Source organism: Gossypium hirsutum, chromosome A12 (genome assembly GCF_007990345.1).
Source record: "Gossypium hirsutum isolate 1008001.06 chromosome A12, Gossypium_hirsutum_v2.1, whole genome shotgun sequence".
Classification (NCBI taxonomy): Eukaryota; Viridiplantae; Streptophyta; class Magnoliopsida; order Malvales; family Malvaceae; genus Gossypium; species Gossypium hirsutum.
In genome coordinates, this window is record NC_053435.1 from 1155877 (window position 1) to 1227965 (window position 72089).

At 32.8% G+C, this 72089-nt stretch overlaps 4 protein-coding genes and 1 long non-coding RNA gene across 7 annotated transcripts in view; 1 reads left to right on the top strand and 4 right to left on the bottom strand.

The window, feature by feature from the left end:
- Positions 1-224: 224 nt before the first annotated feature.
- LOC107930006 (cysteine-tryptophan domain-containing zinc finger protein 7) lies at positions 225-9891 on the top strand. Its single transcript, XM_016861562.2, has 14 exons — positions 225-856; positions 1522-1594; positions 1704-1831; positions 1967-2368; positions 2493-3727; positions 3942-4378; positions 4466-6345; positions 6443-6603; positions 6809-6969; positions 7656-7807; positions 8211-8719; positions 8879-9028; positions 9135-9230; positions 9633-9891. Exons 1-11 carry the CDS (start codon positions 683-685, stop codon positions 8403-8405), a joined length of 4998 nt encoding a protein of 1665 aa, XP_016717051.2. The 5' UTR covers positions 225-682; the 3' UTR covers positions 8406-8719; positions 8879-9028; positions 9135-9230; positions 9633-9891.
- A 7254-nt stretch (positions 9892-17145) lies between these two features.
- Positions 17146-22969, bottom strand: LOC107929991 (cullin-1). Of its 2 annotated transcripts, none has more exons than XM_016861550.2 (20): positions 22726-22969; positions 22189-22379; positions 21983-22082; positions 21359-21544; positions 21180-21227; positions 20891-21094; positions 20707-20784; positions 20254-20343; positions 20071-20151; positions 19913-19972; positions 19421-19450; positions 19257-19343; positions 19017-19166; positions 18888-18943; positions 18635-18755; positions 18385-18546; positions 18139-18282; positions 17801-18019; positions 17551-17718; positions 17146-17431 (listed from the first exon to the last, which is right to left on the bottom strand). In XM_016861550.2, the coding sequence occupies exons 2-20, from the start codon at positions 22317-22319 to the stop codon at positions 17330-17332; spliced, it is 2217 nt and encodes a 738-aa protein (XP_016717039.2). In that variant the 5' UTR covers positions 22320-22379; positions 22726-22969; the 3' UTR covers positions 17146-17329. The 2 variants fall into 2 exon arrangements, with proteins under 2 accessions (XP_016717039.2, XP_016717045.2); XM_016861556.2 differs by having other exon boundaries at positions 22189-22368; positions 22726-22954.
- Positions 22970-25915: 2946 nt separating this feature from the next.
- LOC121210803 (uncharacterized) lies at positions 25916-28193 on the bottom strand. Of its 2 annotated transcripts, none has more exons than XR_005905986.1 (2): positions 28104-28193; positions 25916-26064 (listed from the first exon to the last, which is right to left on the bottom strand). It is a non-coding gene; the product is annotated as an uncharacterized lncRNA (long non-coding RNA). The 2 variants fall into 2 exon arrangements; XR_005905985.1 differs by lacking the exon at positions 28104-28193 and adding an exon at positions 27341-27400.
- Positions 28194-49043: 20850 nt separating this feature from the next.
- Positions 49044-51302, bottom strand: LOC107929982 (zinc finger protein GAI-ASSOCIATED FACTOR 1). Its single transcript, XM_016861542.2, has 3 exons — positions 50885-51302; positions 50244-50640; positions 49044-50159 (listed from the first exon to the last, which is right to left on the bottom strand). The coding sequence occupies exons 1-3, from the start codon at positions 51063-51065 to the stop codon at positions 49241-49243; spliced, it is 1497 nt and encodes a 498-aa protein (XP_016717031.1). The 5' UTR covers positions 51066-51302; the 3' UTR covers positions 49044-49240.
- Positions 51303-67854: 16552 nt separating this feature from the next.
- LOC107929972 (potassium transporter 5) overlaps positions 67855-72089 on the bottom strand; it is a 4523-nt gene continuing 288 nt past the window's right edge. The window contains exons 2-6 of the mRNA XM_016861533.2: positions 71813-72038; positions 69956-70204; positions 69812-69862; positions 69058-69741; positions 67855-68974 (exon numbers count right to left, since the gene is read on the bottom strand). Coding sequence (XP_016717022.2) covers positions 68049-68974; positions 69058-69741; positions 69812-69862; positions 69956-70204; positions 71813-72038 — 2136 coding nt within the window. The 3' untranslated portion in view covers positions 67855-68048. The remainder of the gene's footprint in view (positions 68975-69057; positions 69742-69811; positions 69863-69955; positions 70205-71812; positions 72039-72089) is intronic.

The following is a 72089-nucleotide window of genomic DNA, read 5'->3' on the forward strand; positions in this document are numbered from 1 at the left end:
TATTCTGATAATTGTTTTTTTCCCGCATTTTTTAGGTAAATTAGTCTTGGAATTGAATCAACTCATAATTAGGATTTATATAAAATTAAAATATACAAATACTATGTTACTATATTATTATTATTATTATTATTATCATTTTTGTTTTTATCCTTTTATGTATGTCTATTAACTGTTGACCCATAAACATTCGCATATATATATAATAAGTAAAAATAAATCACAATGGAAGAAATAAATAAATAAAAAATAAAAAGCGGCTGCTGTGTACGACAAAGACCAGAGAGAGTCCCTCTCTTTCTCTCCCTTTCTCTCTCTGCTATCAATTCCAGCTGAAGAGATCGCACCCAAAAAAAAAATAAATTCAAATCCCTAAATAAAACCCTTAACAGCAATAAATTTTCGATAGATCCTTACTTTCAAATCTCTATTTTCTTTTCTTTTTTTGGAAATTAAACTTTTTTTTTGAAATTTCGGTTAGGTGTTGGGATTCGTGATCGAATTTTGGTTTTTGATTGAAATTAGGGCAAAAGCTTTGTTTCCCTTTGGTGGGTTTTAGAGAGTTGTAGAAGAATGGTTGGGAAAAACTTGTGGGCTTGGAATAAAAGAAAATTACGTTTGAGGTCTTGGTGATTGGGGTGAGATTTACCTTTTATTTTTTTTTTTATTTTTAAATTGTTGAATGATTTCGTTAGGGAGTAACGATGCGAGGAAGGGGGTAGGGTTAGGGTTTGGTGGAAGAAAAATGGAAGAGGCTGAGCTTGAGGAAGGAGAGGCTTGCTCCTATAATAACAATAACGACGATTATGATGCCACCACTGACCCCGAAGCTGATCTATCTTCTCTCGCTTACATAGTAAGGAGCTTTGACTCTTCCTTTTTTTTCTTTTAACTAATGTTTAATTATATTGTGTTGACCCTTCTTTTTTTGGGTTTTAGTTTCGAAGTTAAGATTTTTATGCTGATTAACTGCAATGTTGGATATTGTTACTTCAGTTTAAACGCGTTTACTGCTTAACTGTGTTGCTTTTAGAAATATAAGATATGGACTGGTATTTTACTTTTTTATTCTAACATTGCGAGGTCTATGATGGGGATATTTAGAGGTTTACTCGATAGGTGTCTAGTGCAGCCATAAATTAAGCTTTTCTCGTGTAGTGGTGTATTAATGTTTTTCAGAATTTCTTGAGTTGTTGGTATGAATTGGACTCCTAGCTATTGGAGGAGCCATTATTCATAAATTTCCATATAAGGTTGGTTATGATTCATTATGGGACTCTTGACTGTTATGCTGCGGATTTTGTAATTGGGAGTAAGGAGAGCAAGATTCAAGCACATTCATTAGCTTATGGAGTTGCTGTGTGCTATTAGTGCATTTAGACGATTAGCCACTATCTCTACAATGTATGCAGAATTTAGACCTTTCTAAATGTCTTATTACTTGTTTGATGCTTGTTCTTAGTTCCTACCTATTCTTTTATTATCTTTTAGTGATATTTGTCTCCTGAAATGTTTTTTAAGGATGAGAAAATTCAACATGTTCTTGGACATCTTCAAAAAGATTTTGAAGGTGGAGTTTCTGCTGAGAATCTCGGTAAGTCAAAACAATAAGAGAATCGTGGTTCTTGTGAGGTCAAGAGTCACCAAAAATCGGAGTTCGTAAATTGAAATTGATGATTTTGGGATGTTTGACATTGCCACAGGGGCAAAGTTTGGTGGTTATGGATCATTCTTGCCGACTTATACACGTTCTCCTAGTTGGCCTCATCCGAAGAGTCCACCAATTAAGAGCTGCAATACATCCAAGTCTCCAATCGATATGCCATTGGAGGTAGAGTTTTTTTAGTTTGTCCCCCCCCCCCAATGGATATATAGTTCATTTCATATGAGGGAGGAATCTTTCTATCTTGATTTATGTGAGAAGTCCAAGTTAATATGAGCACTTAGTTCGTTTTTTTTTATATAGGATGACCATCGTAACTCGGCATGTTGGCCAAGTGGTTCACAGTCACAGAGGGCTGGACCACCTCCAATAAATGTTGGAACCCTCCCTGCTTTGAAGGCATTGTCTGCGAATGATTCAATCAAACAAGAGGTTAGCGTAACACCTGGTGATGCTGATGAGCTTGCCTTTAGGTGCGAATCTGCAAACAAGAAAGCTGCCAATATACCAGACCAGAAAACATTAAAGGTGCGAATCAAAGTGGGGTCAGACAACTTGTCAACACAAAAGAATGCTGCAATCTACAGTGGTCTTGGCCTTGATGTATCACCATCTTCCTCCTTAGATGGGAGCCGTTCAGAAAGTGATGGGATGTATCGACAGACTCAAGAACCATTGTTTGATTCTCCAACCAGTATTCTTCGGGTAAATCCTCCATCTTCTATTTTGTTAATCTTCCTATTAAAAGAATGTTCCTTTTCTCCTATCTTCCTACATCTGATATACCTGAAATGATCTGAATATATATATTTTTGAATATTTTGAGCAGTTTATGACTTCCTTCCCACTAGCTGGTGAGGCACTACTGTCACCTCTACCCGATCATCTACTTAACTTGATTGTAAAGGAAAAGCCAAAAGAGAATAGATCTGATTCTGGAAAGGGGGATGGAATATTGTTGGGAGACAAGAAAGCAAAGTCAGCAGAGAAAAAAGATTTTCCAGCAGAAAGGAAGAGTAGCAACAACAGGGAAATGAGGAACGACAACAGTACAGTGTCAAAGAAGGGAGTAGATATCGATGTATTGGCTTGTGAGGAGCTTGTTTCAAAAACATTGAAACTTCCTCTTTTATCTGATTCATATTCTGCTGTAGCCAAGGTAAAAAATAAGGGCATAGCTAGAAACAAAGGTGTCCATGATGTAGCTGAGGAGTCAGTGGAGCCAAGACTTACCCAAGAGATTGGCTGGGAGAGTCCAAGGGCTGGCTCAGCTGGAAAGGTTTTGGAGGAACAAAAGACAAGTTCTTGGGGTGATACTTCAGGCTCTGTTAGAAAAGGTGGGTATAATAAAGCGGACAAAACTTGTGATTCTGTCAAAGCTGACTCTAATACTCTCAAAGGTAGCAAAGTTCTAAATAGTGAATCGGTAGATCCTCCTATTCAGAAGATCAGCCCAAGAGTGACAGCGCATGAGCAAGGCAATATGAAGGTACCTCCTGCAAAGGAGCATACCTCATCTGGTGGAAAACGAAAATTGAAAGGCAGTCTAGATGCAGAGGTAGCAAAAGAAAGCTTGAGGGTTGGTTTGCCTTTGATGCTGAATAATAAGCAGACTGCTCATGTAAACAGTTATACAAACAAAAGGGAAATGGGAGGCAAAAAATTAGACAGGTCGTTTCAAAAGGCTGAAGATATGTATAGAGATGTTTTTGGAGATATTGGAGAACCAGAACGGGAAGAGAACCAAACAAGTTCATTGGAAATTCCTTCTGAAGATTGGCTGAAGATAGCTGATAAGATTGTAAAAAACACATCAGCCACTAACAACGGACATGGTGATAGACTGAGTGGTAAGCAAATTGAGGGCATATTGGCAACTAAATCGGGCCCCAGAGCAACTGTGGGTGCACATTTCAACTCTGCTAATGTGAATGTTGCTGCTCCTGTATTGATAAAAGAAAATTGGGTTTGTTGTGATAAGTGCCAGAAGTGGCATCTTCTCCCAATAAACATAAACCCTGCTGACTTACCTGAGAAGTGGTTATGCAGCATGCTTAACTGGCTGTGAGTTCTTTATCATCACCCTTTCTAATTTTTTATGAATGTAATTAGTTGTTGAGATTTATAAGCTTTTTCACGCTTGTATTTTGTAAAAAAATTATTGGATTGAACATGAGACCCATGGGTGTTGATAGTTTAACTTTTGTGATAGATTGTGGGAAGGTATCTCTTTTTCCTTGTTAAAATCTTTAAATTTGTTTGTCCCTTAAATGTTTAGGCCTGCAATGAATCGCTGCAGTGTCGAGGAGGATGAAACTACCGAAGCTGTTTTCCCATTGTATCATGTTCCTGCTGTAGACAGTCAAGCTAATCCGCAAAGTAATCCTGTCAATATTATGTCTTTACCACCCTCATCTGATGCCTTGCAACCTGACCAAAACCAGCGAAGTTTCGGTTCACACACTGTTTTCCCTGCTGGAAGTAAGAAACACGGTTTAAAAGAAATATCAAATGCAATAGATAAAGATGGGCCAACTTCTATGAAGAAGAACGTGGAGTCATCAGTTCGATCTGGAAGCCCGACTGATGTGACTCAATCTCCCGTGGTTGGTGAACCTGCTTTGAAGCCTGTAATTAAATGTGATTTACCTGTTGAGAAACACAGAAATAATCAGAAAGAGAAGCATAAATTGCCAGAACACAGTTCTGATGGAGGTATTCTTTTTAAGCTGATACCAGTCATACTTGTAAAACTTGGTTTCTAAATTATTAATGTGTTGCTTTTGTAAAATATGCTAATAGGTGATACCAAAACTTCAAAGATGAAAGGCAAAAGGATCACTGATCAAGATTCTTTAAGGGCCTCCAAGAAAATTAAGGGTGAAAGTTCACATCTTGCTGAAAAAGATTGGATGTTGGACCATTCTGGTAAGGGTGGGCCTAGCACAAGTAATGGTTTGCCTAGCACATCAATAGGAAAGGATCAACCTAGACACAGTCAACTTTTTGCTTATAAGGATTCAAAGTCTGATAAGGATAGGCAGCAGGTCTCTGGTAAAAGAGTAAAGGATAAAGTTCTGGTTTCCTCAACTGATGGACCAATGGACCAGATGAACGATGGTGTGGAAGTTTCAAGAAAGAGGAAAGCTGATGCTTGTGTTGGCAGTCAGTTATGTACAGGTTCTCTCCAAAGTGTGAGTGATCACCTCCAGGATAGCAAAGTGTTTGTGAAGGAAGAGTTCAATGAGAATGACAACAATAGGGAAAAGAAGGCCAGGTTATCCAAGCCTGGAAGGAAGGATTCTTCTGCAAGTAAAAGCAGTGGGAAACTAGAGAAAAAAGGTATACATGAACAGAATCAACAAAGTGGGCAATATCTAGGTAGCTTAGATGGTACGGATTCATTGAAAAGGGATTTTGGATCTGCCCAACCTTCTTTAGTAGCTACCTCTAGCTCATCTAAACTTTCGTGTTCACATAAATCAAAACCTGGCTTCCATGAAACAAAAGGCTCATCAGTAGAATCGGTTTCCTCATCTCCTATGAGAATTGCTAATCCCGATAAATTTCCATTGACAAGGAGGAATGTTGCAGGGAAAGATGAGTCTTGTGAAGCTGGTCTTTTTGTTTTAGATAGTCTAGGAAGATGTTCAGATGGTGAAGATAATGGTGGGAGTGACAAGTCAGGGGCAGTAAGGAAGGAAAAAACTTTGGCTGCAGCTCAACATGGGTCCCTTGTGTCCTCTTTACTTGATGTTCAGGACAAGGATGGTGGTCAATTAGGTGGCAGTAAAGCCAAGGCACCAATTAAATCTTCTCCTGATACTAGAAAAGGCCAGTTCATGAATGGTAGTGCTGATTATTTAGGCCAAGAGCCTCAATTTTCTGGTAAATCAATGACAATGAATGAACCCCATGATGAGGACAATCAGAATGACAACCATGGCAATGGCAAAGTCTCTCATCCAAGAAAGTCAGGCAAAGGGTCCTCATGGTCAAAGGACAGGAGTTGTAATTTTAAATCTGGTTTTGTTGATGTACAGCAAGATCATCTGCCTTCATATGAGGTAAAGCCTACAGACAGTAGAAATCAATTTCAGGAGAGGCCTGGAGTCAAGTCTGATGAGAGTGAGAATAGATTTCTGGAAAATAAAGAATCTTTGGGAAAATTGTCTGGTGAGATTGGTAAAAGGGGGAATCAGTCAAATGGATGGTCAGATGCTAAACCAGATGCCACTGGAGGTCAAGATGTAATGTCTACCATGAAGCAAAATCCTGTGCAGGAGAGCAATGGTGAAAAATATACAAAGAGGTTTCACTCTGACAACTCTGATCATGCAGAAATTGCTTCTGAGAGAGGGAACTCTCGATCACTACCACCCTCTGGAGGAAGTCAGAACGAGATGCTGACTCGTTACCCCAACACGGTTTCTGGGTCCCAAAAGGGAAATGGAGCTGACAGATCTCAAGCTGATGATGCATTGAAGGTAAAGAAACAAATAAAGAAGGCTGATCATCAAAATGGGACTCAGCATAAAAATAGTTCAAGACATACTACATCGGCTGGACGTATCAGGGATGTTGATGCTCCAAGTCCAATGAGAAAGGATCCCTCATGTCAGGCCGCTACCAATACTTTGAAGGAGGCTAAAGATTTAAAGCATATGGCTGATCGTGTCAAGGTTTTGCCTTATTGTTTTCTTGTAACTTATTTCTTGCATTTTCTCATTGTCTTGCCTCTAGCATTATTTTATTTATAATTTTTGAATATTCCCCCAGAATTCTGGATCAAATTCGGAGAGCACATTACTTTACTTCCAGGCAGCACTGAAATTTCTTTATAGTGCTTCTCTATTAGAATCTTGCAACAATGAGAGTACCAAACATGGGGAGATGGCTCAGTCTGTGCAAATTTATAGTAGCACTGCAAAACTCTGCGAGTAAGTAAAATATCAGTTGCTCTAGTTGGTATTCTCTTCCTTTTGTAATCGTGAGTTGCTATTTATCGTTGTTGGAGCTTGATCTTGTATTAGTTGAAAAAAATTCCTGCAACATGGAAATCTTTAGTTATGCATTTTATTTTGGGGTGGTTTCAGTTTTCTGGTACTTGACTTTATTTTTGTTTGTTTACCAATCAAAATTCAGGTTTTGTGCCCATGAATATGAGAGATTAAAAGAGATGGCTGCTGCTTCTCTGGCATACAAGTGTATGGAGGTTGCATATATGAGAGTTATCTATTCCTGTCATGCCAATGCAAGTAGAGATCGGCTTGAGTTGCAGACAGCTTTACAAACGGCTCATCCTGGTAAACCAAAGAACCCTATCATTGCTCTAACTAAAATCCATCCTGTTAGTCTGTGTAGTATATATAATTGTAATTTTTGTTTATGGGAGCTTCCACCACTTATTGATCAGGGAGCTTGAGCCTGTTATATATACTCTGATTGCTTTATTTGTGGAAAGGCCTCTGCACATAAGATGGCTGCATCCTAGAAGCAGAGCTGAACTAATTGCACTGCATGAATGATTAGTTTACTTGCTTAACTACTGCGAATTTGTTCTTCAGTGTCTTCAAATCTGAGAATCTTCAGGCAGAGTGTCTTTCTGTTGTTCTTTTTGAAGGAATGACTGTCTTTCGGTTACTAGTGTTGTTGTGGGTTGTTTTTCAATCATACAGATGCATATCTGTTCTTCTGTTTTAGGTGGAGTAGTCGAGTCTGTAAATCATCAGTGTTCTAGTTCCCATTTGATGGTGCAACATTTACTACATGGGGATTGGCCTTCTTGTTATGCATTCATATGAGTACATATTTTCTAGTATGCCTACTCATCAGTCTCTCAGTCTCCCACAGCCCCTTAATTGCCTTTATCTGTTGTTTTGTGTCATGGACATTAAATTCTTTATGACTACTGTTAATGTCGCATTGATTGAGACAAACTTACAGTTAATTTTAACTTCTTTTCTTGACATTGGTGGTTGTTTCATATCAGGGGAGTCTCCTGCGTCTGATGTTGATAATTTAAACCAATCAACATCAGCAGACAAGGCTGTTGTTTCAAAAGGAGTTGGTTCTTCCCAGGTTGCTGGAAGTCATGTTATTTCTGCTCGAAACCGTAATAACTTTGTGCGCCTGCTCAGTTTTGTAAGTCTACCTTGGGTTGTATATCATTTTGAAAGTGTAATTCATGTGTTCTTATATATTTTTGGAGTGAAAATGTTACTGAACCGCTCCCCCCCCAAAAAATAAAAATAAAAAAAACATAAATCTTTATCCCTGAAACTAATTTTCTTTCTGTTCTAATGGCTAAAAGCTGTTGTGCAGTTCTCATGACCTTTTCTCACCCTACGCCTTCAATTAAAGGCTTCTGATTACTGTATGTTGAAATTGCACATGTGCCCATTTAAGCGCATAGACATTTGTAGTCATGAACTGTGTGTATTATCTCCTACTGTCATGTATTATGTCAGTTTGTGCTCTATTGTGTGTACAGCTTGTTTAAGTTTGTAGACTTATCATAACTAAAATCAAATGTGATGATTTGCAGACACAGGATGTAAATTATGCAATGGAAGCTTCAAGGAAATCACGAGCTACTCTTGCAGCTGCCAATTCAAGTTTGGGAGGGGCTAAAAGTAGGGAGGCTTTATCCTCTGTGAAGAAGGCTCTTGATTTTAGCTTCCAAGACGTAGAGGGAGTGCTACATTTGGTACGAGTGGCAATGGAAGCCATTAGCCATTAAGGAAAAAAATCTGGTTGGAAAGGATGGTTGTATACTAGGAGGAAATTTCATCTTGATGGTTTATCCTTGGGGTATGAAGTTCTAGATGAGAAAAAGAAGGGTTGGCCAGCCCTTCCTGCTTCAATCCTGAGCACTTCCAAGTTGGCAAGTGCCTCTTTTCTAACACTTGCTGTACATTTGTACAATACAAGACAAAACTGAGATTATCAGTATATTTTTTCACAAGCTTCAACTGCTTTCTGACAAGGAACAAGCTCTTTTAATTTCCTTTCCAAGACGGTACTATGAAGCAGAGCACCGTAATTGGCAGTCAGGTTTGCTACACTTAGACTCATCCTGCTTTAAAAAATAATGTTTGACGCATTAAGTCAATTTTCTCTTCTTTTCTCTTTCCCTTTGCCCTCATCCTTGTCCATTTCCTTTTCTGTTTATGTTTTCTTTAAGTTTCACCTTCCTTATCCATATTTGTGCAGGTCAGCTGTTGTAGTGCTTGTCATTGTTTATAGTTCTGATTAATCAAGATGAGTTGAAAGAATATAGGAAGAAAAAGGAAATTGGTGGTGCTAGTGATCCGAAGAAGGTTGCTGGAATTCTTTATTTCATTTCTTTTCTTCCCTTTAGAGGTTTGTTTTTGATTGCTTAATATTTACTTTGGCATACCATTGCTTCCAATCATTCTTATGTTGTGGCCGTATATATACTTACGTACCATAAATATATTCTTTGTAGGGTTCTCTATGTGGAATGTGGCTGGTAGCAAGTGATTTTGTTTGTGGGAGAGAGATCATTCAATTATATTCAAGTTGGCCTTCTTGATGTTGATAGGTAAAAAACCAAATCTTTCAGTGGCCGCTACTGTTCTTTTACTGAATTACAATCCTCTGCTAAATCTCTTGCCAAAAAAAAAAAAAAAAAAAAGCTCGGAGAGACAAACAGTTTCATTAACCCTTGTCATTAGTGGACTAAAGAAGCCCTTGCAAATCTCATATTCTTAGCGTGTACATCCGTAGAGTCAGTTTTATACATTTGAGGAACTTATTTATCAAGTAAAATTTGAAAAACATGATCTTTCGATGTTTAAATATTCGGGGTCAGCGGCTAACTTCATATTAATGAGGGTTTTTACACATCTCTTTGTTGAAATCAGTAGTTCATGTTTGTAGAATGTACAGCTTTGAATCAATTTTTGATTGTGAGTGCTGATTATACAATATGTTTTGATTTCAGGTTGAATAATATGTGCAGTTGCATAAGCAGTGAAGCTGCTTATGTATCAAACTATTGTAGCAAAATTGCTACTTGTCTTTTAACCTTTTATTTCATTATCGTTGCAATTTCACTGTAAAATATCTTGGCACTTAATTTAGAGCTGATATATATATAATGTGACAAAATTTTTGAACATGCTGCATTTCTTGTCTGTATGTACATAGCAATGACATTTATTTCAACTTTTGATCAATAAAATTGAAGGGTGAAATCAATATATCCATGAAATTTGAAGCTGCTTTTAGTAATGTAATTCAATTATGTTGCCTGTCCTAGGTTTGATTAATTAATGTTGTCTGGCGTCCCACTCAATTTATATAATTGCGAAAAAGATGGTTATAATAATATTCAGCTGCATTCAATTATGGGTGAAGATTTTATATAATAAAATATATTTTTTAAGAAATTGATGTATTTGCTTTAGTAGAAATAGTAATGTTAAGATTTTGAAAATTATGGTGCTTTTATCTTCGAACAGAAATACTGCAAGTTTGATTTATGTCTTTATTTTTACAAATCATTAATGGTACTATGGAATTAGTACCATTTTATATTTATATATTGTATACATAAACTATTATATTAATTCAATATAAAAAATAAATGTATGTATTTTGTTTTTTAAATGTGTACAATTGAATCAAAGTTGAAATAATGTATATTTATGAATCACGTTTCAAGTTTTATGTGTATAATTGCACCAATAAAAGTTCATGTATTAAATTATACATTTAACGAAGTTTGTGTAAATTTGATATTTATCCCTTTTATAAAAGACTAAATTCTTATAATTTTTCAATCGAGTTTAGACTTAATCAACTATTTAAATAATAATATATGTATGGCTTAAAAGCACAAAAAGTACTTAAATTATGCTCTTTTTTTTTCTAGATTATCTGTAAAGTTAATATTGTTCATTTTGTGGCATGTGATTCTTTTAAAATAAAAATAAATTAAAAAATATAAGTAAATTAAATTATTAAAAATCAAATTAAATTATATTAAATAAAAACTTTTTAAATATTTTTATTATACTCTCTCCTCACATGATTCTTTCTTTTATGTTAATGTATTCTGTTTTAATTGTTAAATAACTTTGATTTGTAAATATTTAAAAAAATGAAGAAAATTATTTTTAAGAAAAAAAATATGAGTTTTGAATTGAGGTTTAAAAACGAAAAAGAAACTTGCAGTTGTCAAAATTTGAGTTTAGATGAGCCTTCCGACGGGTTCTTGAATTTTACATCAACTAATTTTTGGATTTTTTAGTTAAAAAATGTCCGTGTCACAAAATGATTGGTTAATAATTATTTTAATGGTGTGAATTGTTTTGGAGTAATTTAAGTAAACATGTATAATTTAGGTATCATTGATGGGCGTTGAAACCACCAAATATAAATTCTTACGACAAAATAACATTACTTAGCAATATAGAGTAGTAGGGTCGAATCCACAGGGATTAGTTATCTAATTTCGCCTTTTTCTGTGACCAGAATCGATGTTGTGGTCACAGTCATGCCCACGACCTATGTGTAGAAATGCTGAAAATAAAAATAAAAATGGGGGTTTAAATTTGTTAAGATAATAAAAAAAATAAAATACGAAAAATAAAATAAAACAGATTCAAAAATGCAAAAAATAAATAAATTTAAGAAAATAAAATAAATAGATAAATAAAATCTTTTTTTAAGCTTAGCCTTAGCCTCGTGTACTCCAATCGCCCACTTTTTCTTATGTAGTCAATCCTAGTACGACCTGCAAACTGTCTCTTGCCAAACTTCTAACTGCGATATATGTGTTCGCAATTTAAGATTTCGACAGCCTTATAATCTGAAAAGGCCAACTCAAATCCACGACTTCAACCGCGTGAGTTGCTTAAATCCGATCTCTATCTCTCTTGACGAAATTCAACTGGCTTTTTCCACCTAGACACGCCAATTTGTTCGTAGGAATTCGAACACAACACGACCGATTCGTCTTCCCAATTGTACGCCAAACAACTCCAACTCAACGTGCACTTTTTGAATCAAAGCTGAATCAACTTTAAAGGACGAATTTATACTATCCCATATACTGGAGAGATAAAAAATACTGCGTTTAGAGGTTTTTTTGAGCGGGCTCGTATCTTACGATTGTTTTATTGGAGCAATATCTAAGCTAAAACTAAAAAGGGTTTAGTTACTCATGGGAAAAAAAAACCATGCTTTGAAAATAGATTTGTGAAATTGTGGGGGATGAAAAGGGGAGGGCCTTGGAAGGCAATTAAACCAAAAGGGTGAAAGTAAAAGAAAAAAAATTAAAATGGCAGAATATAGAACTGATGTGTGAAAGGAAAAAATAAAGAATTTATTAAATGTCAAAGGTCAAGTGTGTGTTCAATTAGCTGCAGTCACTAGGTATTTACATACACTTTTAGTGTTAAAATTTAGCTAGATTTTTCTAAATATTATCACTAAATAATTCAAAATTTAAAAATCAAATTTAAATTAGAATTTAAACTAATTATAGAATTGTAACAATATAAAAAATCCTTCAATCTTTATCCAACCACTTTTTAAAAAAATCTTCAACCTTTCAAATTTTATTTAGTTATCTTGGAATATTCAATCTTTCAATGAAGCCCTTCTCTTTGCTTTTTGTTCCAATTTAGCTCCTTTTTGTAAGAGTTTGAATTCGGTACACCAACTTCATTCCTGATAATAAAAATCTAAATTTAATAGAAATACGAATTTATCTTGCTATCAACCATCTATGAAAAAAAAATACTTGGGAAGATGAAACTACCATGGAGACCTCTGTACTAGGAGTCAAATTGCATTTTACTTATTCTACAAAAAAATGGGTAAATTAGTCCCTATACATTAGATCAAACAATAAACTAATCATTTTGTTAAAAAATTCATCCATTTATGCTATTAAAAATTGATTCCCATACATAAGCATGAAGTACATTGGCACGTCACATGCACCGTCTAGTTATTCCATCAACTATGCCAGTTTTTAACAATACAAATGAATGAAAATTTTAATAGAAAGGATCAATTTATTCTTCAATTTAATATATAGGGATTAGTTTTTATTCTTTTGAGTAAATAAAGCAACATGCAATCGAACTCTTAATCCATAGTAGTTTTATCAACTAGTATCGTATTATTATTTTGTTTTCTAAAGCAAGAGAAGGATGATATTGCTGACAGGATTCCCCCAAACATTTGACTCATCTAACAGAAAAGACATAGGCATAGGCATAGGCATAGTGCTTTGGTTAGAAGGATTTCCAATTAATTTTGTAGAATCTCGTTTTTTCAGTGGTATTGGAAACAATGATTTCGGGATCACAATTTCGATATATGAGGCTGTATTTTATTCTTTAATTAATGTTTATGGAGTTACATTAGAGTTGTATTAAATTTTGGTGAAGAAATTTTAATATTTACCTAGTTAATTTAAGAAAAAGGGTTAAATTGTAATTGATGTAAAAATCTAGTTATAATTGAATTATAGTGATTAAGTGGTCTAAATCCTATAAGTGGAATGGTTTAACTCGCAATTATACCATTCTTGTTTAATATGGACGGTTTAAGGATAGAATTTAGCTCAAATATATGCTTAATTAAAGGGTAAATATGTATTTTAATAATTTTAACTTAAGAAATAAATAAAATAAAACATTCATCTTCTTCCTTTGTGGATTTTTCCACTGAAAGTTGAATGCTAAAACACCATTGAAGGGTTTGGAGTTTCGACTGGGTTGTAACCTTGTATGGTAAGAGTTTGTTACCCATTTTTAGTAATTTCTATGTTTTTGAGATCGTTGCATTTAGATCCAACTAACTCGTATCTTTGTTTTTAAAATTTTTAAGAATTTTGGATTTCACCATTGATGATTTCTTTTTGTTTATGATGTTAAAGGATGAATTTGAGGTATTGGTTGTTGATTATGATTAATGTGTAAAGTAATTTTCTTAGTTTTTTATTAAAGGATTAAATTGATTGAATATTAAAATTGATAGGGAATTTTTGATAATTTATAATAATTTTGGGCTGTAAATGAATGAGTGAAAATTCGGTTAGCGTGAGAAGTTGTAAAATTTTGTTAAATTTGGAATTTTGGGGTTTAAGGACTAATTTGTGAGAAATGTAAAAGTTTAGGGTAAATGTATGAATAATGAAAAATTAAGGATCTTATGCATTGAATTGAGTGTGAAATGTATGTGAATTTAATAAATTGAATTTAATTACTATATAGATCAAGAACTGAGTCAAAAAGACTAACAGAAAAAAGGGAAAAATTGCGTAGTAGTTTCTGCGCTTTAATCTGAAGTAGATTGTAGGTAAGTTCATAGTGTAATATATGTAGATGAATGTTTCTTTATAATTATATCATTTTTTAATAGATAATTGTATATATGTGGAATTTCATTAGTTACCTATATACTATTAAATATTGCAAATAAGTACATATGAAAATGAATAATTGGTGGTGGAAATTCTTGTGATTTCACATTATGGGAATGAATTTAACAGTTTCCTAATATGACTACGGAAATTAAAGAAGTGGCTCTGAATGATAAATATGTATAAATGTAATGAATTTATGTATAATGCCCGGTTGAACGTAGTAACTGCTTAGGATACGATTGGCATGCCAATAGGGTTTAAACACGCGCTTGTACGAGTTTGCACTTCGGTGCCTCTGATTGCACATTTGTGCCTCTGTCTACACTTCGGTGCTTTTGTTACGCATTTATGATGCCTCTGGTGTGGTGTAGTTATCCCGAGTATCCAAGTCAAATTACTTAATTCATCGGGCTATATGTTAATCGAATTACAACTTATTTATGTGCTTAAATATTATTGCATATTCATGGTATTTGTAAGTGAAAAATGTTACAATGAATCTCTTGTTTACATGTGTGGACAATTACATTGAGGAAATATGATATATGGCAATGGTAACTTCTTTTGAGAAGGGGTTATTATGATATATTGGATATGTGAACCAACACTAACGTGGTTTGTGAACTTGTATTTGGCTATCAGGAATTATGAATTAGCTACTTGAATATATATATTTTGTTTAAGGTAAGTTAATTAGTGTTTTAGATTATGAACTTACTAAGCTTTTTTAGCTTACTTGTTTTGTTTGTGGTTCTTTTGTAGTTTCCAATTTATGGATTGACTGGACGGATTGAATCGGAGCTCACACTATCCAGTCATCTTGGTAGCTTTTGTATTTAATTTTGGGATGTGGCATGTATATAGGTTTTTATTGTTGATATGTAAAATGTTATGTCATGATGATATTTCTAGTTAAATGGTTTGGTTAGGTAATACTTAATGTTAAGAATTAGGTAATGATGCTTTGGAATGGTAACTTGATGTGTATGTTTATATTTTGGCCAAATTGGTTGATGGATTGAGCATGGAAAGATGACTAATGTTAAGTGCCTTCTTGGTTGGGTTATTTGTTTGAATGATTATTAATTGTAGTGTCTTTGAATGATATATTGGTTAGGTATTTACCAGGTATGTTGTTATGTGGTTTGGTCATACTAAGGCTTGTGGAAGTGGGATGTCTTGATGTGCAAGATTTAGGCTTGTTTTGGTTTGTTTTAGAGGTAACATGTGCTGCACACGGGCTGTCACACGGTCATGTGTCCCAAAACACTTTGTAACACAGTCTAGCACACGGCTTGCTACACGACTGTGTGACCCAACTTCGAATACACACATGGTTTGGCACACGGCCTTATGACCCTATTTCAAATACTTACATAGGCGGACACACAGGGTGGGACATGGTCGTGTGTATTGACTTCAAATGTTCACACGATCTAGGCTATGTTACACGGGCTGGTCACACAGCCGTGTGACCCCTGTTTTCTAAATTTTCAAGTTTTTTAAAATTTTTTGATTTGTTTTGATTTGATCCCAAATTGTTCTCAAACTATTTTTAGGGCTTCGTAGGCTCAATTTAAGGCCTATATGTGTATGTATGTCATGAATTGAATTGTTTGACAAAAGCTAGCATTTAATTGTAAAATTATGTCTGTTGAGAAGTTAAATGTTCTGTTTTGCTCAGTAACACTTTGTAACCCTAATCTAGCAACAGAGACAGGATAAAGGTGTTACACATTTGGTTCTAATACTGAATCACAGCCTTGGTTGGATGCGCAAAGTTAAAATGGCAACCTTTTCCATTTCTCTTGCGGTTCACATATTCCTTTGTTCTACAATAGAATTAGACATTCGTGCACCAAAAGATTAAAAATTAAAGTTTTTAAGGGACTACTTTCAGCCTACAATTTAATTTGTAACTATTCCTTTTTCTTGTACATTAAGGAACGATGATTGCTGATTAACGCCATCACACCCCTCTTTACCTGGAATTAATTCAGTTTGACTCCATAACCAACAATGGAGATTGCCATTAAAGTTTTAACGTTCCAGGGTTGGATTTTATTTGGTATGCCCAGGTTGAAGAATGGCTTGGATATGCCTAGATGTTGATAATGTGTTTTGTGATATCCAAGATGTTAATAATGTGTTTTGTGACATATTGGATGCTTGATTTCAAATGTTTATTTTCTTTTGATTGGTATAGATTGGCATGGGACAATGTTTTGTTGAAATTGGAAGAATCATATGAAAGTATAAATATGTTTGGTAGGAAGTATGAAATACATATCAAATGGATTTTTTTCAAAACAAAGGCAATGTCGCGATGACAAGTCCCAGACATCGTGACTTAGATTAACAGTCAGTGGCATCGCGAGGTCAAGATTTTCGAAGTCGTGATGAAACTCACTGAATGATAAGGTCCCTAAATACAATCTTTGATTACATTTAGGGAATGAGAAAGGGACATTGGCTAAGAAGTAGTTATTAAATTTCCCATTGTTGACTTCTTCTCCACAGGCTACACTAAAATCATCAACCATATTCTTATATCATGGGTTGCAGATCAAAGCTCATGACAATTGCATAAAGAGCGTCCCATGGAAACCAATCGATTAAATGATGCTCATTTGACCCACTTAAATTGACTTGGTACTTAGGGTTACCATGGTAAATATGTAATATGATAAGATTTGATTTTGTAATATTAAAAGATTGAGTCAATCCCTTAAGAATCTCAATTGTAGATAAACTCTAATTTCAACCGTTGATGTAACTCAATCTGTATCGTTAATTTTGAAAAAACTCAACTATAAATAGAAAGTTCTAATCCTATGACACTCGGAGAAGAACAATTGTTGGTTTTAACAAAGCTCCCCCACCCATTCGATTTAGCCAGAGTTATCAGTTTTTAAATCCCGGAATCAAACCAACGCAACAAATATATTTATTCCTTAATTGTGCATATAAACACTGGTTGTAAATTAATTAATTATATTTTAATATTTTTTTTATGATCAAAATTTTAAATAAAATATGAAGAAAACAAAACTCAGCATTTAGAGTTCCCTTGAAAAACGAAGGTCTACTCATGTAATAATGAAAATTTAGAGTGAACATTAAATAAAATTTCAATAGTTAAATTAAGACATTCTTCATCTTTACATACCAAAAGAAAAGAAAAAGGAAAAAAGAAGAGGAAAAGCTTTCGTGTCCCCCAATTCCCCCCATTTATATCCATCCAATGTACCCATTCAGGCCAAGTACCTAAACATGTTTGGATTCTCCTTGTCTCTCTCCAGATAGTCTCTTGTGATGAGATCTTCCATCCTCTTCTTTATGGCTTTAATATCAGGCTGCAATTTCCACATATTATGTCTATTAGGCAACCACCAATATATATATATGCGCATCTAATGTTGTTCTCTTATAAAACTATTAACTGCAGACGAAGGGTTAATAATAATAATAATACCTTGAACATGCGACTCAACTGCTCGACACACTCCGAAACTAACTGTTGATGTCCCAAAACCTTTCTGCTTTTCATTATCCGCACGATTGCAGCATCAATAGCATAACGGCGATCTTTATCAACATCTTCAACAACTTTCTTCCTTTCATCCACAGGAGGGAGAGGAATCTATACATTGGATGAAACACAGTTAAAATCTTCTTAATGCAAATAAATATAAAAAGAGGAATTGTAAAAACTGTTAAGAGACCTTAATCCTCCTCAATTTGTCGGTGAACTTAGAGTTGAACTCGAAGTAGTCACTCTGGGAGATGGTTTTTGTGTTTGGCTCTTTACTTAGTATCTTATACTTGGCACATGACAGCGAATGCAGTAATCTAACCAAGTCTTCATGGGTCAAGTTCAACTGAGCCATAATCTCTGAATAGCTCAGCCGATCAGAAGCATTGAAGAGCAGTAGGACAGCAGCCTGTTTACATAGGCAACTTGGAAGTTAGATTCTGTGATCAATGTTGAAGGAAACCCATCAAGACACAAACATGAATATGTCCAATTAAAAGGTGCATAGTTTACAGAATCTCTGCTTACCTGATAAGTAGAAACAATAAGTTCAATAGTTTTGTGTTCAAACTTGCCATTAATGTGGCAAGTTCCCAGCGAGTATATCCATGTAAGCTTTCTGTGCTTTGTTTTTGTTTCATAAAATCCTTTGAAAACTTCCACACACTTGATCTGAAACAGTGAGATTTCTAAATATAAATAAAACTTCCAAATACACTACGGAGCAACATATTTAATACCGTCATCATACAATAACTTGTTTGAAGTCATTACCATCTCAGCAGGGAGATTGAGATCGAAAGATTTATAACTCGGCCAAAATCCTGTAGTAAGAACTGTAACTGTTAAATCAATCCCCGGATGTGCAGCAGGATTGTTCCTAAGATAGTCCTCAAAGCTAGCTTGGTTTTCCCTTGCCAATGTCAGATCTGTGACCTGTTAGGATGGTAGAACACAAGTTACATCACAGTTAAAACCATAATAAATGCAGACAAATAAACTAGAGAAACACAGGTCAACTCACCATGCCTTCCATCTTTGAGGTGAACTGTCCACCACATTGCTGCTTTAGTTTAGTCAGAATACTCCTTTCATGATCATCATTAGCACTACGGTCAAAAAGCAGTCGGCGAGCAAGCTTCTTCCTGTCAATGATTGCACGTCATGAAGGTAGGATCAAAATGTACCAGGAGAAGTTACAAACATTACTGGTTTTCCCCCCTTTCTTGACAAGTGATGTGAAACTCATTGACAACAAAAAAAAAAAAAAACCTCACCTGTAGAATTCTGCAAAGAGATCTTTATCGCTAATATAGGCAAGTAGCTTAACTACCTACAGAAACCAAATAGATAGTTTAGAATCAATATCAGATCGCCAAAAATGTAACATCGAATTGATAAGCTACCTTCTCAAGTGTTTCTTCAATCGCTTCATCACTTAATTTCTCACTTCCACCCTTCTTGAGGATATTATCACAGAAAGTAGCCAAAAGCTCCGCACTCGAGCTGCCAGTTACAGTTTTGTTGCAGAATACCTCAAAAGCCTCTTTCAAGGCCTATGAACAATTCAAAAAAGCATGGTTCAGGGGAAATGTTGGAACATGATGCATAATAGACATTTAGGTACCATTATTTACAACACTAACCTTGTGGAAGAGAGTATGATTTTGAAAACAGTCACTCACATATGCCATATACTTATCATGAAGCTCAATTATCTTCCTGATAAGGACCTGATAATAGCATACAAGTTCTCAATATCTAATACTGTTTCAAGAAAATCCATAGCAATAAAAGTTGGGATATGTACCTGCTCCTGCACACCTGAAGAACTTGAGGCCTGTGGAAATGAGCGACAATTAGCACTTAAAACCAGAAACAGGTTAGGCATTAGAAACAAATTATCTTCTACTTTTTTCTCAATGACGAGGAAATCTTAGCCTGCAGTTTTAGTATTTTTCCCACTTTTTCCCCCAAAGAGAAATAACAAGGGAAAGTTTGCAGTTGACAAGTCAAAAAGGCATATCAAACTTTAAGAGAACTGCACAACCACACAGTTACAGATGTAGTTGATTCCCCCCTCCCCCCCCACCCCCCAAAAAAAAAAAAATCTGACTGGAACTGCTAGCTTAAATATTACTGTTGTTCCCTTCAGTTATCTAAAAGAATATGATTTCATCCCCTCACAAGAACACAATTAGTATCCAGAAAACATATTCATGAATTATCTTTAATACAGAGAAAATTCAATAAATGTATTCAACAATCATAATAGCAATCAGAGAAGGAAAACAAAATTAACCTGGTTACTTGCAGCATCTTCAACCTGTTGAACCAAGGTGGTGCCTTCAGCAGTAATATGCTGCAAGAAGAAAGCACTCAGATTCAGTAAAATCATAAGAGGAACATGAGAATTATGGCCATTTATCTCACAGAATAGAACCAGCAGAAAATTCACACCTGCTTGAATATATTAGCAACAGGATCCAAGCCTCGAAGTATTTTACAATAAAGCCTGTACATCCTAGAAAGATCCTCCACCTGCAAGATGTAACAAAAGTCAAATAAGTATCTAATATATATTTGCTAAACCAAATAGCCAGAAGCCAAGTATTGCTAGCAAAAAATGAGGTTGAATAATACCTTGTCATCTCTAAGCAAGGCCCTACATCCTGAGTGCTCCTTTTCAAGTAGCCGATTTGCATACACGACCAACAACTCATGTTGCACTTTCTACATACATAATAAACAGCTATAAATAGAATACTCTAGAAATTATAGAGTTTTCTTCATAGGAAAACTATGTTAATTCTTATTACAGTATTCCATGTAATTGAATATAAAAACAATGTGGAATCTCAATTTCTAGGTAAATGGAAGCAAACAGAAAGAAATATATAGTTGCCACCTAAAGAGAATGCACATAACTTCTTTCATGTATCTTAATGAAAACTTTCACACATCAAAAAGTATCCATTTATGTCTGCTCCAATGGAAGACAAACAGATTTTCTCTAAAAACGAAGGTGCACTTTCAAGCCAACTTAAGCTCACAGAAAAAGCTCTCTATTAACCTATAAATTTCCATGCAACTGACCTCTGACAATTTCGTCTCACTGCTTGAATGCAGGTAATGAGACACTCTGTCCCTTTCCTTCTTCAGGCATTCTTCAGACTGCAATTATCATTAAAATAAATGCTATCAGAACCATCTAGGGTTAATCAGGGTAAAAAACTTTAACTTATAAAAACCACAAACACAGGAACACTTAAGCACTTGCCTTCAACATGTAATCAGGACAAGAGTCTTCCTCAATCCAGCTTGATGCTTTCCGTGAATAGTAAGCACCAGTATCCTGAAGCATGGCTTCTTCAAAATCATCCTCATAACGATCCATTTGTCCCATGCCAATCTCAACAAAAATGCCCAAGACATTCTTCAATAATGCTCGGTCTATCTGTTCTCCCTCACGTTCTTTATCAATCTGATAAAGTAACCACTCCTCTTAGGATTTTTATTCAAAATGTGACCTATATACAATTAACCATGACACAATGATGTAAACTTACAAGGGCAATTACGGCATCTCTGACTTTTTCATGCACTTCCTGATATACCTGAAATGAGTAAAACAGATCATACACAGTTAAAAGTATATGGGAAATAATAGGCAACTAATTCTCAAAATCCAGTTCATTACAGCAGACCAGTATTGGATAAAGGTGTGCTTAAAGAACTTATGACAAACCAGATCACGGAAGCAGGTCAGCCCAACTTCATTAAGTGCAGGGAGTGACCTCCGGGCAATGAAGTAACGGTCAAGGTAATGGAAGAAGCGCGATAACCACCTGACCATTACTTTATGGTTGGCCCATCTTTTAACAAGTTCCCTCAACATGAACTCATCATGCTTCTCTCTTAAAGATGGCAATACCTGATTTGAGAAAAAAGATGAAATTTGAGAGAGAAAAAAAGAGAGCAAATTTTGCGCACCAAAGTAGATGGACAAATTAACTAATCTATTTGAGAAAACTATTAAAACTAGAATTTACAGAAATATCAAACAACAAAACCATAAAGCTTAAAAACAATTAACTAATCTATTAAGTCTCAAACAAATGCAACCAAAATTATCTGAACATGGAAGCTTAAATAGAGTAATTGAATCCTAGCATTCCTTTCAGTTGCAGGAATAGGCACTGTAAAAGATGTGGGTCAAATCCATCTCTTATGCAATGAGCATTCCAGTAAGTTTTCAGAAAGAGAGGGCCAGCTACATTACTTTTACATAAAACACCAATCTCCCTACAGAGCAACACAGACCAGTAGTCAGCACCCAATTACGCGACTGACATAACACCAAATTCCTTACCGTTGAAGTAATATATTCTTCAAATGCCTCTCGATACTTGTCATAAAGCTGTTGAGAATAATCATGAGGTGGCTTCTGAGTACACATGTTGTAGATAGTCCTATAGTAAAGATGATGAGGATCAGCATACCAGATAATTAAAAAATAAAAAGCAGCTCAAAAAAACAATGTTAGAAAAAAAGAAGAAAATGAGCAATGAGGAATACGTATAAAGCATCATATATTCTTCTGAGCTAAATGGAGGCTCCGGCAGCCCTTCCAAAATCCTCTTCAGCTTTGTGATCCCCTTATGCATATAATCCCATCCCTGATCCAATTCAATAGTCTTGCGCTCCATTGTTGTAAAAAAAAAAGAGAGAGGAGCTAAGATTTCTTCAAATTAAAACCTGTAAAAGCCCTAGCATTGACAAAAAAACCGAGGAAAATCAAACAATCAAACCCTAGCATGAAAATTGACAATAAACAATTCAACCTTCCATATATCAAGATATGAAGGTCAAACATCGAACAAAAGAACCCTAACAACAAAGCCAAAAAAAAGACCCAAAAATCAGCGAAAAACATAATTTCTAAACAATGTCACCTCAAACCTCACGACACCCACAAAAAAAAAAACAAAGCCAAATAATCGATCAAGCAAAATATATTTTTTAAAAACTAAAATAAATCGAAAATAATTGAAAGCACTGGAAAAGATGAATCGATCACTCAAAAAAAAATTGAAAATAAAATGATTAGCGTACCAGAAATATGAAGAAAGGGTAGTTGAATGAAAGAAACCCTAACCCTATCGCTAAAGAAGAATCGAATCGGAGAAGGGAATTGGGGGGAAAGGGGGGACGTAATTATGTAGTAGACGAATGGTTGAAAAAGCAGTCGATTGATTATATGAAGAAAAGAGGGTTCTTTTTTTTTTTTTGGGGGAGAAATTGTTTTAAAAAATAATTACTTAATATCCATGGCAATTGAAAAAGCTTAGTCCTTCGAGCTTTGACCACCCTACATTTGAAAGGACTCCCTTTAGAAACTTTGGGCTCATTGGGCCACACCCGGATTGGAGTTAAAGTTTGTGAATAATCTAATTATTATTAAATAGGAAAAATATCAAAACTATACCTTAACTCATATTTAACGTGTAATGTTATACATAAATTTTAATTTTATTCGATTTTATATATGTTATTATGATTAAATTAATAAAAATATTATTGAATTAGCATAATTTTACGATGATATATTGCATACACAAAAAATTATATTAATCCAATAGTATATTCATTTATTTAAATGTTTATAATTGAATAAAAATCAAAGTTTGATATATATATATATGAACCATAATTCAAGCTTTATGTGTATAATTATATCAAATCAATTTTTATATTAAATCAATATTTATGTATAAATTTGATATTTATCGCCATTAAATGTGAGCTTATTTGAAAATTTATTTTTTTTAAGATTATATCTACCAATTTGATGACATAAATAAAATTAAAGCTTATTTAAAATACGTTAATCAAATTTTAAATACTTGTTAGTTTATTATAATATGGATAGCTTAAATTTGCTTTATTAAAAATAATTATTTTAAATTTTAATGGCATTGTCTATTTTTTTAACATGTCAGATAAAAATTGTCCATGCAAATTGTACGTATTTATTTAAATTTTTACATGTTCTACATATGGTTGTAAAGCTCATTAATAAATACCAATAGGGGTGAATTGGTGTATCAAAATGATAGAATGAAAGTTTTTAAAAAAAATAATTTATATTGGTTTGGCTTCAATTACTGACCTTCACTACTTTTTCAATTCACTAATTGATTCATTTTAAGAAGGGATAAATATGAAAATTATACATGAACTTTGATTCAATGTGCAATTTGATACATGAACTTTAATTTGGTGTATTTATACACATGAAACTTTTTTTTGGTGAAAAATAAATAATATTACAACTAAAAAACCTCCTAAGAGATTCTAAAAGCTTTAATTTGGTGTATTTATATACATGAAACTTTTAACGGAAAAACTTTCAATAAAAAAAAAGTAACCGACACATTCAATAAAAAAAAAGAAATTGATGGGCCGACTGGGTTAAGTAAATTGTATCTAAACCATTCCTCAAGCTTTCAATAAAAAAACCCAACCCACTTCGAACCTAATTTAAACGAAAAAAGTAGTATTAGGGTTGAGTCAAACCCTAACATGTCCGTATTATTTTGTTAACCTTAAATCATTTTTTAAAAGATTATCACATCCACATGAACATAAATCTCATATTCATTTTGAAGGCAAAGGCATAGCCTCTAAAATCCCTTGAGATTTTCTACCCAAAAATCTTATTTACTCTCATAAATAAGAGAAATAAAATAACAAACAATAAATAATATCTCAAAGGTATTGATTTTGTTTATATTATTAGGCACTCTCAATTACAAATAAATATTTGAACAAAGAATAAGAATCCAATCCAATAAGTGTTTATAAATGAAATTTGAATATAAGAAGAATAAAAGATAAAATATTTAAATATTTTATTTTTAATTATTATTAACTTGTTTTTTGTCTTCGTTAGAGTGTTGCAATATCCAATTTATATCTTCTCGTTGATTTGTACCATTTGGGGTTGTTGGAGGGAGCTTCTATGTAACAACCTGAATTTTAGATAGTGTCGGGAAATATGGTTTTAAAACTCAATTCTGTAAATAGGGTCAGTAGAATCATGAATAGAATAATTAATAAATTTAGCGTGAAAATATATTAGTAAATGATCAAGATATTAAATCAAGAAAAGCATTAATTAAATTTTAGGGACTGAATTGTAAAAGTCTAATCGCTATTGAATTTTAAATTGAAAAATGAACAAGGACCCAATTAGAAATCAACCAAATGATCAAATGGTTAATTGACCATTAATGTTAATGGAACTAGTGGATGTTGATATTCATCTAATTACTTTTCATTAAGAAGGACAAATTATTAGATTAATTATGTTTTAAAGGTTAAAACTTAGTTAATTAAGATTAACTTAATTTTGATATAAATAGGAAAGTTAGTGGAAAGATGAAAGACATTAATATTTTCTTCCCATTTGAATCATCCTACCATTAAGAAGAAAGAAAATTTCCTTTTTTTTCACATTTGCATTTTGGTCCAAAATTAATCAAGGTAAGCATGTGATTTCTTAAAGAATTATATGTATTTTTTATCCTTAGAACTTAAGTTAGAAGACCCATGTATTAGATTTCAAATTATCAAGTGTATGACATGTTACCATGAGAGAATTTGGTTAAATTCAAGCTTTTAAATGATGAATATGTAATTGTTAAGCTTAGATTTAGTTGAGATTGTATTAGAAGATAGTGAAATTAGTTTGGAATTGAAAGTTTAGTTAATTTTGACATTAGGGACAAAATTGAATAAGTTGAAAGTTGTTAAAAATTTATGTTGTAGATTAAAAGTACAAGGTGTAACACCCCAAACCCGGCCCAGACGTTATGACCGGATCTGACGTGTCACATTGAAGTCTTTAAGAAAACCCATGCCTCTTTCAACGTCCTTCTTAGTGTTTTAAAAGATAGTCTTTGCTAAGTTAATAAAGTGAATGGAAGCTGTGCACCAGGTAGGTATCCGAAACAGAGGAGGTGAGCCTAGAAGGCTACTTAAGTACCAAGCTCTTGATTGGATCCAATCCTAGACATACCCACAACCATTGCCACACTTTGGTGCTAGGTTAGGTTTTGAGAAAAACGAGTTGGAATTCATTTAAGTAGATATTTTTGATAAATCGATTAATTGTATCGTTGCGTTAATTTGAAAACAATTATCATTTTGGAAACGCGCCCTAGGTCTAACTCATATTGTTTTTAGAAAAATATAGGGTATAAGATAAAATAATCCCCAAAAAATAATTAAAATGGCCTTATTACAACCCAAAACCAAATAATAATATTAATAAGATAAAACTTATAAAGAAATAAATCAGCTACTTATTGCAATTAAAAGAAACAGAAACAATAGTGTGGCCATCTCCGAGTCCTTCGCAACTCCAAACCATTTAAGCTTAGGGATTACCTGTACAGTTAGAAACAGGGTGAGTTTACGAAAACTCAGTGTGTAACCCCAATAACAAACAAACAGTAATTAACACGGTATCAGTACAATCTGGGCCAAAGCCCTATTTAGTCTTGACATATACTGGGCCGAAGCCTTTCCATAAATCATATCACTGGGCCGAAGCCTTTTCATAAATCATATCATTGGGCTGAAGCCTTTTCATAAATCATATCACTGGGCTGAAGCCTTTACTGTAAACGGTATGGCCCTTAGGCCCATTTCAATATCACGTGTAATGTCAATGGATGTATGCAAGCCCATTTCAATATCACATCTAATGTCAATGAATGTATGCAAGCCCATTTCAATATCACATGTAATGTCAATGAATGTATGCAAGCCCATTTGGGGAGACTACTCGACCCACCATCCGCTACTCTCCAACTGTACCAACCAAGCTCTCCATGTGGGGAATAACTCAACCCACCCAACCAAACTCTCCACTGGTAGCATAGCTGCTTTATCATATAACTGGAGGCCTAGCCTCTTTTAATAACTGGGGCAAAGCCCTTTCTGATAAACTAGGGCAAAGCCCTTTTCGGTAAACTGGGGAAGAAGCCCTTTTGGCACTTCCTCCATCAATATAACCCATATCCCATGCAATATGTCATGTATGCAGAATGTCATGCCCATATTTGAATCAAACAATCACAGTCAAGTCATTCATATCACCAACATATATTCACAATCAAATTCGTCAACCATATAGTCCAAGTCAGTTACTTGCCCACAAGGGCAAAACAATCATTTTTCATATTATAAGGGTATTTTAGTAATTTTACCAAAAATCAGGGTTTTCCATGTTCATTACAATTGTCAATATTTCTGAGTGTTTAAACAATGATCTTTAACCACTTATCAAATTCAAGCTTTTGGGCCCAAAACCCCTAATGGGCCCTACGAATGCTGATTTAGCCCACTAAGCCTGCTTAACCCAAATTTTACAACAATACTAACCGTGTTAACATGCAACTTTTCCAAATTCCATTTTCTATCAATTTTACCCAAATGGGCCCAAAAGCCCATTTGGCCCAATTCCTGCCCATTGAGGCCCAACTTACCATTGTGCACAAAATTGAGTTATTACCCGTTCCATCGATCCAAACACAGATCTTATCGTATTTATCGCATCTATACCCACACGCAACATTACAAGTTCTTGAAATACCGGTATTTTAGCATTTCGGCTTCTCAGCAGATATTAATCTAAGCTACTACGAGGGTTAGTACACACCTGTTATGGGTTGAAGTTGAAACGTTTCCATAATCAATCACCTACGATAACCACCACCTGTCACTCAAACTTAACTAATCCAATATCAATATATGTAAATCCTAAGCACATCAGTCATACGGAACATAAGGGCATATTTGTCATTTTACCATACAAGGGTATTACGATCTTTTTACCTATTAGGGGCATTTTAGTCATTTCATCCTACAAGAGTATTTTGGTAATTTTACAAATTGAGGGTATTCGGTGATTTCACAAACTAGTGGTATTTCGGTAATTTTACAAACTAGGGGTATTTTGGTAATTCTATCCTACAGGGGTATTTTAGTAATTTCACAATCGAGGGTAAAACGGTAATTTTGTAAACTGAGGGTAAAATGGTAATTTTGTAAATCGAGGGTAAAACGGCAATTCTGTAAATTGAGGGTAAAATGGTAATTCTATAAATCGAGGGTAAAATGGTAATTCTACAAATCGAGGGCATTTCAGTAATTTGGTAAACTAAAGTATTCTAAACAGAGATAACAATACGAATGGGCCTAAAGCCTATTCTCAGCCCAAATGGGCCCACACGCTCGTGTGACCCTTTTAGCCCAAATCTAGCCACAAATATGAGATTCACCTAGCCTTGTCCAATATTTACTACACAATCAAACAACTTATCCAATTGGGCCCGTAGGCCCATTAGGCCCACATGACCCCTTTCGGCCCATCGTGGCCCGAAATAGCCATCCTAAAGCTAGAGTAGCGAGAAAATACACACCTGATAGGAGACTGGAGTTAATCCACGCTCCGAGCACTCTTAGCCGATGCCCAACCCAAACGAGCACGTCATACAGCGAAAGAGATCAGCCAAGAAAAGGTACCTTTACTCTCCTCATGGTTCCCTCTATTTAAAGCCAGTTTGTCAACCACTCTTATGTTAGCTTCCCGATGTGGGATCCCTCCAACCTCAGAGTTTAAATTCAACACCAACTCTTGCCGCCCCCTGTTAGCAAAATAAATGCTCCTTGCTTGCCATGGGATTCGAACCCATGCCTCCCCTTAAATACTCCACACGCTACTTGCCACTAAGCCACAAGGCTTTTTGTGTCACAATTTCTCCAACAATATTCTTAAGGCCTACCTACTACACCCAGGGTTTGATTCACCTTAAACCAAAAATTTTGCTAGAGTCCAGGTTTGAACCCAGGACTTCTCCAACACTTCTCAGCACACTTAACCACTAAAACAAGCCTTCAACTACGAAATTGTGACACCCCTAATTTGACCCTAGTCGGAAAGTGGTTCGGGACCACAAAATTGAGTCATAAAAATAATTAATTGTTATATTCTATGCTTATTATTTGTGAATAAGTATGTGTAAAAATTTCATGTTTTAATTTTGTCATTTGGATGTGAAATTAGCTAAAAAGGACATATTTGAGAAACTTTAAAAATATGATAGGCAAATGTCCAAGTGATTAAAATGTTAAATTACTAAAGTTGTGGACTTGTATGTCAAATGGCCCACTTTTAACATTAGTGGATGATAATGATGTTATGATTTTGGCATTATGTGTATATTATATTTAGTAAATAATATTTAATAGTTTATAATTTGAAAACATGAATTAAATAAAAAGAATGGTGATAAAAACAAAGAAACTTTTCTATTTGTTTTCTCTTATTTCCCTAACTAAGCAAGAAAGAAAGGAAAGAACACCAAAGGCACTCGGTCACTTGGTGTTGGGAATTAAGGTGAGATTTCATGTATTTTATTTTTAATTTTTGCGAAATGTTGTTAGTTTTGAAGCTCACAACATGACCCATATGTTAATTTTTGTGAATTTATTTCATAAAGCATTCGGTCATGGCTTCAAGGATTAGATTGTGAATGTTTTGATGATAAGTGTTTATGGATAAGGATAGACTAATTAAATTTGCTATGAGGGGCAAGTTTGAGTAAAATTTCATTAGGTTATTAAAGTGCAAAGTAAGGTTGTGCCAAGTTCTTGGAAATTATATTTTAAATGTTAGATTGTAATTATACGGATGCCGAATGAGGAATTGAATGGGGAGTTGAACTAAATTATTGTTTATTAAAATATTAATGCATTTGGCCGTGAATTTGCAATATGTTATAAATTGAGTGTTAATTGCCTTGATGAATAAAAAGGTGGTTAAATGAGTGTATGTGGTTTTAGGAATTTTGTTAAGTGAGGTTATAGGTGATTAAAATGAGCAAATTGTATGCGGCAATTAAAGTGAAGTATGAAACTTGTGCTTAATTGTGGAATGCTATAATTAAATTGCTAATATATGTTTATATACTTGCCGAATTTGAATTAAGGTGAGAGACGAGGTAAAGAATGAGTTTGAGTTGAAAATTTATAATTGTAATTAAATTGATAGCATATATTTATATATTAGCCGAATATGTGCTAAAATGAGAAATGAAATGAAGGATTAAGTTTGAATATTTATTTGAGTGGTCTCAAGTATTGAAGCAAGCCCATGGCAAAATCTAGTTAATGGAAAAAGATGACATTCGGCCAATGAAGTTTTGTGATAGTATTTTTTTTGGCTAAGGATGCTTTGTATGTTATGCATGATGTGTTTAATGTCTTGATGAACAAGTAGTCATTAAATGAGGCTAAGCTTGTGAAATTATGAGTTTGGATGAATATATATATGCATTCGGCAATGTGTAAAATATTGATTGTTTTAAATGGTTTGTAGTTAAGTGGAAATGGAAGGTTGATAAAAAAAATTGTTAAGGATGAGTAAGAGGTAAGTGCATTCGACCATTAAACATGTGCTTAATTGATGATGAATGGTTGTAAAGAAAATACATATAGGTCAAATATAGCCTTGGATAAGAAGATTTTTATGTATTGAATTTGTAACATGGTTATGTCGATCGTGAACATGTGATAAAGAATTATTCAAATGGTTGTTTAAATAATATTCGGTTTATTAGTATATGTATAATTAGTTAAAGTGTAAACTTTGCATGTGTATTAAAGGTTTTTATGTGATATTCGGCCTTGGGAAATCTAAGCTTAAAAAGGTTTGAATGTTAACTGGGTTGTCTCTTTAATGGCTGAATGTGCTAAAAGCTAATGCATGATTTAGTTTAATCGATGTAATGATACAAATTATGATATTTACTTGTGGTTTTGAAGTATAGAAAATTTGTTAAGTTGATTAAGTGGTTGCCGAATGTGAAATTTAGGTAAGGAAATGTGTACAAATAATATTTGTATCGATAATTGGTTTAAAGGGGTCGGCATTATACATTGTTGATATGGTGTTATTAATGTAATGCACTTTAGATTAGACGTATATACATATGGTCACTTAGAACGTATTGAGATGGCCGAATAAGGCTAACGATGAGTATGCTTTGATTTTCTATAATACTTAGTAATTTTTTTAAGGTGATTAAAGATGCGTACGATTATTTTATATTGGGCTAAAAGTAGTTATATGGCCTATTAAATTTCTTGTGGTATTCGGCCATAAGCAAGCACAATAGGATTTAAAAAAGTTAAATTTGTTTTAGATTAAGCTCAAGAGCTTAAGGAGCCTAATTCGGATAGGGGAAAAGCTAAACTAACCAAATAGCCGATCCGTAGTCGTTCGACGACATTCGAGGTAAGTCTCTAAGTAATTAAACCTATTTTGAGTTTTGATTAATGGATACTATTATAGAAATAGCTAAATTGAAAAATATGATGTGGCCATGATATGTTCTAAGGCCGAATAGAAAATTTTACGTATTTGAATCAATTTACTAATGTGATTTTGTACCTAAGACGAAATAAAATGACAAGGCATAATATCTAGCTTAAGATCGAATGGCCAATGTGATGAATGTGAAAGTGTGTATATGTGATAAGGCCGAATGGCTAATGTGATGAATGTGAAAGTGCATACATGAGATAAGGCCGAATGGTTAATGTGATATATGTGTAAGTGAATATGTGATAAGGCCGAATGACCAATTGTGAAAAGTGTGCAATATTAGATATTTAATGAGGCCAAAGTTAGTAAAAATATAAATATATATTAAATGAATTGTGCTGAGATTGTATCCGGGTTAGAGACCCGCTGGCTTCATGCTGGGATTGTATCCGGGTTTAAAGTCCCGCAGGCTTAATGCTGGTGAATTAAGTAAGATTATGATCTTGAATGTTCGCAGTGAGCTACCATCAAGTAAGTACTATACATTTAAGATGTTCAGATACATATTACCTCCTCATTTGTAAGTTTACCTCAAAGTGAATCACTAGCATTCAAGAAAAACGTATATGTGATTGATTATTATATTGCAAAAATGAGGATGACCTAATCAGTCTTGGTATGCTTGTATAATGTAGTATATACTAAGCTTTCATGTATGTACTCGTGTACATTCGGCCAACGATTTGGTGAATTATTAGTATTAAAGAACGATACATATGTGGGAATGATTATTATATCTTTGAATAAGGGAATAATCTATTCGGTCAATGGTTGTTAGTATGAAAAAGTATTTGATTTAAATTTATCGTATGAGCTTTAAGTAAAGAAAAGTATGTGCTGAGATTTATATATGTAATTGTGCATATTCGGCCAAAAAGGCCTTATAAATTGAGAATAAATTGTATTCAGCTAGATGTACAAATACAAGGGAAGGATTGTATTTTGTCAACCTACGTATATGTGATAAGGTTTATGTTTGGTTCTTTGCGTACCCATACTGTAATTCAATACATGCCACGTTGAAATACTCGAAAGTTTTGATGCGATTATGAAATAAGGAATTAAGTTTTTATATATATATATATTCATGTATGTGCATGAAACGAGTACGTTTGAGCAAGTGATTATGATTATTGAAAGAGTATATGTTATGCTAAATGAGTAGTGACTCTATGAATCTATTCATGATAGATTATGATATTACTATGTGCTTCTAAATATGAAAACTAAACGTGGTAAAAGTATTATGTTTTAGTTTGATTGATTGAATTAGAAGTAGATATGAGGTTTCTAGATGCGAAAGACTATGTGAATCAAATTTGGAAGAAATAGATAAACTATATATGCGTGCCTGAGGTTTGAACTATGTGACGGAATGGTGAGATCTCTTGATATTGTTAAACGGGGTTTCTGCAAGGTCTAAGACGATGAGGCTTAGTAATGAAACGACAGTTAGAGATGTTCAGTACATTAAGTTGGCCAGGTATGTATCAGGTACTTGTATGTGATTTTCAATTCGGATTAGATCAAAAGTATACAAAGCGATGCATATGTGAATAAGTGTATGAATGCAAATGTGACCACAGTCTATGTGACTATGATACATTTGGCCAATGTGTTATGCCATAAGAATGTATTCGATTAAACTATAATAGAGGCATTTAGATTGGAGTGTAATTATGAGCTAAGTGTGCCTTGTGAGCATACGAATATTTGACCATTTTGGTCATTATCATGAAAAATTTGTGGTAACTAAATGATGTGGTTATTGAAATTATAGTTCGTTATGGAGCTCTAGAGTAACTTCATTGATTAGAAAAAGTCGAGTGATAAATGATAATTGAATTTGATTCTGTAAAATTATCGTTTTACTTAAGACTTACTAAGCTTATGTAAGCTTACTCCGTTTGTCTTTTGTCTTTGTTTTATAGACTGTGGACTTTGATTACCAGCTCGGGGATCGTCAGCACTTCATCACACTATCTACTATTATGGAAACCTTGTGATTTGGATTTAGCTTATGGCATGTATAGGATAGATTATACTAGAATGATATCATAACTATTGTTTATAAGCCATGCGAATATGGCATCCTTTGGAAGTCTACTTTTATAAGTTATAAGTTTGATCTTTGTTTGTGTTTAGAAATTTAATTAAATGAATAATCTTTATTCACGAAAAAAAATGTTCAAAATTTTACTGTTTTAATCTGCTTCCAAATTTTCTGGTAACGTCTCGTCCTATTCCGGCGACGGTTACGGGATAGGGGTGTTATAGAAATTTTCACGCACAACAGAATATTATAAGCTGCCTTCAACCGCTCCCATGCTCAAGGCCCAAAACTTCTAGGCCCAAATTCGGGGTGTTACAATTCTACCCCCCTTAAAGAAATTTCGTCCTCGAAATTTTCCACTCTCAGACTACACCACCACACTTCCGCTGCGCACTCTGATACTAATAATACTAACATACACCCAAAACATTTGTCTATCGAAGCGGATAGATTTCACATGCAACCAATTTCTACATTTCCAGAACACACACCAAATAAATACTAAATCTAAATTCAAGCGTTACAGTTTACTCTAACTAGAAAGTTCTAGTATAGTGCTACTATCTATAGTGGTTTCTCAATATAGCATTTCAATCTATAACATTAAACAGAGTTAGAGAACTTACAGATTTGGTGCCGGAGACTCGGTGTGCCACACTTCCAATAACATCTTTCCAGAAACAAGTCAAGTTTTGTTGATAAATATCAAAACAAAATTTTTAGAAAAACCCTTTTCGAACCCTAATTTCGAAAAAAGAAAAAAAACAACAATAATTTTCTGCTATCCATACCCCAGCCGAGTTTTATAACCTGGCTCTAACACCACTAAATGTAACACCCAAACCCAGCCCAAACGTTATGGTCGGATCCGACGTGTCACATTGAAGTTTTTAAGAAAACCCATGCCTCTTTCAACGTCCTTCTTAGTGTTTTAAAAGATAGTCTTTGCTAAGTTAATAAAGTGAATGGAAGCTGTGCACCAGGTAGATATCCGAAACAGAGGAGGTGAGCCTAGAAGGCTGCTTAAGTACCAAGCTCTTGATTGGATCCAATCCTAGACATGCCCACAACCATTGCCACACTTTGGTGCTAGGTTAGGTTTTGAGAAAAACGAGTTGGAATTCATTTAAGTAGATATTTTTGATAAACCGATTAATTGTATCGTTGCGTTATTTTGAAAACAATTATCATTTTAGAAACGCACCCTAGGTCTAACTCATATTGTTATCAGAAAAATATAGGGTATAAGATAAAATAATCCAAGAAAAATAATTAAAATGGCCTTATTACAACCCAAAACCAAATAATAACATTAATAAGATAAAACTTAGAAAGAAATAAATTGGCTACTTATTGCAATTAAAAGAAACAGAAACAGCAGTGTGGCCATCTCCGAGTCCCTCGCAGCTCCAAACCATCTAAGTTTAGGGATTACCTGTACAGTTAGAAACATGGTGAGTTTACGAAAACTCAGTGTGTAACCCCAATAACAAAACAAACAGTAATTAACACGGTATCAGTACAATCTGGGCCAAAGCCCTATTTAGTCTTGACATATACTGGGCCGAAGCCTTTCCATAAATCATATCACTGGGCCGAAGCCTTTTCATAAATCATATCACTGGGCCGAAGCCTTTACTGTAAACGGTATGGCCCTTAGGCCCATTTCAATATCACATGTAATGTCAATGGATGTATGCAAGCCCATTTCAATATCACATGTAATGTCAATGAATGTATGCAAGCCCATTTCAATATCATATGTAATGTCAATGAATGTATGCAAGCCCATTTGGGGAGACTACTCGACCCACCATCCGCTACTCTTCACCCGTACCAACCAAGCTCTCCATGTGGGGAATAACTAAACCCACCCAACCAAACTCTCCACTAGCAGCATAGCTGCTTTATCATATAACTGGAGGCCTAGCCTCTTTTAATAACTGGGGCAAAGCCCTTTCTGATAAACTGGGGCAAAGCCCTTTTCGATAAACTGGGGCAGAGCCCTTTTGGCACTTCCTCCATCAATATAACCCATATCCCATGCAATATGTCATGTATGCAGAATGTCATGCCCATATTTGAATCAAACAATCACATTCAAGTCATTCATATCACCAACATATATTCATAATCAAATCCGTCAACCACATAGTCCAAGTCAGTCACTTGCCCACAAGGGCAAAACAGTCATTTTTCATATTATAAGGGTATTTTCATAATTTTACCAAAAATCAGGGCTTCCCATGTTCATTACAATTGTCAATATTTCCGAGTGTTTAAACAATGATCTTTAACACACTTATCAAATTCGGGCTTTTGGGCCCAAAACCCCTAATGGGCCCTACGAATGCTGATTTAGCCCACTATGCCTGCTTAACCCAAATTTTACAACAATACTAACCGTGTTAACATGTAACTTTTCCAAATTCCATTTTCTATCAATTTTACCCAAATGGGCCCAAAAGCCCATTTGGCCCAATTCCTGCCCATTGAGGCTCAACTTACCATTGTGCACAAAATTGAGTTCTTATTCGTTCCATCGATCAAAACACCGATCTTATCGTATTTATCGCATCTATACCCACACGCAACATTACAAGTTTTTGAAATGTCGGTATTTTAGCATTTCAGCTTCTCAGCAGATATTAATATAAGCTACTACGAGGGTTAGTACACACCTGTTATGGGTTGAAGTTGAAACGTTTCCATAATCAATCACCTACAATAACCACCACCTGTCACTCAAACTTAACTAATCCAATATCAATATATGTAAATCCTAAGTACATCAATCATACGGAACATAAGGGCATATTCGTCATTTTACCATACAAGGGTATTACGGTCACTTTACCCTACAGGGGCTTTACGGTCTTTTTACCTATTAGGGGTATTTTAGTCATTTCATCCTACAAGGTTATTTTGGTAATTTTACAAATTGAGGGTATTTCGGTAATTTCACAAACCAGTGGTATTTCGGTAATTTTACAAACTAAGGGTATTTTGGTAATTTTACAAACTAGGAGTATTTTGGTAATTCTATCCTACAGGGGTATTTTAGTATTTTCACAATCGAGGGTAAAACGGTAATTTTGTAAACTGAGGGTAAAATGGTAATTTTGTAAATCGAGGGTAAAACGGTAATTCTATAAATCGATGGTAAAATGGTAATTTTATAAATCGAGGGTAAAATGGTAATTCTACAAATCAAGGGCATTTTAGTAATTTGGTAAACTAAAGTATTCTAAACAGGGATAACAATACGAATGAGCCTAAAGCCTATTCTCGGCCCAAATGGGCCCACACGCTCGTGTGGCCCTTTTAGCCCAAATCTAGCCACAAATATGAGATTCACCTAGCCTAGTCCAATATTTACTACACAATCAAACAACTTATCCAATTGGGCCCGTAGGCCCATTAGGCCCACATGACCCTTTTCGGCCCATCGTGGCCCGAAGTAGCCATTCTACAGCTAGAGTAGCGAGAAAATACACACCAGATAGGAGACTGGAGTTAATCCACGCTCCGAGCACTCTTAGCCGATGCCCAACCCAAATGAGCACGCCATACAGCGAAAGGGATCAGCCAAGAAAATGTACCTTTACTCTCCTCATGGTTCCCTCTATTTAAAGCCAGCTTCGCAACCACTCTTATGTTAGCTTCAAGATGTGGGATCCCTCCAACATCAGAGTTTAAATTCAACACCAACTCTTTCCGCCCCCTGTTAGCAAAATAAATGCTCCTTGCTTGCCATAGGATTCGAACCCATGCCTCCCCTTAAATGCTCCACACGCTACTTGCCACTAAGCCACAAGGCTTTTTGTGTCACAATTTCTCCAACAATATTCTTAAGGCCTACCTACTACACCCAGGGTTTGATTCACCTTAAACCAAAATTTTTGCTAGAGTCCAGGTTTGAACCCAGGACTTCTCCAACACTTCTCAGCACACTTAACCACTAAAACAAGCCTTCAACTACGAAATTTTCACGCACAACAGAATATTATAAGCTGCCTTCAACTGCTCCCATGTTCAAGGCCTAAAACTTCTAGGCCCAAATTCGGGGTGTTACAATTGAATAAGTTGAAAGTTGTTAAGAATTTATGTTGTAGATTAAAAGTACAAGGTCCCTAATGAAATGATATGAAATCAGATTTTGTTTCGCTGTTAAATATTAAAAAATATGAGTATTTTGGATATAGGGACTAAAATGAATAAAATGTAAAAATGTTTGATTATATGTTTTTCATGTGATTGATTGGAAACTAATACCATTTTTGTAATTGAATTATCGAATGTAGTTAAAGACGACATTGGTTATCCTGAAAGAAAGGAAATGTGAGGGTTATAGACGAATAACAATTATGGTTTGTACTTTCATGATTTGAATTCAATATATATATATGTCTTGTTATAAGCTAGTTTATTTGAGGTAAACATCCTACTCGACTCATGATTCAGTTAGTATGTGATGATATGGAATGTTGTGAATTGAATTGAGATGAGCATGGTACAAATGAATATTCTATGAAACTATGATATGTGATTATGGATATAGGTGTTTGGATAATTGATTACCCTATTAACTATCTCGGGTAGAGTCAGATATAGTTGGCATGCCATAGGATTAGTGTACGGGGTTTACTTCAGTTTATACCAACGAGCGCAAAGCGCATATTATATTTCGAATGTTTTAATGAGGTGAAGAGCACACATTACTTTAGTTTATACCAATGAAGCGTAGAATGCAATTTATACTTCAAGCGTATATATTGGTGTGATGGCTGGATGATTTGTAATACTGCTCACTTGACCTGACTGCTGGGTCTAAGTTACAAGATTCTATATTCGTTGCCCAAGCAACTATAGTCAAATATACAATAATTATTCAATCATATATTCAATTAAGCATAAATCATGTCCAATTTATAATAAACAATTATTTTTGGGTCTTAAACAAGCTTACAGAAGCTTTTTTGCCAACTCGAGCACGAAATAGGACAAATTGCAAAGTTTTAGAAGTTCAGGGACAACGTCGTGGCATAATCTCTTCCACATCGTGACATCATCAAAATAATAAGTCATGTCACAATCTCGTGCCATTTGACGTTGTGACGTCACTTACTATCAACGGACGTTGTGACGAGTATGGTTGGTCATTGAGAAACACAACTTAGCACCAAATTCAAAGTTTCCAACCAAGCCTATCAATATATTCAACAAATTTCACTATCATTTGGTTCAAAACAGAACAGAAACATGTCAAACAAGTTCAAACATTCAAATTCTACTTCTTATCAAAACAATCAAAACTTATCTATTAATTAGACCTCAACCATTTAATGTCATCACAACCTAAAAACCAAGTCAAGCAATTACCAAATTTTACCTATGCCTTGCCACAATGAAACTTACCATTTTAATTCATATACATATACTTATGCACATAAACACATCTATAGTTTACAGGCCTTAAACATGAACTTCATCAATCAAGATTAAGTCACCTTATACTAGTACATTTCAAGTATCAATTTTTAAATACATAACTCTCTCATTCGCTTACTAGCCAAGCTACCATTTCTACCTTATTTTATGTCATTCTACAAGCCACGCACATAGCTACAGATCATCACATCTTTAAACATGGTGTACATGTATGTCCAACACCATATATGAATAAAAACACCAAATCAACACATTATATGAAATAATTAAGTTAAACTTGACAAGTTGTAAACACTCACATACTAAGGCACACCCAAGTCACTTATATACATACCACAACCCTAGACTCAAAATGATCATATAATTACTGATTCGGTGATAGTGTAAGGTTTGAGACAATCCGACTTGATGTGTTTTGTAAGGTGGTGATCTTCAAGGAAAAGGGAAAACAAACTAACTAAGCATATAATTGTTGGAAAAAAACCCGGTTTGAAAACGGTTTTTTTGCACAGCGAAAAATTAAAATTTTGAAAATCAACCTAGTTTGTGATATTTATAACAATAAACCTTAACTAAATTCATACTTGTGTTTTCGGATAAGCGGATCCTTGAGGTTTTACGATTTTCAACCAATTGATCTTCTCTGCTATTCTCGTACCACAAAATACTTCAAGTGTGGGCTCAAACCAATTGAATCAAAATATAGAACTAGAAACAGTTTTCCTTTGGGGTGAAAATATAAATTCTCTATTTTTTAATAAAAACCTGTAAAATTATTATTCTGAAAAATATGTTTATAAGTTTAGAATAAATTTTCTTTATTTTTCGGTAGAATAACAATCTCTCAAAAGTTATTGAAATAACTTTGTCAGTGCTATCTATTTATAGGAAGAGAAGGTCGAACCCTTGTTGAGTTATAGTGGTTTATTTCAAATTGAAAAATAACATCCTACTTAAATTAGGGGAAGGGTGGACATTTTTACCTAGTATTCCTATTAAGGTTGCCCCTCATTCATGTCCACGAGGAGTTTTTGGGACTCTTTCACATTAGGTCCAATTAAGAGTACTTCCTGGGCCATTTTTGACCCAGTACTTTGTAATATGATCCAATTTGATTCAGGTTTGTATTTCCCAAAATAAACTTTAATATCTACATATTAAATAATTTTTTCACCCCAATTTTACCTCCGATAAAATTTTGATGATTTACCCTTGATAAAATTTTGAGAAAATTTGTTCAATATGTCACAACTCAACATGTTCACTATGATCGAATTGTTTATTTTCATTTTCGGGCTTAAAAAAAATCCAAAGATATAAATTCATTCTTCCATCATTTTTTAAGTAATCCTATATAGGATTGCAAGTTTTCGTTTCCATTTTCACTTTTGGAAACCTATATTCATTTCCAAATGATTCTATTTATCCATTTCAGATAAAACCATAATCATTCTTGAATGTTTCACATTTCTCTTTTTCTATTCATTCCATTCATTTTTATTCAAACATGCAATTAATTCCTAGTTTCAACGACCTAATGGAGGGACCAATTGGACATATGTAGTTAAGGTTCAAATGATTTATAATTAAGTTCCAACTTTTCACCTATTAAATATAAACTCATTTAGTCAGAAAGTTATTCCACTATAGTATCGTGACCGAGCTCCCCCCAACGACATACCATTACGAAAGAAACTACTCAGTGCTCGTCCAATGACCTTGTCATAAGTGTGTTACCCTCATAGGATATCCTTGATCTCTTTGGGATAATACTTGTTCTCCCAATATGATCCTATTTTATCTCATGGTAGCCATTATATCTTCCTTCATAAAAAGTCAATCACTATCAAATAGTGATCAAGTCATCCATCACAAAAATAGACGACCCGTGGCCACGTTTACTTTTCATCAACCGTGTAATGCCAATGAGAGGATATAATTTACCCATGTTTTGGGCTATGAATTTCACTATTGTGAATGACACTACATACTATAGAAGTTGTACACCCTTCCTTATCTATTTGAACTCAAACTTTTACTTACATCAAAGTGAACGAGTCATACATACATAGTCCGCCATTCACTCAAGATATAGGCATGCCACACCATGAATGTCACAAGTGAATAAATCTATAACTGGATTCAAGATCTATTCTGCTTGGGTCCTGTCCGATGTACTGTCAGTCCATCCAGTCACATCTATGTCTCTATCTTCTGGGGGTCATCCACTTCAGTGCCCAAGACAAGACATCTCTCCAGTTGGACTTAATAGACGATATATTAGTCTTTTAATTGGTTTTCTTATTTTCGATTAGACTAAAGATATGTTTAGGTTCGTTTACTAATACAAGCTATTTTTCTGTACCACGACTTGACCACGTAATACTGCTTAGTATTAGTTAAACATTTAGACAACCAATGAGCAACATTTTCTTCCATTTTGCTTTGCGTGCAAAAACCATTTAAAGACAATAATACAAAGTATATTAATCGTAATCAATAAATTTGTTTTATTAACCAATCTATTCGAAAAATTACAAGTGTATATTGACGAAAATATTACACTTAGGGCACTGATCCAACAATAAGATGCTTAGTAAGTTTATAAATATTAAACAAAACTTACCTTATCTTTTATCTAAATACAATAAGCTACCTTAACTTGACATAGTTTGGCTAGACATGACAAATGAAAAAATTAACAAGGTGTGCATTAACTTCTAATCAAACCATATGATGCCACAATTATGTAACAAGCCAATTCATGTTATTTTAGATAACCAATCTTAAAAACTCATTCAATCCAAAAGTAATATAATGACATACATAATCAAAGGCATTATACTCAATTCATTCAATATTATTCCATTTGAACATCAAGTTCATTTAATCTCATTTCAGTTTCTCATTTAATATAAACTGTTTCGCTCGATGAACTCTAGTAAACAAACTTGGATACCTAGGTATCTACACCACATCAGTTGCTCGTCTGAACTGAATATATATATATGTCAGATTATCCGTCCGAGCTAAACCTTTATAATGATACATCAGGTTACTTGTTCGAGCTAAATATGTGTCACTTATATTTGAGAATCTGTAACAAATGTTGGACTTCGGTAACATCTGTAATTAATCATGTACAAGCGCGCATAAGACCCTATTAGCATGTCAATCGTATCCTAACCTTTACTAAACTCACACGAGCATCTTTTACACATATAAACATCACATTTCAATTTCATCCAATCCTAGCCTGATCGTACCAATTACACACACACACAAAATTCAAATACATAACAACCTAAGTAAATAAATACCATATGAACTTACCTGATCAAAACACCAAACAAGTTGATTCTTTAGGGACTAATAAACAATTTTAGCTTTTCCTCAATTACCTTCGTTTTGATCCAATTCTTGATCTATACAATTATTCCATACAATCCATCAATACTAGACATTTTTACATTATTCCATGACATGATTGAACCTATAAAATCTCATTTTTTGATATCCCTAAAGTTTTATATTTTATTTAATTCAGTTCCTGAATTTGAAATAGCAATAACTTTTAATTTTTAGCCTCGGTTTAAAATCTAACTTTAATTATGTTCATTAGGGACCCTCTACTCTCTATTTATATAAAAAATTTACAACAATTTCACATTTTATTCACTTCAGTCTCTATGTACAAAACTAACAATTAAACTTTACAATCTAGTCTTTTTCATAATCTAAGCTTAAAATATATGAATTTCACACCAATTTCTTCAAGAAATCAACAATGGAAACTTTTAAAAACTTTAACAGTTTTACAAATTGGTACATGGGCTAGCTAAATCAAGCACCCATGACCTCAAAAATATAAAAATTACAAGAAAATAACTTGGAATTGCTTACCAATCAAGGACCAGATGTTAAGAGCTTAAAAAATGGTTTTTCTTAGGTTTCAAAGCTTGGCCAGCTAGGAGAAAATGAAGAAGATGACATATCCCACTGTAACATGCATTTTATACTTTGATTAGTTTTTAATTAACCTAAATTAATTAATTAAACCTTAATCACCATTAAAACAAAATAGTGGAAGTTAACATCATCATCTACTATTTGCTGTAATAAAATAATTTATTTACCATTTTGAACCTTTGGACAATTACCATTTAAGTCCCTAAGTCTTTAGCCAATTAAAAATATATAGCGATTAGACTTTTACTATTTAGTCCCTGTACCTAAATTATCTATTAATTTGGAAAAATTACTAGACCAAACTTAAATATATTTTTATACCAACTCTGTAAATATTCATATTTAATATTTACGGACTTGGTTTATGAAAATGGGGTTCCGAAACTACCATTTCCAATACCATTAAAAATCGGGTTGTTACATGATTCATGTATCCGTCTTGAGTCCGTGTCCGGTTAATAGGGATCAAGAAACAAATACTATACTATGAGACATTGATATGAAATACTAAAATTGAATGATACATCTTGTATAAAATGTTAAAGTATCAAAAGATGACATGTGAAAGATCATACGAACCGATTAAAATGAACAATGAAGGCTGATGTAGATATGAAACGAATCAATAGATTCAAGATAGAAATAAGAAAATGAAATAAACTAGTGATATGCTGTGAAATATAAGTAAATGGGGTACAATGATATAAAATGTTATATGTTCTTACATGATAGACCAAATGAAATATGACATGATGATTGACACATGATACATGAGTTACAAATTGAATTAGTTGATAGTTACATCACATTTTGATTGTATTTGGAATCTTACCTCTATTTGTATTATTGTTTTAAATCATGTAATTACCACTGAGCCTTATTTTTCAACTTACGGTTTGTTTATTTCTGTGTACAGGTATAATAGATCTTGAAGTAACAAAGTGATTGGCAACATCCAAATTCAACTTTCTCGACTTAGCAAGTTTGTATAGTTTTGTTATATTAATGGTAGGTGGAATTTACCTAAGGTTGGGTTAGATTTTAAGTTCAAATTGTTATTTGGTATATATGATGGAAAATGTTACATTTTGAGTATGACCACATGTGTTTAATGACAAGTATGTATGAACATTTAGCTAGTAATGTTTACTTGCCAATAAGCCATGCTATATTTATGATTCAGTTGTTTCTTATTCGTTAAGTAAATAAATGTGTTACTTGCTTGAATTCATATATGGATAGATGGTTGATATGTCAAGGATGGTAATATAACATTTGAACTAGTTTTTAGGTCACTTAGACCATTTGGTATTTGTACCTGGCATATTGGAAATGAACAATTCAAAATTTGGGGAAACTGCCCTTAGAGTTGCAACACTCTCTTATTGGTTTTGTGACATTGAGCTTTTGTCCATGTAGTCGTGACGTTCCACTGTTGAAGTCGCGACCTTAGCTTCCTATCTTCAAGGACGCGACTCACCTTGATTGAAGTTGCGATGTCATTTTTGTAATGGCGTAAATTCAATGTTATCGGAATAGTGGTTTCGTAACCACAAATCCGATTTAAAGAGAAATTTATTTCAATATTTTTGCTTGAAAATTTATATGAGAGGAAAATCGTATGAAAATATTGATAGGAAAATTTTATCAATTTAGTGATTAGTTAGAAAAAGAAATTATTGAAGAAATTGGGTAAAATAAGGTATCGGGACCTCTATCTCGTAAAACCAAGTCAAAAATAATTTTATGAATATTTATGAAATGTTATTAATGTGGTATTAAAATTTCGTTAGGAAATTTTAATGTTTGGGTAGTCAATTAAATGAAAAGGACTGAATTGTAATAGGTGTAAAAGTTGCTAGAGTGATTAAATAGCTTATTAGTCTAATGAGAAAGGATATAAAAGGCAATTAGACCCAAAAGTTATTTGGGTTGGACGGCAAGGGTATGAAATCAGCAGAAAAATTGATAAATTAAGGGTAAAATTGGAATATTGCAAAATTAACTAAATAAAACTAGGACTAAATAGGAAATATCTAGATTTCTCTTCATTTCTCTTCAATTCCAGCAGCTAAAAACGCCATAGGAGGGTTCTCTAAGCTGTTATTTCAAAATTTTTGCACCAAGTGAGTTAATCCTTGCCTTTTTCTTGTAATTTTTGTGTTTCTAAGACTTTTACAACTAGATCCTACTATTAAATTCATTAGTTTTTGATTTCATGGATGAAATTTAAAGTCACCATGGTTGAGTGCTGTAAGTTTATGATGAAATAGAATGAAATTAAAGCTTTAATTTGTTTATGAGATGATTTTATTAGGCAATTTCAATGGAAATTGATTTTTGGGACCTAATTGTGAAAATGTTTGGAATTAAAGTCTATTGCTGAAATTCTGATTCCTAAAGGTTGTAAACTAGTTTAAGGTGATAGAATAAAATGTTAATTGAGAAAAATCAGCTCAATTGAGAGGCTAATTGAGTAGGGACGAAATTATCATTTATTAAAAGCTTAGGGGAAAAATGGTAATAAATAGCTTGCACTAAAACAGTTTGGACAGCAGCAGTAGACTAACTTTGAAAAATCACCAAAAATTGTAGGAATCGAATTAGAAGATAAAAAAATATGGAATTAAAGCTTATTGAGTCTAGTTTCTCATAGAAGAAATATTTTAAGCAATGGATTTGTAAATTTTGAGATATAATGAATTTTGTGAGACAAGGTCACAATGAATTCGGGTTCCCCTGTTTTGACTTTGAAAAATTATAAAAAATTGAATAAAAATAATTAGGGACTTAAATTTATATGTATAGAATTCTGAATGAGTCTATTTTTAATAGAAACAAACAAGAACATCATTTGAATTCTGTATAAAGAGATAATTTATTTTTAGTGAAGAAGGGTCAGAACTGTTAGACAACAGAACAGGGGTGACTTTGAAGAATAAACTGTACTGATTGGCTAAACCAAAAATTCTGAAAATTTTATGGTAAAAATACATATGAGTCTAGTTTCAGGGAAAGTTAACGGATCTTAATTTTGAGTTCCGTAACTCAAGTTATAAATAATTTAGTGACTATGACTCAAGTAGACAGCTTTGAATGAACTATAAATAATAGTTGAATTATAGAGAATGTTGCATATGAACATGAAATGTATTAAATTGATAATTAAATTTATTTATTTAGATCCAGAAGATTCAAATACGAAGCTAGATCGCGGAAAGGAAAAAGTTCGGGATTAATAGATTTTTACTGTTTACAAACAAGTATCAAGGTAAGTTCGTGTAACTTGAATTATATTCTTAAATGCTTGAAATGCATGTTTTTTTATATGAATATGATTTGAATGTTCATTATATGGAAATTTATGAAACATTGATATATTTGATAAAATGGGAAGAAATCCCGTTTGAATGAAAGGAAAATTCGATGGATCTCTGAAAAGAAATTGACGGTAAAAATGATCTAGCCCGGACGGGTGATCCTATCCTGATATAGCCCTCCCGAAGAATATGTGTAAAATGGATTTAGCCCGGACGGATAATCCGAATTAGGGTCTGAATTTAGCCTGGACTGGTAATTTAGATCCAAGCTCATTAGAGTAATTGTCGTTGCAGGGGATTTAGCCTGGACTGGTAATCTCGACAATACTCTATGAGTTTATATTGCAGGGGATTTAGCCTGGACTGCTAATCCCGCTGCAAGGTTGAGGTTCGCGGGAGTGTGCTCTCTGAAATGGAAATGTGCGCACATGAATATGAATTGACGGACCCGGAATTGTACACTAAAAGTGTACCTCTGAAAATCCATTGAAATTCCGATAAATTCAACGGGATAAATATGAAAAATAATAAGGGAATGAAAATCATGGTATTGATGAGTACATCAATCATGGTATATATATATTATTGATACATGGAAATTATTGTACTAACTTGAATGTTGAGTTTGTGCATGTTAGGGTAATAATGCATTGAATGGATATATGAATGTTTATTATATTGTATTGAAAATATTAGGTAAGTATAATTCTTGTTACATGAGCTTACTAAGCACAAAGTGCTTACCCCGTTTCCTTTTTCCCTGTTTTGTAGTGTTAAGAGCTCGGAGGTCGGATTTGGTCGGAGACACATCACACTGTCAACCTCAGGATTTCGGTATATAAAGAAATTTTATTTTGGAAATCAATGGCATGTATAAGCTAACAAAGTAAATGTTAACGTGAAATGAATGTAAAGTTAGCCATTAGTATGGTTAACAAACCTAGTTATAGATATGTGATGACGTTATCTTATATAAATGCATGAATCTATCATGAAAATATGTTGAATTGAAAAAAAAAATTTAATTCGTAAACTCCGGTAATGCCTCGTACCCTATTCCGACAATGAATACGGGTAGGGGTATTACAATTTTTCTGTCTTCATTGTTGTGATAGGTCTCCCTCATAGTCGTGACATTACGCCTGCATTTTGAGAATTTTACGTTTTAGTCATTCGATTAACATTGATGTTTCATAAGAGCTTTCATAAGCTCGTTTATGACCTATTTTTTTTATTTTAAAAATGAATTTATTAAGTTTTGAACCTTACAACTTATATAACTTGATTATTAGATATGCAAATGAAATTGTAGTTGCTCCAATAACAAATGTGACATCTCACATCTCAGATTCAGCGATCGAGTCGAGCGTGGGGGTACATTCTAGCTGTTAGAAACACTAAATTTACATATTTAAGACACCTTGAAAGCATTGGTATCGATACCCATAAAGGTGATAATGATACCTCAAGCAAAAAAGTCTTTAGAAATGTCTAGGTATCGATACCCTAGAGGTTGTTATCGATACTTTAAGACAAGGTATTGATACCTTGCTATTCTAGATTTTGTTGTGGTTACCGACTTGCCTATGTATAGATACCTCAAGGTTAGGTATCAACACAAGCTGGGTAACGATACTTTAATATTGTAAAAAGTGTTTTTAGAGACTGATTGAGGAATGTATTGATGCTTGAGTCAGAGGTATCAATACCAAACCTTAAAATGGCTTGGAAAACACTTTGAAACATTTTTTTGAAGGGTCTTCAGATTTCTCAAAAATACTTGCAATAATAAGACATTTTGTAAACTTGTTTTGTGTATTTGTGACATTTGAAAGTATTTTAAAATTATCAAATAATTTTTTAATTATTTTATTTAGGGTTTAAAAATCTAATTTAATTCTCAATAATTTGTTATAACAAAATACTTTGGAAACCAAAGCTAACAATGCTCTATTAGAAGGACTTGATTGAAAAATACAAATACTTTGATACTAAATTAGAATATTTTAAAGTTTATAAACCAATTTAAAATCTAAATCATAATTTGGGAAAGTCTCATGCAATTAACCCAAGGCAAAAATAGGAGACATGGCCCAAGGACTCATTTAAAACTCTTTACATTTTAAAATTAGTCTAATGCGGATTTAAAACTCTTTAGGTTAAAGTACAAATTTACAATCATACTATAGGTGAATATTGAAACTTGTTACTATACTTTGTTTTCATTTATATTTTCCATTATATTTTGAAATTACGAGTACATTTATTATTCAATACTTATGCGATTGAATTTTACCACTAAATTTTGAATTTTATTAAAATGTGCCACCAACTTTAATTTTTCAATTAGATTTTAACACTAGTATTAATTTTGATGATTTGAAAACATAAGTTGTTAAGAAAAATTCTTTCAAACATTTTATTTTAATAATTAAAAATAATTCAACTTATAAATATTTAAGAATTAGGACATTAAATTAAATTAGAATTTTTTATTTACTGAAATAAAACTTGGAAAATAAAAATACATATATAGTAAAATTATTTTAATAAAACAACTATTTAATTTAATTTAAATATATGCTAATTAACTTGTTATTGTTTTATATTAAAATAAAATATAAAAATAATATTTTTTTATTAAAATTTGTTTTCAAATTATTTTAAAATAAAAATTGAATAGCAAAATTTAATAAAAAAATTAAATTTAATAACAAAATTCAATCAAATAAAAGTAAAGCCACAAAATTTAATATAGAGTTGAAATATACCGGTAAATTTATCTCTAATTTATAAGAATAATGACAAATATCAATGAAAGTGAAGTATAATATTCATTTAAAAGTATAAGTATAACGATAATTTGCATATTAACCCAAACTCTTTCTATATAAAATAAAAATAAACGTATTTTGTAATAAATAGATTTAGATATTTGATTTTATATTTGTTATATGAAAAAATAATGTAGATTCAGATAATAAATATATTAGAATATCTATATATATCTATTTTAAATTTAAATATTATTCAAATCTAAAATATCAGACCTGAGATTAAAATTACCTTTTTGTCATTACAAATTGGTTTGTTTGATTTCAGTTTTTGAAGTAAAACGAGTCTTCCAGGTTATTTCGTGACAATAAATGGCTCCCATACCATGCACAGTGTACTGTCATTATGAAAATTAAAAATTGAAGGCCCATTGCTTTGCTTGACGTTATATATAAGTGGGGAGTAGACCCTGAGAAACCCTATTTGGTACCTAATCCCAAAGTGGCCATATCAGCTTTGTCACCATGCAACAGCAACAAGATCTTCCAGCCAAAGCTGTCAGCCAAAAGTAACCCCAAAACAAAATAAGAAAAGCTGTAACTCTCAAACATCCCAGATGGGCTTTTCGATAGCTGAATCCCCATGTGAGAGCTGTTGTTGTTGGAAAGGGTTCATCATTGGCATTCTTTGTTCCTCAAACTGTTCTTCATGCAAATTTGCTGCTGTTGTCCTTGACCCTTCATTATTAATCCCCATGAAATCAAGGGTCGTCATGTTACTTCCTCCATTGCTAACTCCAACTATCAATGGCACTGTCGGGCTAGCACTATCTTCATGTTCCATGTGGTTATTCATCATCAAGCCTCCTCGTTTGATGAACATGTTGGTGGTGGTGGTGAACATTCCCATATCGTTCATTGCTCCAGTAGCAGCATTAAAAAGTTGGGTCATTTCATTGGGGCTGCCATGGCTTATCCCAACCATGTTTGACTGATCGGCTTGTGATACTGGGAACTGATCGTATGGCGTTTCAAAGCTTTTTTGCATCATGGTAGAGTTTATACTATTACTACCAGCTGAACCCATTTGAGCTGCTTTTTGTAGCAAAGCTGTTGCAGACATGTGGGGTGACCCGGACACTTGGCAACATCCATTTATGTTATCCTGTAAATAACTGAAACCAGATGAGGTATTTGTACTAAGTTGTAAGCTAGAGGAAGATGACGAAATGGTTCTTGGACCACGAAATAAAGTGCCCGAGCTGCTCGCAAAGATGCCCCCTCCGCCTCCCATGTTCATGGACTTAAATTGCATAGGCACTAGCTCTTGTGGAAGGGACTTGAAATCAGGTAATTCATTGCCATTGCTCATTGACATTGATGATGACATGAGCTCTGCAATTTGGTTTTGTGAGTTTGGTGATCCCATATTGTTCATCAATGCTCCATGGTTGTTGTTCACCTTGTTGTTTTCTTCAGCTAATGCATCACAGAAAGCTCTATGTGTGATAAAGCTGTCTCTCCTGCATAAACAATTAATAACCAGAAAACCCCATCAATTGTCAGCCAACATTGCCTTAAAACCAACATTTCTCTCAAACATTTACCTCGCAAAGATGGTTCCACAATCACATTTATATTCCTTAGTACCACAGGTTTTCTGATGAGCTTTCCAATCCGATTGAACCGCGTATTTCTTCGAACACTTGTCACACTTCCATTTCTTCTCACCGTGCTTACGGCTAAAATGCTTCTTGATCCCGGTAAGGTCACCTAGCGCTCGAGCCGCGTTGTGGTGGACACAACTGGGCTCGGGACATACGTAAACTCGTTTCTTGACCTCGGTGGTCGCCCTTTGCTTTAACTTCCAAGGAAGATTATGACCTCTCCGGTGTAGTTGCAAGTTTTGGTCCCTTTGGAACCCTTTTTTGCATATCTCACATACAAACCTATTTGTGGCCATAAGCGTTGTTGGTGATAGAGCAATAACTTCAGCATTTGGATCTGATATTCAAACAAAAATTAAAAGCATTGTTTGTATGGCCCCCATAGAGAAGTGAAAAAAGTGCAATCAAGCAAACAGTTTCTTAGCAATTATTGTAATCTTATAGCAATAATTGAACCCTTTTTTCAAATTAAGAAACTATATTTTTTTCCCTTCCAAAAAGCCATCAGCTTTTTCAAGAACTCAAAGCCATGCATCTAACTTGATAAAAATCATGGGGGGTAAAACCAAAATGGGATTTACCTGGAGTTCCTGGTAAATTCCTTTTCCTCTTGGCTCCTTGCAGTGGCTGTTGAGATGATGAAGAAGAAGAACCATTGGTATTAGAGGCACCAGAAACGGGAAATTTATTAATTTGCAGTTGTTGTTGTTTTTCTCCAGAAGAGAAGCTTCCATCATCATCATCACCGGAGATATTTGACATACTTGGAACTGAAATAGAGGGGATATATATATATACAAACAAGCTTGTTTGTTTGGTTTGATTTGCCTTGGCTACAAATTCTATTGTTGGGTGGTGATAAATAAAAGTAGTGACTTGGCTTGTTTTTTGGTGAACATAAAAATCAGGGTGTCTCTACTCTAGAGGAAGACAAAAAAGAAAACCAGGGAAATTTGAAAGAAGAGAGAACTCTAGCTGACATAGGGAGTAACATTAGAACCTGTCTCCTTTTGGCTTTATATATGAACAAGGTCAAAATTTGAATAGGACAACTACATGATAATTGCCCCTATTTTTCTCTCTTTTCAATTTCATTGCCATTCTCTTTCATAAAGTTTTAATAAGAAGCAATAAAGAGACAGAAAGAAGAATTATAAAACTCTAATCAATATTTAAAAGAAAACCCATTTCTGCAAGCATCTGCTACATCTTCATCACCAATTATATTAGTAAAAAAAAAGGTTAATTATCATCGAAGGAGTATCGATATAACTTATGAAGCAGACACATATGAGCACAACAATGTGATGACAGAAATTTTAATTATTTTTATCACATAAAGGACTACACAAAGCACCATATTTTAAGATGTTGGAACGTAACAAATATGTTGAACAAGTTATTGCTAAATATTGACATTAGCTAAGTAACCCTCCCATGAATAAAAAACAACAGGAAAGACAACCATGGCGTTATATTCTTCTTCTTTTTTAAAGTATTTTTGTTTTATTTATTTTTCACACGAAAGTGATGTTTGATGGCGTTAAATAAAAAACACTGATGAATATTCAATTGTTTGTTGTTGAAATGGGAGCGTTTTTTACGATGAAGAAAAAGGAATAAATAGTAATTTCATTGGAGAATTATTTTTGTTTTAATCTATATGTAAGAAAACTAAATTCAGTTATTTTTAATTAATTTTATTCTTTTAATAATGTATAATATAAAATATTTTGAAATTTTTAATTAAATAATGCCCAACAACTACAAAGAAAACCCATTTTTGTCCAAATATGTTTGAAAACCTTAAACTTAAAATTAGTATAAAAAAATATGGATTGAGTCTAAATTTGACATACGTATTGTTGTCGATGTAGAAAGATGTGGGTTTGAGTGCGTTGAAATATATTATATTCTTATTTATGAGTTGCGGAGGGACTATGAGCAGGGGAAAACAATGACGCCACTCAAAATTCGGGGTTCAAAGAGCTTTATAGAACTTTCTTGATGGAAAAAAAATATGAATGAAAGATCTTACTAAATTGAATTGGGTCTATGAATCTAAGAAATAGTGAGATTTCTTGACCTCTTTCAATTCGAAAATCCAAGATTTGAATTAATGTCCTTTCATTGATTCCTCCTAAATTACATTGATTTATCCTAAAAATTTCATTTCAATTGGAATTTAGTTATTCACCATATACGAGGATCCACACTAAGCATCCATGGTTGAATGGTTAAAGCGCCCAACTCATAATTAGTGAATTCGTAGGTTTAATTTCTACTAGATACAAACCAAAGGGATCCTCCAATAAGTCTATATATTGAAATTGACTATGTATCAATAGAATCTCATCATTTATACATAACGAATTGGTGTAACATCCTAAAAATAGTTTGCATGATAATTATCCTCATATATAATAGGTACTTATACTGTGATTTTTTTTATGGATCTGATCCCTTTACTATAATTTAATATTTCCAATGACTTAAGTTTTATACAAATTCTACTCAATCACTGGAGATTAATTGGAGGGAGAAAAAACAAAAGATCTTTTGGAATCCAATACCTTTTTGACTCATTAAAGATAAATCTAAAAAAAATCATTAATTAATTATAATAACTTTGGGGGTTTAGAATTATAAACCCTAATTAAATGATTAACATCATTATCATCAAATCACATTCACCACCGGCCGTATAAAGTGGGGTCTCTCGCAGTCTTATCTATGGGAAATGGTAATGGAAATGGGCCAAGGCTCTTTGTATTTGTTTATTGTCTCCCTAGTCACTTAAATTCTATTATTCTCAAATATATTATCATATATATAATGTTATGTCCAATTTATTTTCACATATTATTCATTAAAATTCTAGTTAAGGGATTAACGATAGTTATTTGTGTTAGTACTGAAATTTTAAACTTTGAAAAGTATAAAAACTTAGAATGATCTTATTAAAGAATGTAGACCAAAGCTATAGATATACATATAGTATTGGACTAGTAATTGGCCTTAATCAAACAAATTAGCTATTACTGTTTGGGTGAAGATTAAATTTTTAAAATTTAAAAAGTATAAGAGCTAAAATTGATCAATTCAAAAAGTACAAAGATTAAAATTGATCAAATTAAAGTATAAGAAATAAATTCACAAGTTCTACAAAATACAAGGACTAATAGTAAAATTTAACCGAGAACTAAAAATGCTTTCTATAAAACCAAACACACTTTGCTTAACATTAGGACAACTTGTTGAATTTAGAAAGAGATAAATTAACTGAAAAGAAAAACAGTCATCTTTATCAAAAAAATCTAAGATCAAAGGTTGGCACTAAGATTTTAAGGGACAATGCTTTTTGTAAGTCAATTATCAAGAAGACAGTAAGAAGAACCTGTTTTAATTGTTGAATGGTTCCTGGATCGGATAATCCGATTCGTGTATGATCAACAACCATGAAACTTTCAACTTTTTACCTGTCATTAGTCATAGAAATGTTCATAGGTTGAGTCGAGTCCATGCAAAATATCTATATTAAAATTTTAAGTTTGAATCTGATCTAACTCGAAAAATGGATTTGTTTTTCTTTTTTATCCAAATTGACTCAATCTAGTTTGATCATATTTGATTTTTTAGATTAATTTTTATTTAAAAATATATTTTTTAAAAAATATAATACATTAATTACACTAAAAAAGGCTAAAATAAAAGTTGTCTAACACATTAAAAATACATTGGAAAGAATTCATTTTAAAAAACACCACCATAAATATAGTAAATGTTTTATTATATTAAAAAAAGTAAATATGATAAATATTTCAATGTATAATATAATTTTTAAAATGTTATATTTTGATTTGGATTATTTAATTAGGTAATTTTTTAAGGTTTTGGGTAATCGATTTAATATAAATATATAATTAATATAATATTTTTATAACATAATATATTCGGCCCGGGTCAAGCTTGGGGTCAAAAATCTTGCCCAAGTCCTATCTCATATAGAATACGGGTATTATATTTTACTTAAGCACATTTTTCGGGTCTCGTATTTTATCTAAACCCTTTTATTTTTCAGACCCTGAACGGGTCACCCGATCATAAGCAGGTCTAATTACAAATCTGCAGCTAGTTGCGGTGAACAAAGGTAAGTGTTTTCCTGATATGATAAAAATCAAAAACAGTAATACCAAAAAACACAATGCTTCCGAAGATATGATGGGGGATGTGGTTCTTCCTTTTTGGTCTGGAATAGCTTTGTGTATCGAAATTCTCTCGCTTATTTCTCAACTGGCTAGTTTCCGGCACGACATATACCATCCTTAAGTCTCTTTCATGTTGGAATTACTAGCACCATTTCTAAAAAAGGTGTTAACAAAAGGCCTTCCACGGACTCTTCAGTAGTTATTTGGAGCCTCTGTAGGCTTTATCTTCCTCTTGGGATTGAAGGAACTGCATTTGAGAGCTTTGTTAGAGTTCAGTGACTCAAATTCTTGTTAAAATAAAATATAGTGGTAAAATGAAATAAAAGTAAAATCTATATAGAGCTATACTTCTTTTATTTTACATTGATTAGAATAAGGTTTTTCAACCTTAATACACTTCATCTATTTGAAATTGATTAGAATAAGGTTGTAGCGATGTAAAATTTTCGCTTTTGGTCGCTAATTGAGGCGATTTATTGAAAATTTGAAATCTGACTTTTGATTTTATTAAAAAAGGGAGTCGCCACCGATCTTTTTTTAGGTGTGATTGGACACCTAATAAATCATCTTTTTAGAAAAGAAAATTTATTCTTGAACAAAAATGAAGGTCGAATTTGAGTCTACGCGAAAATCCAGAGAAAAATAGGGTTCGGGAGTCGGTTACGTACGAAGAAGGTATTATCACCCTCGTGACGCCCAAAATTGGTATCTCATTAAACATGTGTTGTCTTGATTTTCAAAAATACGAATTCAATTTGACATTTAATCGTGATCCGATCGAAAAATGAGAATTTTTTAGTTTTCGATTTTTTTAGAAGGGTGTCCCGTTTTCAACAAGAGCCAACAAATTTCACCCAACATAGCGATGAAATCAATGACTTAATGTTAAATCGGTTCATTGCCTTATTTATTGATAAAAAAAGAAATATGAATAAAAAATTCATAAATAAATAAATGGTGCAAACAACGATATAATGAATGAAAAATATTAACATATAATATAAGAGTATTAGGATAAAAATAAAAACAATATTTACACTAAAAAGAAGATAACAATACAAATAACGATATGCTAATAATATAATAAGAAAAGCAAACTAATACAGAATAGATAAGAACCAAATAAAGAATTGGAAATGCATCGAAGCAAATAATAAATATTATAATAAAATTAAAAACAATAACCATGCATATGATATTAAACGTAATAATAGTGTTAAACAAGAAATAAAAACAATAAATGTATATATATATATATGAACATATAATAGTACGTAAGGTGACGAAAAACATAATATTAATAATACTAATAACGCTACATACATACACATATTAAGATATATACAATAATAGGTATTAATGGTGCATTAAAAGTATTGAAAATATGTATATGATATATAAAAGGATAACATTAAAAATATATACATAATACAAAGTTAAAAATAATATATAAAATATGTATACATAATAACTATTAAAAGAATATACACATAATATATATATGCATGTATTAAAAACAATAATGATATTTAAAATAAATTATTAACAATGTTACATAAAAGTGTATATATATGAATGTTAATTAAAATATTAATTGAAACTAAAACTAATACTAATAGTAGTAAAACTAATAATATAATATAATATAAAAACAAAAAAAATGATAGTAACAATACGAGGATTAGTAATAGGAATAGTTATAATGAAAATAAAAGTAATACTAAATATAACAATAGTGATAATAATAATAATCAGTAAATTAAGTTAATGATTAATAGAGTAATAGATAAATAAACATGAAAAGGAAAATGTATAATATAATAATGATATTAAAATAAGGTAATTAAAAAATACTACTATATGAATATGTATATATATGCATATATAAAAATACATACCAATATTAATAATAATAATGATACTAGAAATAATAATGAAACACACATAAGTAGATAAAATATAATAATAATACTAAAATAAAGTAATAATAATAATAAAATACTATATACAAATATATACATAATAATATAAAAAAAGTGATACTAAAAACATATATACATATATATATAATATAACATTAGAATATTACATAATATATACATATTAGAAATAATATTAATGTTATAAATAACTATTAATAATACTTCATAAATATATATATACACTAAAAATATACATAATAATATATATATATATAATAGTAAGACGTGATATATATAAAGCTAAACATAATATAGAAATACATAAAATAATAGTGATAGTAATAAAACATGGAAGTTAATTATATATATATTTAAAATATTAAAAATAATAATTTAATACTATATCAAAACGTGTATATATATATATGAGTATTAATTAGAATAAATACTAAGACTAATAATAGTAATAATATTAATAATAGATACAATAAAAATAATAATACTAAAAAATTAATTTAAATAGTAAAATAACTAAAAAAATTAAATTGAGCTAAAAACAAAAATATTTGGGGCGAAATTGGAATAAAAATAAAGGGAAAGGACCATTTTGAACATGCGTGAAACGTTAGGGGACTGAAACAGCAATATTCCCTTCCCTTCAAAACGCAGCGCATCAACAGGGATTAAATTGAAAAACGTGAAAATTTATGAGGCCAAATTGAAAATAAAAAAATGACTTAATTGCAAGAGCTTGAAAAAGCGGAAGGACCGCGCGCATAAATAACCCAGTCAAACAAAAACGCGCGGATCCTCTAGCGGGTCGGGTCGGATCGATCTGACCCTATCCAAAACGACGTCGTTTTATTAAAAATGGGGGGACCAAAACGCATCGTTTTGGTCCCTATAAAAGCAATTTTTTTTAAATCATTTGATAGCTTAGGGAAAAAAAAGAAAAGGGGAAGGGGGAGAGCTAGGGAGTTCTGGCCATTGGGCAGCCCGCCGTCCGGTCATCGGACCGTCGTTGGTGCCGGCGCCGGCCACCGTGAAAAGGTAAAATTTTTTATTTTTTTTATTTTTATTTCCTTTAAAAAATGGGAAAATATTGATATGTATGTATGTACTAGTAGAGAAAAAGAAAGAAGAAAAAAAGAATAGGGGTAGATTCGAAACAGAGAGAAAAGAATCACCTTTCTTGTTTCTTTTTTTATATTCGGTTCCAAATCGTTTCTCCTTTTGTATTTTCTCTGCTTTTTTTCTATTTGTTCTATGCTATTTTTGGTTAAGTCTCTTTTTTGTATTGATATATCAATGGCCAAAAAAAAATCCCTTTACAAAATTTTTAAATCGGCTTTTATAGCCTTTTACAAATTATTTTTCAATTGTTTTTGTCACTTCCTTTCTTTTCTTTGCAGGTGCCACTTGCTGATGGGACAAGGGCGGTGCTGCAGGCGGTGGAGCAGTTGGCCGACTTTGGCAGAGGCAGGTGGGCAAGTGGTTCGGCGCCGAATGCTAGGGGGCTAGGGTTAGGTTTTTTTGACTTTGGATTTTTGGGTTTAGTGGGCTTTTGAATTGGGTCTAATATTTGGGTTTTGTAATGGGTTTGGGTAGATTTAGTTAGGTTTTGAGTGTATTTAGGTAGTTGGGCTGGTAAATGGGTTTAAGTGGGTCTGATGGGTTAAGGGTTTTAATGGGTTTAGGGGTTTTGTTATTTTATAGGCCAAAATTGGCCTACAACAAAGGTGTTTCAACCTTTAAATAGATGTAGTTGAAACTCCTCTTGTATCATTTGAATTTAACATTAGTGAATTTTCTTCTCATTTGCCTGTGGTTTTTTTCTCAAAAGGGTTTTCACATAAAATATGTGTGTTCTTATTTTTCTTTTGCTTTACGATCGTTCTATATTGCCATTATCGACATTAGTTTTACAAACTGGTATTAGAGCTTTTTGGGTTACTTATCTCGATCACGGTAATGGCGAAAATGAAGTATGATATTCTGTTGTTGGATCACAACACCAAATTCACGTTGTGGCAGGTAAAGATGCAGATAGTTCTTACGTAGATGAATATGGAGGATGCCCTGTTAGGGTTAGATAAGATGCTTTCGACATTTACTGATGAAGAGAAGAGACGTAAAGATCGAAAGGATTTAACGCAATTACAGCTGTATCTATCGAATGAAATTCTATAAGACATCTTGAAGAAGAAGACTGCCGTTGCATTATGGAAGAAGCTTGAGCAACTATGTATGTCAAAAACCCTAACTAGCAAGTTGCATAAGAAGCAGCATATTTATGCCCCATCGTTTGGAGGAAGGTGCATTTGTGTACGAACACTTAACTGTGTTTAAAGAAATTATCTCAAACCTAGAGGCCATGGAGATTCAGTATGATAAAAAAGATTTAGGGTTAATTCTACTTTGTTCATTGCCTCCGTCTTATTCAACCTTTAGATATACAATTATGTATAATTGTGAATCTCTCACAATTGATGAAATCTATGCTTCTTTAACCTCGTATGATAAGACGAAACAACTTATAGTTGGATCCAGCTCTCAAGGAGAGGGTCTCATTGTTCGTGAGAGACAAGAATAAAATACTGATTATAATCGTGGGAGGACATAAGAATGAAATCCTCGTAGTAAATCTAAAGGTAAATCGAGATATTCAAATAGAGGTAAAACCTATAACTTCTGCAAGATGAAAGGGTACATTAAATCTAAGTGCTATAAGTTGCAGAACAAGGTCAAAAGAGAGGTTGCGCATTAAAAGAGAAAATAACCAAAACAATCTGATGAAGCTGATGTTGTAGAAGACTACAATGATGGTTAACTCTTAGTTGCTTCCGCCAACAACTCTAAAGTAAACGAGGAGTGGATCCTCGATTCTGGTTACACCTTCTATATGAGTCCCAATCGAGATTGGTTTACAACATATGAAATAGTGTTTGAATGTGTCATTTTGATGAGAAATCATGCTTTATGTAAAGTTGAAGGTATTGGCATGATCAAAATTAAGATATTCAATGGAGTTATTAGAACACTTAGTAGCGTATGACATGTACAAGAATTGAAGAAGAAATTGATTTCATTGAGTACTCTTGATTCAAAATGGCACAAGTACACAATTGAAAGTGGGGTTCTGAAGATTAGCAAGGGTTCCTTTATTGTGATGAAAGGGTACAGAAATATTGCCAAGTTATATGTTTTACAAGGTTCTACTATTATTGGTGATGCAGCCGTTGCTTCTTCTTCCTCGTCAGATGATGATGTTACTAGACTTTGGCGTAAACATCTTGGGTATACGAGAAAAAACAACATGAAAGAACTAAGTAAAAGATGACTTCTTAATGGATAAGGCATTAGCAAACTAAAGTTCTGTAAGCACTGCATTTTGAGGAAGTAAAAGAGAGTTCGATTCACCAAAGTAATCCATAACATAAAGGGAATGCTAGATTATATTCATTTTGATCTCTAGGGACCATTTAGAGTGCCTTTGAGGGGTGAAGGGTGGCGCTAATTATATGCTAATGATTATTGATTATTTTTCCAAAAAAAAAAGTTTGGGCATTCTTCTTAAAACAGAAAAGTGATGTGTTGTTCACGCTTAAGAATTAGAAGACTATGATCGAGAAGCAGACAAAAAGACAAATAAAACATCTCCACATAAATAATGACTTGGAATTCTATTATGATAAGTTTAATGAATTGTGCAAATCAGAAAGGATCATGAGACACTTAGCAGTTCGACATACTTCACAGAAAAATGACGTTGCAGAACGAATGAATAGAACAATCATGGGAAAAAGTTTGATGCATGTTGTCGAATGTTCATTTACTGAAGTTTTTTTAGGCTAAAGTGACCTCTACAATATGTTTTTGATTAATCAATCTCCGTTAATTTCCATTGAGAAAAAACTCCACAAGTGGTATGGTTTGGTACTCCTGCTGATTATTCTGATTTGAAGATTTTTGAGTATCATGCATATGCTCATGTTGATAATGAGAAATTAGAACCTAGATCCATTAAATGTGTTTTCTTAGTTATAATGCTGGTGTTAAAGAGTACAAGTTATGGTGTCTTGAAAATAGAAAAGTTGTGATTAGCAGAGATGTTATTTTTATGAAATTGTTATGCTACCTAACTTACCTTTTAAAGACTCTTCCAATAAAGACCAAAAAATTTCAAACACACATGTGAAACATGTAGAGCTTTAGATTGATCCAATATATACAACAAAGTCTACTTCTCAAGTTAAAACAAAAACTTTGAATAGAGTTGCTTCTTTACCATAATCAACACCACAATATTCTATTGCCAAGAAGACCTAGAAAATAAATTAAACCTCGAAAACGATATATCAAGGCTAATTTAGTTGCTTATTGTTTAAACGTGACTGAAGATATAAATGCAAATCAAGAACTATCTACTTATTCTGAGGCAGTTAGTTGAAGATTCAGGAAAGTGAATGTTTGTCATGCAAAAAGAGATGAAATCGCTCCATAAGAATAAAACATGGAACCTAGTGAAGTTTCCTAAAGGTAAAAAGGTTTTTCGTTGTAAATGGGTGTTCAAGAAGAAAGAAGGGACTTCAAGAGTTGAAAAACCCAGATATAAAGTAAGGCTGGTTGTAAAAGGTTATAATCAAATTCCAGGTGTAGACTTCATAAATGTGTTTTCTCCAGTTGTGAAGTATAGTTCTATTCAAGCCTTGCTTGGTATTGTGGCCATGTATGATTTAAAGCTTGAGCAGTTAGATGTAAAAATAATGTTATTGCATGGAAAACTTGAGGAAGATATTTACATGCAACAACCAGAGGGTTTTATAGTATCAGAAAAAGTGGACTATGTTTGTTTGCTGAAAAAGTCCCTTTATAGCTTGAAATAGTCACCAAGGCAGTGGTATTAGAGGATTGATTCATTACTCATGATTTCAAAAGAAGCAACTCTGATAGTTGTGTTTATTTTAAGAAAAAAAGTGATCGTTCTTTTGTATATCTATTATTTTATGTTGCTTACATGTTGATAGTAACCAAAGATAAATGGGAGATAAGAAAGGTTAAAGCCTAATTTAGTGAAGAATTTAGGAGCAATAAAGAAGATATTTGGGATGAAGATTCTCAAAAATAGAAAATCATATAAATTGTACCTAAGTCAGAAAAGGTATATTAAGAAAATTCTTTGCACGTTTAATATGTAGAGTGCTAAGCTTGTTAGTACTCTGTTAGTAGCCCACTTCAGAATTTCATCTACTTTGTCTCCACAATTAGATGATGAAATTAACTACATGTCATATGTTTCATATTCTAGTGCAGTGCGATCTCTTATGTATGCTATGGTTTGTTCACGTCTAAATTTATCATATACAGTTAGTGTAGTTAGTAGATACATGACGAATCTCGGTAAAGAACATTGGAAAGTAGTTTAGTGGATATTCAGATATTTACGAGGTACTACTGATGTTCGCTTACAGTTTGAAAGAACTAGAGATGAAGTGATTGGGTATGTTAATTCTGATTTTGCTAGAGACATTGATAAAAAAAGATCTCTCACAGGTTATGTCTTTACTATTAGGGGTTGCACAATCAATTGTAAAACCACTTTACAAACTACAGTTGCTTTGTCTACTACTGAAACTGAGTACATGGTGATTATTAAGGCTTGTAAAGAAGCTTTTACTTAAAAGGACTCTTTGATGAACTCAATAAAGATCTTTAGATTAGTACAATGTTTTGTGATAGTAAGAGTGTCATCTTCCTTATGAAATATCAAATGTTTCATGAGAGAACAAAGCACATTGATGTTTGGTATCATTGGAGAAGAAAAATATTAACTAATTGTTGGATTTGAATGATATAAGAAGAGAGACGACTATGTCTATTTATAGGTTTAAAAACATTATTCTAATCAAAGTCTAATACAGATTCCACTTCTTCGGCCTTCGGCCTTTGCCCTCACGGATCCCCCTATCTTGCTATTTTTTTAACATGAATTTGGATCACACAACTCTAATAGGAGTAATATCATACGTACCGATAAAACACATTTCTGGAATATGGTTAAAAAGGAGATATTAACACAAAGGTCACAATGGTAAGTTTGAATTAAGTTTTTTCCCTTCTCATCTACATTTTTTTCTTATGATAAAATACCTAATTGTATAACAATTATATCCGAATTGATAGGAATGATAATGTTTCAATATACACTTGTAATTTTTTCGAATAGATTGGTTAATAAAACAAATTCATTGATTATATTAATATACTTTGTATAATTATCCTCACATGGTTTTTGCACGCAAAGCAAAATGGGAGCAAATGTTGCTTATTGGTTGTCTAATGTAACTAATACCAAGCTAGTATTACGTGGTTGGATCGTAGTATAGAAAGACTTGTATTAGTAGACAAACCTAAACATGTCCTTAGTCTAATCAGATATGAGCAAAATGATTGAAAGGCTAATATGTACCAAGTCCAATTGGGGAGATGCCTTGTCTTGGGCATTGGAGCAGATGACTTCTAGAAGATAGAGACATAGTTGTGACTGATTGGACTGATAGTATATTGGATAGGACCCAAGCAGAATAGATCCTGAATCCATTTATGGGTTCATTCACTTGTAACGTTCATAGTGTGGTATACCTAAATCCTGAGTGGCTAGCAGACTATGTATATGTGACTCGTACACTTTGATGTAAGTAAAATCCTAAGTTCAAATGGATAAGGAACTGAAAGCTAGTGCATTGGGTGTACGACTTCTATAGTATGTAGCATGATTCACAATAGTGAAATTCATAGCCCAAAATATAGGTAAGTGGCATCCTCTCATTATTACATGGTTGATGAAAAGTAACCATGGCAACGGGTTGTTCGTCTTTGTGATGGATGACTTGATCACAATTTGATAGTGATTGACTTTTCATGAAGGAAGATGTAATAGTTACCATGAGATAAAATTAAATCATATTGGAAGAGAGGGTATTATCCCAAAGAGATTAAGGATATCTTATGAGGGTAACACACTTATGACAAGGTCATTGGATGAGCACTAAATAGTTACTTTCGAAATGGTATGTCATTGGGGAGAACTCAGCTATGTTACTATAATGGAATGATTTCATGACTAAATAAGTTTATAATTAATAGGTGAAAAGCCGAAACTTAATTATAAATCATTTCAACCCCAACTACATATGACCAATCGATCCCTCTACTAGCTCGTTGAAACTAGAAATGAATTGCGTGTTTGAATAAAAATGAACAGAATGAATAGAAAAAGAGAAATAAAAAACATTTTGAAATTATTACGATTTTCTCTGAAATGGAGAAATGAAATCATTTGGAAATGAATGTAGGTTTCCTAAAAATAGAAATGGAAATGAAAATGAAAATAGAAATTTACAATCCTATATAGGATTACTTAAAAAATGATGGAAGAATAAGTTTATGTTTTTGGATTATTTTAAAGTCCGAAAATGAAAATAAACCATCCAGTCATAGTGAACATGTTGAGTTGTGACATGTTGAATGAATTTTCTTAAAAATTTATTGGGGGTAAAATAGTCAAAATTTTACTAGGGATAAAATTGTCAAAACTTTATTGGGGTAAAATTGGGATGTGAAAATTATTTAATATGTAAATATTAAATTTTATTTTGGTAAATAGAAAAACTAAATCGAGTTGGATCATATTATAGAGTATTAGGTCAAAAAGGCATAGGAAATACTCGTGATTGGACCCGATGAGAGAGAGACTCAAAACCCCTTATATAACATGAAAGGGGGGCAACCCTGATAGAAATACAAGGGTGAGTCATTCACCCCTCTCTTACTTTAAGTAGGATGTTATTTTTCTATTTAAAATAAACCTCTACAACTCTACAAGGGTTCTAAATTCTTTTTCTATAAATAGATGGCACCAATAGGGCTATTTATAGAACTTTTGAAATATTGTTATTCTGTCGAGAAATAAGAGAATTTATTCTCAACTTTTAAATATACTTTTCCAGAATATCAATTTTACCGGTTTCTATTAAGCAGAGAGAATTTTTGTTTTTAGCTCAAAAAGAAAACTTTTTTCTAGTTATGTGTTTTGGCTCAATTGGTTCAAGCCCACACTCAAAGCAGTTCGTGGTACGAGAATAACAGAGAAGATTGTTTGGTTGAAAGTTGGAAAATATAAAGGATCCGCTTATCCAAAAACACAGGTACATGTTCGGTTAAGGTTTATTGCTATAAATAACACAAATCGAGTCGATTTTCAAAATTTCAATTTTTCGCTGTACAATAAAATCATTTTCAAATCAGGATTTTTTTAACAAAATTTTTTATATTAGGGACCAAATTGAATAAAATGAAAATAAGTCATAAAATTATGCTAAGAATAGAAAGTATAGTCCTTAATGAATAAATGTGAAATTAGATTTTAATCCAAAGCTAAATATTAGATTTTAATCCAAAGCTAAATATCAGAAGATATAGTTATCACGAGTTTTGGGATTAAATTGAGTAAAATGTAAAATATGTGTGGATTTTTATTTGGATGTAGAATGAATGAAATATAATATTGTTTTATTTATTAAATTATCGATCGTAGAGAAAGACAGCATCGGGTAGTCAAAAAAGAAAGGAAAAGCGAGCGTTGTCAACTAGTGTTGTAAGATTTCGATTTGTACTTTTATGATTCGAGATCAAATTATTTTTTTGCATATCCATGTTAATTGCATGATTAAATATTGAGGCGAGTATATAATTTTCGTGTGAATTGATTTGCTGTCATTGATTTTGAATATTAAGATAATGGACTGAATTGAATTAAATGGGAAGTAGTATGATTTAGTGGAGTAGGGTTTGTAATATGAGAATAGATTGAAACATACTAAATGATATGAAATATTGTGTGTTGATGATGAATTGAAATGTGATCATGAAATTTAATGTGAAATTATACATACATATATATATATATGAATTGGATTGAAATGAAATAAATTATTGTTATTCAATAAAACAGTGTACAGGGTACAAAAATGCAAATGTGACCGAACACAGGGTTTGACAGGTAAATTTAAATTATTACATGGTACGAATATGAGAATAAGAGTAATTACATGTATGATAATATAAATATGAATATTGATGCCCATATGAACTTAGTAAAATATGCGCGCTTGTACGTGATATGTGATTGTACAAATATTATTATAGGTTATATCTAGATCTAGCATCTATTGCCGATCATTGAGCATTATATGTCTCTACAGAAACTTTGGTATTGTGGAGGTATGTATTTGAAAATGTTTATACCTTTGATGCCTACGGGCTTCGCACTTCGGTGCCTTGATGTAGTGTAGTTTAAGCTCCTATGAGCTATCTGGTGTGGTACAGTTCACTGGTGTATCCGAGTATGTTTTACTAGGATTCTATTGGGCGAAAATTTAAAATCAAAACTTGAAATTGGAAAATGAAATAAACCGAATTTTGGTAACTATTATAATGTATGATTTGAATTGAAATGGTATGAAATTGTGATTGATATTAGTATATGAATTGATGTGATAATATGGACCTATAGGAGTGCATATATGTAAATCAATATAAAAGTATATAAAAAATTATGTGATCCATTTAGATCAGAGCCTTGGGGGCAGAGTGGAATTCGAATGAGCCAAAAGACTCTAGTAAAAGGTTTGAATGGTAAGTTAAATGGTTAAATGGTTTTGATTGAACATGAAAATTGAATAGCTTAATGTCAATGGCATACATGGTTGATACATAAATACTTTTGAATGTTTAATTGGCATAAAGATTAACATTTGAAAATTTTTATGATTTAGTCAATTCTATTGAAATGTTTAATGGCATAATATGATAAATTTAAATGTTAATATCAAATGAATTGATGCACAAAATGAATATATGCATATTTCATATGATAATGGAAGCTTTTGGCATGTATGTGTTTGTAATATGGCTAAATATTGAGCTTGAATTGGTTATATGCTTTTGAATAATACTTGTGTTATATTACATTGAATCATGAAAGTACAATTGGTTATATTAAGTGCGCAGGTATAGGTGGAACTCAAAGTTTTGGGAGGTGATTTCAACATCCAAACCATGGTCTTCGACTCGACAATGCTTGTATAGTCTTTTTTTGTTTAATGTATGGCATGTACCTAGGTTTGAGTCGATTTAGCATAGTATGAGATTTTGTTAATATGTAAAGCTAGGAAGAGTAAATTTGATATGACCAAATGGTTAGTTCTCATGTTTGAGAATGATATATAGTTTTGAATAGGATGAATAGATATAACAATTGTGGCATGTTGGTGAATTACTACCAAGTGACCAAATGATTGGTATAATGAAATTTGATTATATTTTTGAATTGAAATGATGAAATTGATGTAATGCAGATGTATATAATGTGTTAAGGTTTAGAAGTGAACATATTGGAGATGTATCTTTGGCTAGAAAGGTGAATGGAAACATTGAATTGTTTTGTTTTGGTATTACAAATTGGTACCTTTTGGACCATTTGGAAACAGGGTTCACATTGTAACGAGGAACCCCCAAAGTTGCAATGTCAACTCGGTATTTTGTAAACTTTGCAATTTGGTCATAATTCGACCTTGGGTTAGTATAAGAGCTTTCGAAAGCTCGTATAAGACTTGAGAACGATTATGTAATATATTATGAATATGTAATATACTTATCTACATGTGTAAATAGCTTCATTATTTATAATTTATTGTAGTTGCTCCGACAATAGATGTGACATGATGTAGCTCGAACTTGTTAACCAAGTCTCTATACTCTTCTAAATTTGAAATTTAATCTTTCTTTTCTTTTTAATTTCAAGAATTTAGTCCCCTACTTATTCGATTTAAAAAAAAATAAAATCTAATTAATAACACTATTAATTGAATTTTATTAGATTTGAATATATGTTATCAATTAAACTTCAATTTTTAAATCAAATATTTAAAAATGAAAATATCACATACTCAAATTGGGATAAATACAAAAACTATACATGAACTTTGATATAATGTGCAATATCATACATAAACTTTGATTTTGTGCAATTCTATACATTAAATTTTGATTTGATTTAGTTTTTAGAAATCACTAACGGCATTATCAAATTAGCACTAATTTATGTTGATATAATGCATATAACTATTATATTAATCCGATATGAAAAATCAATGTATTTATTTTTTTAAATGTATACATTTGAATCAAAATAAAAAAGTTTCATATATACATATAAACCATAATTCAAGTTTTAAGTGCATAATTGCACTAAATCAAAGTTCATGTATCAAATTACAATTAAAATAAAATTCATATATAAATTTGATACTTATCCCATTCAAATTTAATGAAAGTTGATAAATCATGTTATCATTTGAATTTCTAAAAATAAAGACAGAAATATTAAATTTCAAAAGTTCGAAGAGTTCCACAATTAAACAAAAATAGAATTGGTAAATTATTATTTAAATTTAATATTAGGTATTAATTCTACACCAAATTATTTTTATCATCGGATCTCACAGTATGTACCCTTAACTAAAAGTTGAAAGGTGAGGATTTATATATTAAATCTACAGTTCATAAGTCATGCCAACCTTAAGCATGCGCTTATGAGGGATATCAAACACTTTCTCACTTTGTCTCAAGTTTTTCTTCATGAAATTGTAAGCATAATCTATTAACAACCTTTTCCCTATCCCACTCCCTTTGCTTGCAATCACCTCATTCTCACCTATCAAATGCACCACCCCACCTTCCCATGCTTTCTCCACCATGCTCGTCTCGCTCACCACTCTCTCTTGCCACTCCTCTTCCCCTCCCTCTCCGTTCATCATCCCGTTTTCATCTTCCTTACCTTTCTTTCCATCTATAATGTGAGCCAAATATATGTTTTCCGTGATGAACTCTTTCAACTTCTCGACTAAAGTCTGTTCCAACGGTTCTACTTTGTTGCGTATGTCGGTGTACCCGTATCTGACGACGCAACGGAATATGTTTAACTCCTTTGGTTCCACCCTTCTGAATAGGAACCGTTCTTCGGCTGGAACTTTGCTGATAGGTAGTGACTTGATGGAGACAAAAACAAGGACCGAATGCAATGCTTGTATGTTCGCCACATAGTGCTCGAATATGGGTGGAATGCCTTGAACGAGCTCTGAGTAAAACAGGGCAAGTCCCGGGATTCTGCACAAGTTTGTGTCGGAAGCAATGTCCTTTACCCTTTCGAGGGAGAGTTTGTGTTCAAGCTCGAAATTGTATTTCTTTCGGTACACGTTGTTCCAAACGTACATCACGGTCATCAAAGCCGCCGCGAAAGCCAAAGGCAAGTAGCCTCCTTGGTCAAATTTGTATAGGACGGAACTCAAGTAAACGAACTCAATTGAGCCGATGATGACAACGTAGGCCACCACAAAAAGAATATCGGTTTTCCATATCATGATCATGATGAGAACCAACAGGGATGATGTTAGAGTCATTACAAACACCACTGCAATCCCTGCAAATATTACATTACACTCAATAAGAAATGAAATAAAATTGCATTGCATTGCATGAATGTGAACTGAATGAAAATATTACCATATGCATTGCCAATCTTCTCCGTGGTTCTAAATCCGAGAGTTACCCCTATACAAGCTATCATCAACAAGTAATTCACCTCCGGAATATAAACTTGACCTTCGTATTTAGCCGATGTATGAACGATTTTAACACGAGGGAAACACCCCAACGACAGCGACTGTTGGATTATAGAGAATGTCCCCGAAATCATTGCTTGACTTGCTATAATCGCAGCCGCCACCGCCACCACAAACATCGGCCAATACAAAGAGTGCGGAATCGATTTAAAGAACGTATCGGAGACTAAACTTTGGTGTTTACGAAGGAAAGAGTCTTGTCCAGTATAGGCCATGATTAAAGCTGGGTAAGTCACCGAGCACATGCTAATTTGTATCGAACGAACCGTGAAATGGCCAACATCAGCAAACAAGGCTTCGGTCCCTGTTATGGCAAGAACCACCCCACCAAGGGAAACCCATGCATCTTTTTTGTTCCTCTTAAAGTAATCCACAATATATTTTGGGTTTATGGATTTGATCACTGTTGGGTCAAATTTAATGAAATTGTAAACCCCAATGCCACCAATGAGACTGAACCAGACACAGATTATGGGAGCAAAACTGTAACCCACTTTGTCTGTTCCAAATCTTTGAACCATGAAGAGACAGATCAAAATTGCCGTAGAAATCCAAACAATCCTATCTGTACGTATTAAAACCAAATGTTAGCAATGTTCCAATATATAAGTATATGTATATGTTGATATATGGACCTTCTGTCATTGCAGATGTAGCTTCCTTGATGCCACCCACAGCTGATAAAACTGCAATGGAAAGTTTAAAAAAAAAAGAAAAGGTAAGATAAACGTTTTATGTTAATGGATGGTGAAAGTATATGGGGGGCAATGGGAGGTAACCTGAAATGCAAGGGGTGAGGACGCCATCGCCGATGACCATGGAAGTGCCGAGCATGGTGATGATCAAGAGAAAAAATTTAGCGAACTGGCTGTTTTCAAGCTTGGACTTGAGCTTTGAAGCTCTACGTAAACGGTTGCTGGGTAATTCAAGCTGGAAATTGGATACATCTCGATCCTCGGCTTGTTGACTTGGGATTAAACCCACCCTCGCGTATCGGCATATTAGTGAGTATAGTGCAAATGTTCCACCTGAAAAATATCATTCAATTATGCATAATTCTTTCAAAGGTCGATGGAACTGTTCTGAACCGGCTGGTCGACCAGATGATTAGTATATCGGTTCGGACAAAAACTTGAATCGATTTTTAGGCTAACAGTTCAAAACTTGGTTTTTCTATTTTTAATATTTTTTATAATTTTTTAAAGAATTTATTTAATTAAAACCAAATCAACCGGTTAAGCTAAAAATTAGTGGTTTAATTGGTTCGATTACCGGTTTTAATTTAAAAATCTTAATTCTTTCTATTAATTCTCATTTGCACCGGGATTTTAAATTGGTTCTAATTAAGTATTTGAAGTAGGTAATATATCAATCATGTTATTTTGTTAAACTTAATTGTCAATTTAAACGTTAAATAGTAGTTTTGAAATACAAGAATCAAATTGGAAATAATGTTTCTAGATTTTATTGACGGCCTATTTTTCAACACCTTAGATCTGAATTGTTGATACGGCAAGTATACATGTATTTAGTATTGGGACAAATTTCAAAACTATACATGAACTTTAGTTTAATGTACAATTGTATATATGAAATTTCGATTTGATCCAATTCACACAAATTATTAACACAATCGTTGATATAACATCAGTTTATGTTTAAATATTTGCATACATAAATAATTATATTTATTCAATATAAAAATAATTTGATATTTTTACTTTTTAAATTACACGGCTAAATAAAAATTAAAGTTTCACATATATATTAGAACTACAATCAAAGTTTTATGTGTATAATTGCTCCAAACTAAAATTCACGTATTAAATTACACATGAAATCAAAATTCATATATAATTTTAAGATTTATCACTTTAAATTAAACCAAGACTTTTATGAATTAACCCTTTATTTTAATTTATTTTCATAGGAAAGTCCCTCTCTCTTTTCTTTTAAGAAAAATTCACTTAATTTATGTAAAGAAATCTTTTAGGGATCAAGATGCTTTTTGATTACTTCTAAATTAACTTTTCTAAAATTATTATTTTATGATCACTTGTTTCTGAAATTACCATTAATCAATTCCCCCAACAAGTTGGGATTCACAACGTTTTTATGCCAACTCCGATCGTGATAATTTTTTTTAAAGTATTAATATATAATTTTATAAATTTTCGAGAAATTAAATTATAATTTTTTTTAAAAATGAGTTTAAAATTTGAAGGAATAAAATATAATTTTCTTATGACCACATAAATAAACAAATAAAAAAGCAAGCAATGAATTTTTTGTTTTATCAAGACTATTTTACCCAAGTAAAGTTCTCCCCCAGATGGTTATGTAATTATTTTATAAGACTCGTACATTAACACCCAATTTGCTTCTTAACTTCTCTAATCACCCATGTTCAGACTGACCAAAATATAATTAATTAATTAATTAAAATTTGAATATTCAGACCACACAACAAATTCATGAATCATGTCATGTTTAAGATCTTAGTATTCATTAGATTTGTCAATATATAAATATAAATTAATTTCGAGGTGATTAAAAAAACAAAAACAGCTTCCATGCAATAACTTAATCATGTAATAAATGAAATGTTTTTAAAGTCTTTTTTTTTTTTTTTTTACCTTCACCGTTGTCGTTGGCTCGTAAGACGATAAAGATGTATTTGATCAAAGGGATGAGAGTGATGGTGTAAAAGATCAAAGACAGAACTCCCAGTATGTCGTCGCTGTTTTTAATACCGTCGGCGAAGGTACTCGCGTAAACGTAAAGCGGCGACGTCCCTATATCGCCGTAAACAACTCCGATGCTTTGAAATGCTAGTTGCAGTATCACCGACCATTCCACAGCCTACTCGCAAATTGTTCAACGTTATTACAAACTACTCATATACATATAAGC

Coding starts and splice junctions, on each gene's coding strand:
- LOC107930006 (XM_016861562.2), top strand. CDS start 683: ATGATTTCGTTAGGGAGTAACGATGCGAGGAAGGGGGTAGGGTTAGGG. Junction 857..1,521: donor TATCTTCTCTCGCTTACATA/GTAAGGAGCTTT, acceptor ATGTTTTTTAAG/GATGAGAAAATTCAACATGT. Junction 7,808..8,210: donor TTGTGCGCCTGCTCAGTTTT/GTAAGTCTACCT, acceptor GATGATTTGCAG/ACACAGGATGTAAATTATGC.
- LOC107929991 (XM_016861550.2), bottom strand. CDS start 22,319: ATGGAGCGCAAGACTATTGAATTGGATCAGGGATGGGATTATATGCAT. Junction 18,756..18,887: donor CTCTTTGCAGAATTCTACAG/GTGAGGTTTTTT, acceptor AATCATTGACAG/GAAGAAGCTTGCTCGCCGAC. Junction 18,283..18,384: donor TCAATCTCCCTGCTGAGATG/GTAATGACTTCA, acceptor TCACTGTTTCAG/ATCAAGTGTGTGGAAGTTTT.
- LOC107929982 (XM_016861542.2), bottom strand. CDS start 51,065: ATGTCAAATATCTCCGGTGATGATGATGATGGAAGCTTCTCTTCTGGA. Junction 50,641..50,884: donor GAATTTACCAGGAACTCCAG/GTAAATCCCATT, acceptor TTTGAATATCAG/ATCCAAATGCTGAAGTTATT. Junction 50,160..50,243: donor TGTGGAACCATCTTTGCGAG/GTAAATGTTTGA, acceptor TTGTTTATGCAG/GAGAGACAGCTTTATCACAC.